This window comes from Hirundo rustica, chromosome 14 (assembly GCF_015227805.2).
Source record: "Hirundo rustica isolate bHirRus1 chromosome 14, bHirRus1.pri.v3, whole genome shotgun sequence".
NCBI classification, from domain to species: domain Eukaryota; kingdom Metazoa; phylum Chordata; class Aves; order Passeriformes; family Hirundinidae; genus Hirundo; species Hirundo rustica.
The window spans coordinates 15,111,021-15,180,811 of record NC_053463.1 but is presented as its reverse complement, the minus strand read 5'-3'; the positions used below and the strand labels follow the sequence as shown (position 1 = coordinate 15,180,811).

The window sequence follows — 69,791 nt, the reverse complement described above, 5'->3', positions numbered from 1 at the left end:
AGGGAATTTGCTTTCTTCATTCCTCAAATTATTTTGGAGCTATAAAGCACTTCCAGAACAGCTGCCAAGCTCAACCTGTGTGATCTTGCCCAGGGCCACTGAGATCTGAGCCCTGGGGACACTCGGCGATCGATCGGGGGCCTGGACACACTCTGATCACAGCCCTGGGGCAGAGCTGATGGCACTCGCCTCACCTGAGAGCTGGGGGGAGGGAAATCGAGGGACAAGGGTGCAAACCCATTCCCCAGTCGGCAAAGGCCATACCTGCCCATGCACATGCTGACTGTACAAATAAAACTGCAGCACCACCGCAGTGGTGCCGAGAATTTATAGTTCCGACTGCACCTCAAGTCCCTGCCCAGGCCCGGGAGAGGGGAGGCAGCTGCAGCCTGGCTGCCTGGGTGGAGAGAAGGGAAAAAAATAAAAATCCTGCTGCTCTGGGCAAATGAAGCAGTGAGAGGCTGGGTTCATGCTCAGGTGGCTCAGCGTGGTGCTCCCCAGCAGTGTGCTTTGGGAAAACCAACCCCTTCCACAGCGTCCGGCCACCACCACCAGCAGCCCCGGCAGGGACATGGCACAGCACCAGCCCACACATCGCCAGGGGTCAGCTGCCATCACTGGCAGGGTGCTCAGAGCTCCGTGGACTAGCTGGAATACTCCTTCGCTAAGATGGGATGCTGGGCAGCGTTTTCTGAAGTGTCTTCAGGATTTAAGGGCCTGGCTCTGTGAGGGAATGGAAATTGCAGGAATGAGGTACCGAAATAAGAGCAAGGCACTTGAAAGCCACTCTGGATCAGGCTTCTAATTTACCATTTAACCATACAGTAAGAAAGCCTCTTGAAAGATAAGGGCTGTGTTGTAGAGAAGCAAGAGGCATCTGTCTAACCTGGTCCCCCTTTTCCATCGGGGCCAGTGCCAGGTGCCTGGGGAAGCGATTACAAATGTGGCTGGCATCTGTAACATTTGCTTGCTCTCCTGATCTCCAGACATTCATGGAGCGGGGTTTTCTGAGCTAGAGAGGTGCTGCCTTTCTCCTTAAGAGCTCTCCATGGGCTTTTTCCTCGTGTCTTTGAACTCTCACACCTCCCGTGCGAAGTGGGAGCACCCGCTCCCTGTGCGGCGTGGAGCTCTCCTTGAGGACGCTCCATGGAACAGACATCTCCTCGGGTTTTCTTTGAACCTGGCCCCTACTAACCGTGTTTCAGCTCGATCCCAGCTGATACATGAGAAAAGGAGTGAACAACCACTCGTTTTCCCCCACTGCTCAGAAGTCTCTACTTCCAGGAATAGGATCTTGCACCACCAGCAAGGATGGTCTCGATGACATGGGACAAAATGACTTCACACCCCTTGTCGTGGATGGCTTTGGACATAGTTTTCCTTTCCATCCCTGACCAAAACAAAGAAATGCAGGAAGAAAATTCTGTTCTGCCCCATTTGCTGGCTCACTGCAGTTCGCACGTGACCTTGGAGCTCCCCACTGTGCTGAGAGCATCTCCGAACCTCAGCGCTGCCTCCAGAGGTGGGGAAACCGAGCCACAGGGCGATTGCTTAGACTTCTTCTGGTCACCTGGTAACTCCACACAAGGCAGTTTCAAAAGGCTCCCAAAAGCCAGTCTGGCCAGCACCACCGGGGCATTGCAATCCTGCTTTTCCTTGGGTGGATTGATCCGCACCAGCGCTGCTTATTCCCATTGCAAGCTTTTAATATCCAAAACAGTGAGTGCAGGTAAACTGAGGCACCGGAGGGGCTCCTGCAGCCTGAACAGAACCCCACAGAAAGGTGGTAACACAGGTGTAGACAGCCCATGCTGGAAGCTCTTGCCCCCTGACCTGGCAGGATACCTGGGGACACTGGATGGCCATGGCTGGGCAGCGGGGACAGGGGTTGACAGTGACTCCCAGAGGGGCTGTTCCACAACCCCGGAGCCTGGCAGCCCAGGCAGGGATGCAGAAGCAGGGAATCACAGGCGGGGATGCAGAGACAGGGGCACCACCAGCACGGGCTCCCCGGCCCCAGCCAGGCAGCTGATTAAAATGCAGTCCGGCCACCCCGGGCCTGTCCCCACCGTCTCCCGGCTTTAAATAATAGCTTAATTATCTCATTTACATTTGGCTCCTTTCAGGGAGGCACTGCGGTTGATTAACATTTTCCCTCCCGGTGTCTTGCTCTGCGTCCCTGCTTCACCCCCCCTTCCCGCACTGCCGGTCCCACTCCCCCAGGCTCGGCTCCCTGCTCCAGCCCGCTCCTCCCGCGGAGCCACGGCTCGCCAGGGCTCTGGAAACGCCGAGACCCAGCTTGCAGATGGCCACAACAGACGCAGATGCTGGAGGATGGGAATCGATGCCCTGGCTGGGCAGCTGTGGGATGAAGGCTCTCCTCATCTTCTCTCGCTGTCCTGCCATTGCTTTTGCTGCCCCTGATCTCTCCCCGCGTTCCTGCTTCCACCCCTCACTGGGCAGCTTTTAACTTTCTTTTTTATCTTCTCTTTTTAAATCTCCTTTGAACGCTCCAGCCAAACACTGAATCCCTTTGAAGAGGAAGAAAATGTCTCTGTGGGTTGCCCTTTCTCACCGGCTGGAGCTGTGAGAGATCCCAGTGCTCAGCCTGAGAGCCCTGTGGCTTCTCCAGCCCCAGGCACATCCCCAGGGGTGTTCCTGGAGGAGACCGGGACCAGAAGCATCACCAGCCCTCACCTCCCAGACCCTCCAAACCCTGTCAGGTTGCCCAGAAAAGCTCCTTCATCACACGGGATCTCTGGGACAAATTATTGTCCCCTGCCTCGCTGAAGGGGAGAATTTGCAACAAAATTTACGCGTAATTATCTTGCCAGGCCCCGAGGCCGTGAGGCAGAGGAGAAGGCAGCAGGATGTGTGTGGAGTCCCTGCTCTCCGCACCGGTCACACCGTACCCCGAGCTGGGACAGGACCTCTCAGGCAGGGGCAGGGAGGTGATGCCACCAGAGCCCCCTCCCGCTGGTGCTGGGGGACACGGATGTCGCCCAGGCTCTTCATTAAACCCGCTTCTCGCTGCAGGAGCCCGCGGCCCCGCAGCCCCTTTCCCCGCTCCCCGCATCCCTCCCCGGGCTTGGCACAGCCAGCCCAGCCGCAGCACGGCACCGCAGAGCCCGCTGCTGAATCCCAGCCTCCTGCGTGCTGCCAGGCATTTCCAGAGAGCGCTATTGATCCTGCCGAGCCTCCAAACCCCCGCCGCCGCCGCCGATTTAGCTGGGACCGTCCCTTCTCCCTTTGATCCGCTCCCTCCGAGCAGCCCCCGCTGCCGGCAGAGTTCTGTGCTCGGCGCAGAGGTGCTCTTTTTGGAAGGTGTAATTTTAATGGGTATTTCAGACGTGACGCAGGCACGAGGGAGCAATTCTCCCATGCCCTGGTATTTACATATTTTCCAGCGCGGGCAGGAGAAGGTTTCGCGGAGGGAGCCCGGCAAACAGGAAGGAAAGGAGCTTTGTGCTTTGTATCGCCGGGGCCCAATTACGGCCTGAAAGGCGAGGAGCCCGTCCGGGTATTGCCCTCTCCAGCCAGCCCAGGCTGCAATTACAGCGCTCGCCAGGCTCAGCGGGGTCCGGGAAAAAAATAGATCTCGAGAGCTTCACAAACGATCGCTAGCTCACTCTTCGGGGCGCGGGGATTTTAGGGCACCATCTGCTCGCTCTTCTCTGCCAACACAGATCCTAAAAACTGCTGGGTTTCACCTGGCTCCTGGCAGAGAAGGAGAGCAAGGGAGAGCCCCAGGGCTCCCCGGCGTGCTGGGAGTGAGGGATGGGAGACGGGGGCTGGGGAGGTGATGCTGCAGGGACGTGGCGGTGGTACTGCCAGGAGGGCTTAGGGTGGGATGGGAGAGGAGATCCCACAGGGAAAAGAGGGTGGGAGGTGCGAAGGGAAGCTGGGATGAGGTTTCCCGCTCCCACTGGGACTGACCTTCCCGCAGACGGACGTGACTCCCAGCCTGGGGCATCGCTCTGCTGCTGGTGCCAGCCCAGAGCTGGCTGTGAGGGTGCCCGTGTTACCAGAGGGACAGCACCCAGCCTGGCACCCCCTGGGCACGCCACACCACAATTCAGGTCACTTCTGAAGCCCATACAAGCCGCTCAGGCCACCAAATGCCACCCCCGAGCTGCTTGCAGGCTTGGCTGCCCTCGGGGTGGTGCCCACCACGGGGACAAGAGTGTGTGACAGCAGAGGGTGGTGGCACTGCTGCCTGAGGACGTGTGCTGGGAGCCAGGGAGCGCTGGCTCTCCAGGGAATGTGTCACTGTGACTGGGGGGACTCCCTTTCAGCTCCAGGCCACATGCCATTGACCAGGTGAAATCTGATGGTAACAGCATTTTCCACTGTTCCAGGGCAGTTTCTGGGCAATGACTGCGAAAACTAAGCTGCAGAGTAGGAAAAGGCAAAAAGAGCTATATGGAAAAATAGATGGAAACATATGAGAATCGTGGTGTGATTGATTCAGGGGCTGTCCTGTGCAGGGCCAGGAGAGGGATGCAATAGTCCTTTATGGGTCCCTCCCAGCTCAGGATATTCCGTGGTTCTCTGGCACTGTGGATTGTGCTAAGACCAGCAAGCTCTGGTTTGGAGCCAAACCAGCAAATACTGAAGTGGTGCAAGTGAGTGAGCCAGGTTTGACCTTCAGGCTCTGCGAGGACTAAAGTAACGTGCAAAGGGAGGGTCTGTCCCACTAAACTCCCACAGAGCCACCACGCTGCTCCCAGCAAAAGGAATTGTGTTTTCTTTGAAGCTCTTTCAGTCTCAAAGTCCTGCCTGGCAATTATACACATTTTCAGGTCGGAATTGGTTGGCCTGTCTCTAGACATATGCTGTATGATATGATATGGAGCATTTGGGCATGGATTTCCGTGCAGCAGCGCCGTCTGCTTCCGAGCGCTCCCGCTGTGGCTCTCTCTGCTCCTTCAGCTCTCTGAAACCTACAGATTAATATTTGGATGTCCAGGAGGCTGGCTCTGCATCTCAGCATGGGCAGGGAAGGGGTAAACCCGAATCCAGCAGAGTGGTGAGGGCACCTGGGACAGGTTTGGAGAGGGTGAGCAGTTCTGTCACCATGGCCAGGTGCAGGTCACCCACCTCTCCCATGCTTCCTCCCAATACGTTGGCCATAAACATCCCAACATCAGCGAGGAGGACCATGGCTGTTCCTGCAGTCAGGGACTGGGGTGTGGCAAGCTCTGTGGGGTGCATTAAACCCAGCCTCACGCCTTCCTTTCCAGGGTTGTCCACACAATGAACCACCCAGGACCGTGGCACATGTTTCCTGCTGTCCTCCCCTGCCTTGCCTACGATTTTTTTGGCATGAGAATCATTCAGAGAAATAGTGGGGCAGACCAGAAGCTGATCCTGACTCCCCATCAGTAGGTTCCAGAGTTAAAATCAAGCTGTTATCGTGACAAAGATGGTCCAAGGAAAGCAACTGCAGATGAGGTTGCACACCCAGACGTGATGGGGTGATGACTGCAGCTCCCAGCACACTCTGGATGTGAGGACCAGCTCTGCCAGTCTCCTGCCTTTCCCTTGCCACAGGACCTGGCTCTCTGCAGGATCCCCTCCATGAGGACACGTTGCAGCAAGGGTCAAGGGCAGATTTCCCTCTCTGGAGCGCACACTGGGGCTCTGACCAGGGTGAGCACACTCAGGCACACCCCAAAAGGCTGGGTGGGCAGAACCCTGTCAATTTGACCTACAGTTCACCCTGGAAATGGCTCCTGAGGTTCCCACTCAGCAGCCAGGCACTGAGTGTGGCTCTGGGTCATGGGCAGGGCCACAGCAGAGCACCCTGTCCCACAAGGCACGACCAGCCCTGGGAGCTCCCTGGGCTCAGGGGCAGCGGCACCTGGCTGTGAGCGGGGAGGAAGAGCCATTCCAGAGCTACAGAGATCCCATCCAACACGGGGCCCAGTCCCTGCAGCAGGGAGGTTCTGAGTTTGGAGGCCAGATTGGAGATGTCCCTTCCTGCACCCTGTTTGCTCTTTGGAGAGCTCTTACTGCCACAGGGGTAAGAGGAGGGACACACAGTGCTGAGCTCTGGCCTGGGGGTGCTCCCAGCAGCTGCCAGCGAGGCAGAGGTGGCCAGGCCTGACCCACAGCGTGTTTCAGCACAAGTGTGGCACCCAGCAGGGTGTCAGTGCCCAGTGACTCCATTCCAGCTGCCAGCCAGAGCCAGCTTTACCTGCCTGTGCAGGAGGGAGACCCTGGCTGAGCGTGGTGTCCAGCCTGAGGTCTCCAGCGCTTTGCCTTCCCTGCAGTGTGTAGGCTGGGGGCCTGAGGTTCCCTGGCTCCTCGCTGGGTTCTGCCCCTCCGGGTTTGGCCCTGGTGGAGCCATGAGTGGTGGTGGTGATGGTCTGTGCATCCCTTCTGATGAGGTCTTGCAGCCCTACAGTCCTCAGGCTGGAGGAAACCAGGGGTGAGACCACAGCCTTGCCTGTGCCCCTCACAGGAGTGCCAGCACTGGTGTTTAAGGGCTGAAGGAGGTCCCGAACCACAATGTCACAAGTCTCCACATCAGGACTCCTATCTTTCCGGGTAGTTCCAGCTGAACGAATCCTGCACCAGGTCTCTGTACCACTGAAACTCGTTCCCAGCCCCAAACACGAGTGGCACCGTTTGTGCTGCCTCATCCCACCAGCCTGTGCTCACAGCCACAGGAGGATGGAGTCCCCCCCCGAGCCCACCGAGCTGCCAAGCCTGGCCCCCAGCTCCCCTGCACACCACTGCCCCTAAAAAGCCAAAGCCACATGCCTCGCTCCCAGCTGCTGGAGAACAGCCAGGAACCACTTCCAGACTGCGTCACCATATTCACGGCCTCTCTTGGCTATATTTAGTTTTGTGACTGCAGGTTTTTCTGGACGTTGAGTTGCTAAAGAGCTGGCACTCCCCACTCAGAGCAGCGCGCATCCCGAAGGGGAGCTGAGCTGGGAGGGAGGAGCTGCACAAGCTGAGGGAACCCTGAGCATCCCCCAGGTGAGCTTTGCCTTGCCGGCTGGAACAAGCAGCACGCCGCAATTTTAGCCCTCCCCGTCTCCTCTGCAGGGAAGGGCACGTGGAGCTGGGGAGTTTGTGCACAGCCAATTTCGTTTTGCCACAGCCAGCAGATCTGGAGAGGATGTGAACCTCAGTGCCAAAAGCTGCCTTGCAAAGAGGTCACAGAAAACACGGAGGGAGGAACCGTGCCTGTGCCGCACATCAGCCACTGCGGTCCGCAGGGTTTTTCTGACTCTGAGCTCAGAGGCACTGACTCAAGCACCGCAGCCTCCCTCGGGTCCCCCGAGGCCCCGAGTGCTCCAGACTGGCCTGCGGCACAGCAGGGGATGGCAGGGGCGCATCTCTGGGCATCCACTGGTCCCTCTGGCTCAGGTACACCTGGGCACCTTGTGATTCTCCTTCTGCTTCACTCTGGTACCTGGGACAGTCCTGGGATGGGACCCGTGCCCAGGAGATGCCACGGATGGGCTGTGGGCTCCATCAAATCCCACGTCCTGGCGCAGAACAGGGGGAGCTCTGAGCAACCTCGTCCAGTGGAGGATGTCCCTGAGCATAGCAGGGGGTTGGAATGAGAAGAGCCTTAAGGTCCCTTCCAACCCAAACCATTCCTGGATTTCATTGTATGATTCCATGAAGTCAGTGCATGGTGATCCATGCCCTTGGATATGTTCAGCCACCTTCTTCAGGGACCCAAAACTGCTTTGGAGTTCATTGTGTGAGGAGTAGAGCAGTCCTGGAATGTTGACCTCAACACAAGTGGCAGAATTTCCCAGGTCAGACCCCCTCAGGAGGTCTCTGCTTCAGCTTCCTGCTCAAAGCAAGGTCAACAGCAAGACCTCATTGTCCTGTGGGGCTGGAAAACCTCCGAGGATGGAGACAGTACAGCTTTCCTGGGCAAGCTGCTGATGCTTGGCTGCCTGCATGGAAAAAAGTGCGTCTTTATCACCAGTCTGAGCTCCTCCTGACTTACCTCATACACTGCTCTGAAGAGTCTGGCTGTCTCCTCAAACACCTCCTCACAGGTACTGCACGGCTGCTTTAGATCCCTCTGAATCCTTCCCTGCTCAAAGATAAATCTCCCACTGCTGTTCTCATGATCCTGGAAAAGGGAGGAACTACCTTCAGAAAGAAAAAAATAACAACAACACCAAAACAAACAAACAAACAACAAAAACCAAAAACAACAAAACAAAAAAAAAAGGGGGGGGGAGGGTAGAGTAAAAATAAGATTAAAAAAAAATAAAGAGAACTACCACCTCAAACTCTTGTGCCCATCTTCATTCCAATCCCACTAAAAGGGACAATAAATGAGAAGATCTCATCCCATCATACTCTGGGCTGCTCTAAGAATCAGGAACAATAAATCAACTGACTTCAGTCCAAGATGTTCCCATCTCTTTGCTGATACCAGATAACACAGGGCTGTGAATATTCCCAGCCTGGAACACCTCTGAAGGAAAAGGAGCTGCTGTCGGCAAGGAGGGAAGCAGAGATACTTAATAGGTAAAACAAGGGGAAAGGAGGCCCCAGAGGTCTCAGGTAAATCCGTCAATCCCACCCTGCCTTCATTTTCCATGCTGCTCCCGAGGAACCAGTGGCTCAATGCACAAAGTGTCTGCACAGAGAAGCAACGGCTGCCTGATCAGCCTCTTCCCCTGGCTGAATCTTCTGCCCTGTGCTGATTTCATGGACTCTCAGCACGAGCCAAACCCAAAAACCAGTGCTCACACGGTCAAGGTGAGCTCTCCAGGAGGTGAGCTATATCTCTTTCCAGGTTGACGGCAAGATTAAGAGGGGCTGGAGGCACAGGAGTTGGCTGCATCCATCAGGAGCGGATCTGGGTATCACCGTCATCAACCATCATCAACCATTTCCCTCTGCCTCCCGCAGTGACCCTGCAATGTCTCCCCAGCCAGCCCCGGTCACAGACTCGGCGGTTCAGACGTGGCAGCTGTGGGCAGTGAAGGTGTGATGGAAGCGGGTGAGGAGCAGTGTGGAGGGCAGGTGTTGTGAGGAGGAGCAGGACACAACCAGAGGTGAGCAGGCAAGAGTGACCAGGAGGGGCTTTGGGTCTGCTGCAGGGCACCATCTCCCGTGAGACAAGGCCATTGGGAGCTGGCATAAAGGTGAGAGCAGTCCAGGAAGGTTTGGAAGCAACCAGCAAGACTTAAAGAGGGTCAGGAGATTTTAGATCTCATCTTGAGCTACTCATTAGCCACAAGGACTCTGGCCTTTCAACCGGGCTAATTACTGATTGCTCAAAGGATAACACTTCCCACAGCTGCTAAACTTGCTGACACTGGGTCCTGGATGTCTTCTATTCTGGGAAGGGGGAGTGGAGTCTCCTAGTGTGAACTTGTGGAGCTGGGCAAAGCCACACTGGAGCAAAGATAAAGTCAAGGACAGCTGCAGCTGCTTGGCAATCGTTCAAAATGAGCCACGAGTCACTGACTTGGCTATTCTGGGATGAGCTGAAGAGCCAGAGCTGGGGAGAACGAATTCATAGCCTGCTCACACAGAAATGGACTGCAGCAAGCCTGGGCCTGACCAGTGCCCGGGAACATTTGTCAGGGACCTGATGGGAGACTGCAAAGCTCTGTCCCTGGTCGCCAGTGAGGAGCTGTGGCTGCAGATCTGCCTTGGGACTGATCCACCAGAGCTCACAGGTCTGCAGCAGGGCAGAACCACACAGGCTCCCTAAAAGTCACAGAGAGAAATCGCTGCTTTGAGGACCTTTCAACCCTTCAGGTTCCCTGAAACTGGGTCAAAGCCTTTGCCCAGGGCCGCCATGCCTGAGTACAGCTGCTGCTGAAGCTTCTAGAGAACCTAGCAGAGGTTTCCCAAGTCAGAATTTATTGGAGAATGAGCTGGATGAAGCTTGTGATATTCCCCGAATCTGCAACCAGCGACCAGAGTAATCCTCTCAAATCTTTGCCTAAGGCTGGAACCTGAATTGTTTATGTGCTGTATTTCCCAGTTTCTGGATGGGAGCACTGGGCTGGGAGGCTCTGCTGTGGCCCAGCAAAGGTCTGGTCCCTGCCTCCAGTAATCCCAGTGCTGCTGGGACTGAGCTGACCCCTCCACACAGCCCAGCGCGGGTCACCTCCAGAGCTGCAGGACTCAGATAGACAATTAAGCTCGTTGGGAGCTCACCCAAAGGACACCGGGCCTTTTGAGGTCACTCACTGCATATGCTGGAAAGCAGATATGATCTCATTAGGCAAATATTTATGATCAATATCGTCCACGCTCTGGCATTGAACAGCATCACTCGGAGCGAGCAGCTCTCCAGGGATGGATGTGGGTTGACAGAAGAGCCTGGGCTGAGCGTGAACCTCTGCTCACCTGGCTTGAAAACACCTACATTTATCCTAAACTTTTTTTTTTTTTTTTTTTTTCACGATTCACCAGGAGATTAATTAGCTGCTTGGAAACCCCAGACATTAATTATTGATTATGCAAAAGATTTTGTTCATCACAGTTGCTGAGCTTGTCAGTGCTGCGGGACAGGATGGCTGAGCACGTCAGGATGGAGAGGAAGTCTGGATGGGCCCTGGGGAGCGAGTGGATTTGGCACCACTTTCCCGTGGTGGGGCCTCTCCGCAAGGTAGAAGGGCTCCAAAACGGGAGCCAAGCGTGGCAGCGAGAGCCCAGCTCAAGCACAGCTGCGCTGAGGGGCAGGGAACGGGGGCAGAGGACAGCGTCACCCGTTCAGGGAAGGGACACGGGACCCCCTGCACCCTGGGGCGCCTGAGCTGCGCTCGGGGCTGCTCCAGGGGCGTGCGGAGGGGAGATATCCATCCACCACGGCCTCCCCCTCGCAGGGACGCGCCGGCTCCAGCGACACAGCCCAGTGCCAGCTCCCCTCCTCGCCCCGGCTCCCCGGGCAGAAGGAGCCGCAGCCGCGGCGAGCGCGGGTGGCAGTGATAAACCTCCTGCAACGCCCGGCAATTAATCTTGCGGAGCGGTGAGTCAGAGTCACCCGGAGCTTCCTCCCCTCACCCAGAACCAGCCACCGCCGTCTCCAGAAGCTCTCGGCTCCGGGGACCTGCAGATGCCACCTGGTTGGGGAGAGGGGTTTATTATTATTTTTATATATATATATATTTGTGTGTGTGCCATGCCGTCGCTGAGCGGTGCTGGGTCCCCCTCCGGACCTTTCCGCTGCACCAAGGGAAACAAAACCCAGCGATACCCACATGTGCCCGCCCATCTCTGCGGAGGAGCGGGGTGCTTTAGTCCCAGCTTCTGGGGCCGTCAGGAAGGCGAGAGGCAGATGCCATCCTCATGATAAAGCCCATATAAAAAAGGTGTCAAAAGCCAGAGGGGTGGAGGAGGCGGGAAGGACTTACATAAACCCCCCGGAAGGAGCGGGTATATTTAACTCCCACCAAGAAAATGACCCCGCACATTTCCACACCCCCCCGTCCCCGCCCCCCAAATCTGCGCTGCTCCCCAAACTTTCCCAGGCTTTCCCGGGGAAAAATCCTCTTCCCGCCTTGCCCTAGGCATGAATGCAGTTTGCAGTTTTAACAGCAGATGTCTCTCCTATTATGATTTATAAAAATGCTTAAAATAAATAATGCAAACATATTTACAGGAATGAATTCCTGCTCCCGAGCGCGTTTGTCACTCGGAGGCTCCCGAGCAGGAGCGCCTCGCCGCCTGAGCGCCTCCCGCACAGGCTCCCCGCTGCCCCCCCCGCCGCCCCCCCGCCGGCGCTGCGGCGGCTGCCAGGAGCCCAGGGCAGGGTGGCCAAATCCCAAATCCCCCCCCCCCCCCCCTCCCCAAACCCCGGGCCTGGGCCCACACCAGCGCTTCGATACAAATGTTGTATAATCGACGTGTTAAATATTTAAAATGGTCGTGCAGGAGAGCTGCCCGGCGGTGCCTGATTTCACACATCCTGACAATTTCACGGACCTCTGGGCTTACGTTTCTTGGCAAATAATGAAAGGCGGTGGGAGCCCCCCTTCCTTCGAAGGGCACGTTGGGGAGGTTTGCCCTGGCCGCAACTCCTTCAAACGCGATGCGACTTGTGCAGCGCCTCTCCCACCTCCGCGCCCAGCCATGTCCAATGCTTTTAAGCGTGACCTTCGCCGGGGCGGATGCAGCCGTCACGCCGCCGAGGTGACTCAAAGGCAGAGCGGGGGGCCGGGGAGGGGGGCACGGCCGGGGGCAGCTGCCGCCAGAGCCGGCGCTTCCAAGGGAGCAACTTTTCCACGGCCGCTCCCGCAGCCGCGCTCTTTCCGGCGCGGTGCACACAAAGAGCCGGCGTACCTGCGGCGATGCGAGCGGCCCAATTACCGCTCCGCACCCAGCCTGGCCGTTTCCATAGCTTCACGGCACAGCGCTTCCCTCTCCCGAGGCCATCGGAGCGGGACCCGGCGTCTTATCGGCGATCATCCTGCCGCGCAGCGCTCCTGCGGGCTCTACCTGCCGACGGCCGGTCTCGCTGGCAACGCAGGATAATATCTTTTCCCACCGGAGCCGTGCGATGATTTCTGCCCGCTGTAATTTTTGTCTTGCTTCCAAAGCCTCTTGCGTAAGCGGCGCCGGGGAAGCAGAGCGCAAAGCGGGGCAGCTGCGGGAGCTCCCCCGAGCAGGGGACGGGGTGAGAGGCTGTCCCGACCCGCAGGACACCCCGGGAGCCTCTGGTGCTTCAGTCCTGCCTAAGGAAAGGTGAGAGGAGGCATCTACGAGGACTCATGTGTGTCCCTGGCCAAACCCCGCTGGCAAGCTTGAAGCTGAGCCAGAAGGACAGGGAGGTGGAGGGCAGAATTCTCTCCCCGGTGAGCCAGATCCTGCCTGGATGAGAGCTCCGTGGGAGCCCAGAACCACACCCTCTCAAAACAGACGCAGAATTTGGGCTGTTTCAGCCTGCTCCAGGAGGAGTGGGGGTGTTTGTGGCCTCCTGGAGGGGTGACTTGCTCCGGTTCCTTGCCTTCTTGCAGGTTGCCCGGGCGAGGAGCAGAAGCACAGGGCACGCAGAGGCATGAGGTGTGTTTGCCATGGCCTTTGTCGTGGTGGAGAGAAATTCCAGGTAGCACGAGCAGGAAAATCATGGACTGGATACCCTGACATTTTCCCAGTGAGGGTCTTGTGTCCTTCCCCACCTCAGCCAGAGCCACAGCCAGCGCTGCACATCCCATCCACCCAGCCTCCACTTCCCAGCTCCAGAGCGGGATCCGTGGGCCAAGCCAGGAGAGAGAGCTACCAGCCCTTGTCCTGGTCAGAGGAATGTGACCATCACACCCTGCACAGCCCAGCAGGACGGTGGCAGCACACACAGCACACTCTACATCCTCTGGGTGTTGATGTAGGAAGGGCAGATCCCAATGTGGATCCATCCACAATTTCCCAAGCAGGCTGGAATTAACACTAATAGTTCATCACCAAAATCTCTCATTTCAGAGGGGCTGTAATTATTTCTCTCCAGTGACCAGCAGTGGAACCTGGGGGAATGGCTGGAGCTGTGTCAGGAGAGACTTGGGTTGGGTATTTGGAAAAGGTTCTTGTCCCAAAGCTTTCCCAAGGGAATGGTCACAGCCACAAGGCTGACAGAGTTCAAGATGTGCTTGGTCAGTGCTCTCAGACAAACGATGGGATTGTTGGGACATCCTCTGCAGGGCCAGGAGTTGGACACAATGACTCTTATGGATTCCTTCCACGTCGGGATAGTCCATGATCCTGTGATTTGGGAATTTGGGCTCCATCTGAAAGGACAAGGAGCATCTGCTACCTTGGAAGAGCAATGTTTATTTTTGATTTCTCTGCTATTAGAGGAACTTTGCCTTCTAGAAAAGTCATTTATATCAGTAGTGGATAAAACCAAGGGCCTCCTGCTGTTCAAAGCAACACTTTTTTGTTTCAGAAAGAATATCTAGAACAGTTCATTTTGGGTTGACCCAAAGTTATTTCTTTCCCCTGGGTTTTTGATTTAACAACCCAAACAATACAACCCCACTCATTCTCCCAGCCCAAGGATACTTTTTGCCACACATCAAGTGCCTGCTTGAAATTTTCCATGCTTTGTGGCTGAGTCAGACAACATTTTTCTCTCCAAAATTTAAGCAAAAACTCATTTCCGAGAAGAGAGCTTTGCCCACCAAGCAGGACCATGAAGCTTTCCCTGTGCCTTGCCTGGAATAAGGAATGAGATGGCTGTGCTGGGCCTTGCTCCATTTCCCAAGGAGCTGCACAGGCATTTGGGGGAATTATCAGCCTCTGGGAATGGTTGTTTGCAGAGTAGTTTGCAGCCTGGAAATGCCACAGAATTTGGTCAGCCTCTGAAAACTGGGATATTCCAGGGATCAGAGGGCAGCCACGAGGATGGACGTGGTGGAGCAGCTGATGCCCAGGGGAAGGACACAGCCAGGGTTTGAGGGGATGAGATGCTCCCAGCCCTGGGGATGTGACTCAAGGACTCAGTGAGGTAGAGGTGGCATGTTTGTGTTCTCTCTTCTTTCTGGATTTTTTTGTGGGTTTTTTGTTTGTTTGTTTGGGGGGTTTTTTGGTTTTTTCCCCCCTAATCTCTCTCTGACGGGTTTGAAAGCTGCACCTGCAGGACAGTTCAAACCCCAGTGTGACCTCACCTACCTCACACCTCTCCCGAGTGGGTACAACCTCCTGGATCCCACCTGGGGGCACAGAGAGGTGATGATGCCTCGGATGCTGCAGACAGAACGGCTTCCTCCAGCACCTCACACCGTCAGAGGGGTTTCATTTCCCAGCTGCAGGAGGAGGCAGGGGACACCCAGTGAAAGCAAGCAGTGTCACCGGGGCTGAACAAATCCACAGGACCCTGAAGGAGGAACAGGACGAGGCTGACAAACTCAGGAGCGTCCACGTCCCACCAGGGCTGTGTTTTCTGAGCCATATTCCCAAACTGTCCCACGTGCCTTGGGTGGCACCAGCCCAGGAGCACCTGGGCACCGGGCAAGGTGCCAGCCCTGTGCCTGGCCTTCAAGGCTGCAGAGGGAAAGCCCCAGGGCAGGTCCCAGCTTCCTGCAGCTGCTGCTGGGCTGGCAGCCCTCTGTGCTGGGCAGCAAAGGCACGTCCACCCCTGCCTGTGCCCACAGCGCTTGCCTCGCCCAGATGGGATAGGCTGTGACCCGACTGTGGGAGGAACAAGAAGGCTCCCAGGCAGCAAATGCACCAGCCCGGGTTGTGCTGGGTGTCAGCTCAGCTCTGCTTGGTGCAGACGTGACTCAGGACAACCGGCAAGCTCCTGAGACAGTTGGAGCAGCAGAGACATGGCGAGTGAGGTCCGTTTCCTGCTTCTCCCTGCCGTCCTGGAGCTCTGACACTGCCAAGAAAAGCAAAGATGCCCCAAACCCGTGACTAGAATATGAATGTGATGTTCGGGCTGTGGCGGTGGCTGTAACCCAGCTTGAACTCCCCGGCCGTGGAGATCCATCCCGAGCTGCAGGCAGCCGGGACGAGGCCAGCCCGGCTGGAAAACCCTCCCTCCATCCCCAGCCCTGCCGGTGGTGCCTGCCCGCACCCCTGCGCTTGCCCACGGAGCTCTCCTGCCTGCCTGTGCCACAGCCCGCAGCGCTGGGCATCCCCACGGCACAGCAGGGGCTGCTGGCAGTGTGTGAGCAGATGCTGAAGGAGAGGGTGTAACCCACATGTGGTCATGCCTGGGGAGGAGCCAGGCCACTGGGTTTGGTCACGATGGAGAGCACGGTAAGGGATGTGGATGTGAGCACAGAGCGGGTGCAGTGAGGGGCTGCCAGGGCTGGACTCCCCTGCCTGAGGGCTGCGTTCAGTGGGGTCTGAAAAGGGCCAGAAACCTCAGCAAAGGCTCCTGCATGCTATATCCAGTGGAGCAGGACTGCCTGGCCCTCCCTTTCCAAGGGCACAACTCCTCCAACACTCGCCCAGATCCAGCCCCACAGAGCCCAGCTGAAGAGCCACCTCTGGTTTTCCAACCTCAGCACCCCAGAGCAGAGGTTGGGGACGAGGCAGAAGGGCCACGCTGGACTGACGACATCCACCGAGCAGGACTGAGGTCCCCAGGGTGCAGCACCCATGTGCAGAGCCCGTGTGTGAGCCAGACCTCGCTGGCAGGGACTGTACCTATGCCAGTCATGGCTTTGGGGGCATCTTGCCACACTTTGGGGGTGGCTGGGACTTGTCCAGGGCTTGAAGGATGCTCCAAGGTTCTGTGGGCAGCAGAGGTCTTGCCTGGGATGAGAAGGTGCCTGTTCCTGGGCTGGGAGAAGGACCTGAGCAGGGCTTTGCTCTCCAGCCTGGGCAAACCAGCAGCTGTGAGGGAAAGAGGGAAGAGGAGAAAGAAAGGCTACTGCAGATCTGCTCCACCAGGGCTGTGGCAGCACCGGGGTCTGTGCTAAGAACTGGCTTCCCCAAGTTTAGGAGGCTGGGAGATGCATGGAATAAATTACTTGTGACACTGACTCCTACACTTCCAGACTCACGCGGGATTTAGCCACCAGACTCTCGGTTAAATCAGCGCCAGTTATTAAGGTCAGGAGAAGTCGTGTGGTTAAATCCTATCTGGGGCTCGGCACAGGGCTGTGCCAGTCTGGGGAGGCATCCTGGTGCTCCGGGGTGCTGTGCCCCCTGGCACGGCTCCCCAAAACCCAGAGCAGCCTGGACAGCAAACACACAAATCACCCGTGATGGCATCCAGCTCCTGCGTGGGGAGAGGAGAGGAGAGGAGAGGAGAGGAGAGGAGAGGAGAGGAGAGGAGAGGAGAGGAGAGGAGAGGAGAGGAGAGAGAGGAGAGGAGAGGAGAGGAGAGGAGAGGAGAGGAGAGGAGAGGAGAGGAGAGGAGAGGAGAGGAGAGGAGAGGAGAGGAGAGGAGAGGAGAGGAGAGGAGAGGAGAGGAGAGGAGAGGAGAGGAGAGATCTTGCCCTGAACCAGGAACAGCCTGGTTTGTTTTGCTGCTGATTTCTGAGTGGTTTCACTTATCTCTTTCCTCCTCCACTACCTGAGGTTTCAAATGCTCTAGGGAGATGTCTCCATTAACCACAGTTTTCTTTGGCAGTTATATTTCATTATAGTCTCTCTTCCCACTAATCTTTCCCAGCTTTTGTTGTTGTTATTTTTATTATGATGATTTTCACAAACCCTTTGTTTCCAGCTCTACTTAACCTGGCCGTGTCCCTTTAAATACCACAGCCCGGGCAGAATAGGGGATCAGTCCTTTGACAGGAGCTAAAGTCCTGTTTGATCTGGATTAGATGCTGATTTTGCTTACCAGACTAAAGACCGAGGGGGACCACGCAGTGCCTGTGTTTGCACAAACCTGCCTGGTCGCATTCCTCTTGCTGCCGTGTCCAGCCCAAGGGGTGAGCGCGGGGCTGAGCACACAGCTCGAAATCCAAGCGGATAAGCGGTCACTTTGTCTGGAGACGTCGGAAAATGGAGGTGTGGGCACAGAGGTGGCAGCTCTGCACGGTGCTGGGGAGGTGGCCCGGGGTGCAGAGTGTCCCCAGGGTGGGAGCAGACCAGCACCCATCACTGGGATGCCTCTGGGCATCCCGCAGCCCTTGGCGCTGCTCGCTCTGCAGGCCCAGCTCCGACCGCTGCCCATTTTGCCTCTTGGGGTTTCAATGTGGGTTCCTGATGGCCCAGCTCATGGGGGGGCTGGCAGGATGTGGGAGCACCCAGACCTCCCCCATTTCCCCCACCCAACAGATTGTGTTTTCTCCAAGGATTCCCATCTCCGCTGTCTCCCTTTCCCGCCGCCATTTCCTGCCTCTTCTCCTGCCCTTTTCTCCTGTTCCTCTGCCTAAAGGAAGACTGTTCTCTCTTTCCCTGTGCACTCCCCATCCCCTCATGTCTTGCCCTCCCCAGGTCGGCCCCAAGCTCCCAGGAGTGGCTCTGCCTCCTCAGCTGCCCTGCAACCTCACCCCCTGCCACGCTCCTGCTTCTTCTGGAAGGCACCACGGCCAAACCCTGCTCCAGCAGAGGTGACAGGGCCACAACCAGCTGAGGCACTCCACGGGCAGGAGCTGGGGGGGGGCACGGAGCCCCCATCACACACACACTTGCAGCAAAGCAAATTCATACCTCCCCTGCGGCTGTCTCGACGGAGAAATGTCAGGACTCACGGCAAGGCAACAAACCATGCTGCTGCTGGGAGCCCTCCCCACCCGGCAGAGAGGCAGGAGCTGGGCTCCGAGCGAGCCCAGGGCCATCATCACCCCGTCCCTCCCTGCCGGGAGTGGGGAGCACACAGGTGGGGTCTGGCCCGGGCTGGTTTCATCCCACCTGCTCCAGGTTAAAAGCACCAGAAGAATTTACCTGGAGTGAGGAGAAGGGTGTCTCTTGCTCAGGGAGTCAGAGTCTTGCTGGGGGAGCATCTCCCACCCGGCTGGGGCTCTGCTCACCTGGCAGTAGGAGACCCGTGCCCGCGGTGGCAAGGTGGAGGATGCCGGTGGTAGCGATGCCACCGGCACGTGAGCGCCCAGAGGGTGACAGGGCACAGCTGAGAGCTGTGCCAAGCACTCCTGCTCACTGCCGGGGTCCAGCTCTGCCAGAGAGAGGTACGGGACCTGCAAGATCTTCACGGGCATCAGTCTCCTGCCCAGTGCCCTCGCAGAGCTGGAAAATGAGCTCTGCTGGAGGTGGGCAGGGTCATGGCCTTGCCACTGCCCGAGGTGTCGTGGCCCACGGTGGGTGGAGCTTCAGAAAGCACGGGGCCAGCACGTGAGGTAAAATGCAGAAATTAATGACAGCAAAGGTCCAGTGGGATGTACTGATGGAGGTGTCGGCCCTTGGCTCCCAGGGTGGGCTTGGCTGACTCTGCTGCAGTCCCAGCCTGCCAGGACAGAAGGCAGATGAGCACAGGCTCAGTGGCAAGGGCGGGCGAGGAGATTGGAGAAACCCAGAGTCACCCAGGGCTCTGCCAGGGGAAAATGTTGGTGTGGTCTGGCAGGTGCAGGGATGAGAGGGGAAGGTTGTCCTGCTGTTGTCTTCTTGTCCACAGGGAATGCTCATGGCAGGAGGAGGCCTTGTGGAACACCCTGGTCACCGTTCCTCTTCAACCAGGAGGAGGAGAACACGCAAAGCCAGAAAGCAGGTGGGACCAGACGGACCATTTTAATGATTTGGGAGGTCTCATCCGTGCTTCCCATGTTCCTGCACCCATCCTGGGTTTAGTAGAACCTGCTCTAATCACTCCTTGGCTCATGGGTTTGCCAACAAGACACACACCAGCAGCTCCTCCATTCCTGGCAGGCCTGCCTCAGGCGTGTTTGGCTCACAGAGAGGGGCTGAAGGAGAAGCCAACTGCAGGAAAAGCCAGCCCAGGGGGCTCAGAGGCACGGCAGGAGTGGGCAAGGCATCCTTCCTTCCCCAGAGGTGCGAGGGGGGCTGCAGGACTGGCTGAGGGGACAAGGACAGGGCAGCCTTGTCCTGTGTCCCCACCACCCGTGGCAGCATCTGGACACCTCCACGAGCACTGCATCCACTCACAGCGTTTTGGTGGGGGGAGACACGACTCCCCAGCCCGCTGCTTCGCCACGGCTGTCAGCACCTGTGGCTGGCCAAAAACGAGGCAGGCTGGAGGCTGCAGAGCCCCAGCTCGGCCTGGCGGTACCTGTCACCTCGGCTAAGCCCCGCTCAGCCGCTGGCGGCCGCCCATCGTCACCCAGGGGCCGAAGGCTCACGCCGCGCCAGCCGCTGCCTCCCCTGCCCGATAACGCCGCGTCTTGCACGGAGTTGCCTCCTTCTGCTGTCACAGGCCGACCTATTTCTCACAAACCGTGACTGCTCCGGCCTTAAAACATCTTGACGCGGTGCTGAAAGCAGCCTTGGCACCGCGGCCGGTCCCCGGTTAAGCGGGAGCTGCCGGGGCTTGGCGTGGGCTCTGCAGCTCGGGGGAGCGCCGAGTGCTCATCAGGAGCAAGTAGGCGCTGATGGTGATCCAAAACAGGAATACCGTGGCCCAACCAGGCTAAAGGGTCCTTGCTGCCTGCAGCCCTGGGGTGCTGCAGATCTCTGCTGGGGCTGAGGGAGCTGGCGGTGGAAGAGGCGTTAGAGCCATCCAATCCTCCTTCAAGCAAGCACAGCCGCCACACCCCCGGTCTGTGGGGTGCGAGGGGGGGACCTGAGACCCCAAACCAGGACAGCTTCTCCATGGAGGCAGCACGGTGCAGCTGCAGGAAGGATGCCAGGCCTGGTGGTGCTCCGGTCCCCAGGGCAGGAGGAGCTCCGGCAGTTTCTGTGCAGAAACCACCCAGTGATGGCTGCAGCCGGCCCCAGCCTCCTGCAGAGCCGCAGCAGGGCGGCCGGCCGGGGCCCTTGGCCAGCTGCAGCCACGGCTCTGCCTTGCTGGGGACACAGCTCATCCCAGGGTGGGCTGCTGGGATGTAGAAATGGGTGTCATCTTCCACCTACGGAGTCCTTTCCAAGGATGCTGCTGGGTAAACATCCTCCTGTCCCGGCTCAGGCATGGCGAGATCTCAGTGTGTGCTGGTTGGTCGGGAATTCTGGAACTCCCAGAGGTGAAGTGATGTGGATGTGAAGCCTTTATCATGGCTAAAGGATCTCCCATGGGTCCTTTTCCCTGAGAAAAGCCCTTTTTGGTCTTGCTGTGGTGCAGAGACAACACAGCATCCCACAGACCTTGTGGGACCCTCCTCCCCTGTCCCACACCCCAGCAGGTGATGTTTGTGGGGAAGAAGCCGACACAGAGCTTACTCCCAGTGGAGAATGTGCAGAGACAAGGCATCCTTAGCCCGAATTTGAAAACTCCACAGCCTTTTGGAAGAACTTCAGCCTGGGCTGGAAATCGGCCTGGAAAGCTGCCGCGGTGTGTGTGACACAGGGAAGGTCACCTGGCCAGCTGCGGGGAGCGGAACGTGCCAGGCTTATTTGGGTTAATGGTCCCAACCGAGCTGTCCCAGAGCCACAGGCTCCAGCCAGATGTGTGACACTGAGCATCCCCCACAGCTGCCCAAGCCTGGGGACCCCCATGCCACCTGCATCGGTCCCATCCGGCTGCTGCTGGGCTGCCAAAACCCAACCAAACTGGTGTCAGCTCAGCCCAGGACACGCTGGGAAGCATCCACCAATGGCCCAGCCATGCTGGAGATGCTGGATGGCTCTAACACCTGGCACTGAGGTGTTGCCATATTCTATTAGCTTTCTGTGAATGTTTATATTCTATTGTCGAGTCTTCTCACACTTGTAACGTAAACAAGAGTTGTTTTTCACGTTGCTCTCTGACGAGGGACAACTGATTAACTTCTAACCTGGCCAGTGGGATGGAGAGGTGGTAACCCTGTCCTCCAATCCTTAATCATTGTCCAGAATCTATATAAGACAAGTAACCATAATGAAGTTAGCCTTCTTTTGCCTTGAAGTTAGAGTGTGGGTATCATTTCTCTTCGTGTCTTCCAGCAGCACCGGGGCTGGCTCGTCCCCACAGCCCCCTGCGCCGTGCCGCGTCCCCACCAAGGAAACCTGGGGAGATCCCACCATCCCAACCTCCCCGTGGAGTGGTGGGTGTGGACTGGGTGCCCTCCCAGCAGCCAGGGTTGGGTGCCGATGGAGGTCCCCACCCCAGCAGTGAGGTCCTGCAGCCTCCCCTGCCAAGCCCCCGTCCCCTCGGTGTCGCGGCTGCCGGGAGGTCACGCCTGGCCGGCGGCGCTCGCCGTGAACCCGCCATCCGGCTCAGCTGAAGCACATTTTGTTCTGTGCTTCCTGCATCCTGCCCCCTCCCCACGCTGGGGGGGGCAGGTCAGCCCGGGGTCAGCCTGCTAATTGCAGCCCGGGGGACGGCGGGACGGGGCGGCCGCCAGCGCACCGCGGCACGGGGGACACGGAACGGTGACAGCCTGCGGCCGGGCGCTGGGGTGCCCCCGTGACAGGACGGGACAGGCCTGTGGAGGTTCCATCTCCTGCTGCAGCTCACCCCAGAATCCATCCTCTCCAAGCCAGGCCCGTGGAAAACACCGCTGGCATCGTGCCGGACCAGCCCCGCACCAGGGTCTGGCCTCACCTGGCATCGCTTGCTGGCACCTTCCCGTGCCACCAAGGCCAAGCGGGGATGGGGACACGGCTGTGCCCTCTGTCACAGCACGCCCTAGGGCCACGGGCAGGTTTGGTTGCCCTTCTGCTAACTCTGTTTAATGAGGATGTTAATTAAGAGAGACTCGAGGCCAGCCCTCGTGGTAGCGCCCAGGGTTGTCCCTCAGCGCCGTGCCGAGCTCGTTATCATCATCCCATGTGCCCTGTGTCACCTGGCTGCCAGCGGGCACCCTGGGGACAGCAGCCCTGGGTGCCACGGCCCCAGCAGCAGCTGCGGGGCAGCACAGCACCGGGGCTGTGCCTGAGGAGGGTGAGCTTGGAGGAGGGGATGGGTTCACCCTCGGGGGATGCCTGAGGTGCTGCTCGTTAGGCAGGGCTCCAGGCCAGCACGGGGCCATCCTCCTACACTCACCTGCGAGGCAGGGATGCAGCCCAGCACGGGGGTGAGCTGGAAGTGGGGTGGAGGGCACGCAGCACCCCAAACCCCACCTCCTCACCACCCCGTCCCACTCACGGGCAGGGGTTGAATCCCACATCTGATTCTTTTCTCCCAAACCTGTTTTCCTGCACGGGGAAGCCCCTGCTCTCTTTGTCCCCTGCTAACGTCCGTGTCCTCTCTGGCAGCTCCATATCCCTGCTGTTGCCCTCCTCCCCTGCCAGTGCCCGTCTCCCCTGCTAATGTCCACGGTCCCTGCCAGCGTGGCACGGCGGGGTTTGATGTGCCACCATGGCATTTCCCCAAGCGTTGCTGCGTGCCAACAGCAGCCCCAAGCACAGCCCCGGTGTGGGTGACACAGCCAGACCAGGGTGACACTCCCAGCGGTCCCCAGCCGCAGCTGTGGGTGGGGTGAAGCAGCACCCCGAGGGGATCAGGGCTGGGGAGGGGGCTCTTGTGCTGCTCCCCAGGACATTCTGCCAGCATGGGGCAGGGGCTGGCTCCCTCCAGGTGCCAGGACTGTGCCTTCACACAGCCCCAACGCTTAGCCACAGTCCTAAAGAAACCAGCCAGACTCCTTTTTCCCGTAACACCCCCAGCACATTCCTGCTAAGCGCTTTCTGCTGTGAGAACAGCACGGGTCGGGAACCAGTTCCCAGCAGCCCCTTGCCAGCGCCACCCTGGTCGGAGCAGAGCCACGCACCAGAGCCCTGCTGGGGCACGACCACGGTCTGTCTGTCCCTGCCAGGGCCTGTCTGTCCCTGCAGGCCTTGGGCTGTGTCACCACACTGGCCCAGCTCCATCTCTGCGGCCATGTGCTGCAGTCATTCCCACACGCAGCCCCGGTTCAGGCTCTGGTGTGGCCGGGGTGTCTGGGCTCCAAACCACCCGGAGCTGCAGGAGCAGCCAGGAACGCTGCTGGAGAGGGCATTTGGGGCAGCTTTCCCCAAGGACTTTCTGCTCCATCCCAGCAGGTCGCTGCTGGGCAGGGACAGAGCCCATGCACCACCATCACCCCCCGCTCCGGGTGCACATCTGGCCAACAGATGCTGGCCCCAACGCTGGCTGGAGCTGGGGACAAAGGCTCTCCCTACCTCCTCCCGGCGAGGCAGAGCCAGCACTGCCGGGTCCAGCCGGATCCACCTCTTGCCAGGCTGGGATGACCCTGGAGAGCCTCCAGGGGACTGGTGGGAGGTTCCCAGCCCACCTGCCTGGCATGATCCCAGCACAGCACCCAACAACACAACGGCCTGTCCACGGCTGAGCTCATCCACCCCCTCCATCCCAGACAGCTCCTGCTGATCCAGTGCCAACATGAGGCCAGGCTGGAAAGCCATCCCAGAGCCCACTCACCTTTGGGAGCTCATCTTAGACTCGTCCCAGCAACACGAGCCCTTACCGCGGTTCTAATATTATTTCAGCAAAACAAACGGCGTTGGCACTGCTGGGTAAAACTCCAGGCAGGTCAAGCCGGGAAATATCCCCGGGAGGAGCCGAGGCTGGCTTAGCCCAGCCAATGCCGGGATTAACCGCGGGGATTTAGCAGCCGGGGTGACTCCAGCTCAGCTCATCACACCGTCCCACCACACTCTGGCATCGTCACGGCGAGGTCCCCGCAGCCAGCAGGACCACGGCACGTGGGCCACCACCACTGCTGGGGGGCCTGAGGGCTGGACAGAGGGGTGGGAGAGAAATAACCAAGCTGGAAATCATGACACAAAACATGCATTCATTTTATTCACAAAAACAGCCTGGATCGCTAAAACATTACAAACAGCATTTCATTTTAATGATGGAGAGAGAGCTGGAGAGACGGGGGGTGAACAGAAGAGAAATATCACTTTGCGTAACTGCTTCAGCACAGGTCCTGCAATATTTGTTTTATTTTGATTTTAACTTCTGTAAGTTTACAAAAATTATTTCTAGGAGTAAACCGTTGCAATTAGGAGGATTTTCTGTACGCAGCGTTTCTTGTTCTATATTAATAAACTAACAACGACTTTTTTTTTTTTTTGCCTTTTTTTTACTATTTTTTTTTCCTTTTTTTGAATTCCGCCGGTTGTGTAGCAATTGTTTTCTTCCGCCTTTTATACCGACCCTCTTGTGGGTTCAACTTCCAGAGGTGAATGGCGAGGAGAAGGGATACTACATCGCTTTAAACATATTCTCATTTATAAACATGAAGTTGAGGCATTCTAGAAACTATCCACTCTATTGTATGATGGGAAAGAATCAAATAAAAAGTATAAATGAGGGTGCAATTAAACAACTGTGCTAAATTACAGTAGTGCTTATTAGTAACTAGATTTTAAAAGGTTACTGTAAATTTACATTCCCTACACAAGTACTGCATCTTTCACACATAAACAACATCAACACCAAAACACAGAAAGAAACTGATTGTCCATACTCTGTCTATTAAGTCTTGGTACTTTACAGATCCATTGTTTTTTTCTTTTAATTATTTTTTTTGTTTTTTTATTTGAAAAGCAGTTAAATGTCTGACTAGGACTCGAAGATGTTAAAACGAACGCAAAAAAAAAAAAAAAAAAAAAAAGTAAAAAAAAAAAAAAAAAAATTATAAAAACAGGAATGAGATTCGCGAGAAAATATTTTTGGTTCTAAAGAGACACAGGTGCATCCATTCATTTCAGCCAAAAATCCCTTGCCTGAGACAACACAAGCAAGCAGTGACATTGCACTTGGATGACAGAGCTTTGGGATTCCCGTTCCTACTGGAACCATCTGAATGCGGCTCCTGTAGGAAGCATCACCTTCTGGAAAGGAAGAGAGACAGGGAGGGGGACAGGAGAAGAAAGGACAAGGCGTTAGGTCGGGTCCGGCACAGGTGTGCGGCACCAGGGCTGGGCACCCCCCCGAGCCCCCACCCCGGCACCCCGGGCCCAGCCTTGGGACGGCTCCAGCCCAGGCTCAGCACCCTTTGGTGCAGCTCCACACCCCAAGATTCCCAGCCCACAGAGCCAGCACGAGGGAGACCGGGGAGTCCCCCTGCTGCCAGACCCCTCCCTGGCCGGGCACCAGCACAGCAGCTGGTCATTGTTCCCACAGGCCGGTGTCCCCGTGTCCCCGTGTCCCCGTGTCCCCGTGCTGCAGCAGCACAATGGCACAGCCCCAGCTTCCCCTCTGGCCAGCGGTGGGCACAGCGGCCCGGCACAGGCCCCTCACTGCCAGTCCCCACTGTCCCTGCCATGGATGGACAGACAGACACACGGAGGACAGGAGCCCGGCCACCAGATGGGTTTAGGAGCGCATTTGGATGGAAACTGGGGCAGGGAGTAGGAGCTGGATGGGCCTGGGGACACCAGAGCAGGAGCTGCTCAGGACATGGGACACGCTCGGCCCCAAGGAATGACCTTGACCCCAAGGAACGACCTTGACCCCAACAGAGCAACCCCAGGCACCACCAGGTGCCTCAGCACCTCCCAGGGAAGAGGGATGAGTCCCACCAGGCTCAACCTCACGGCCAACAAAAGGCCCAACAATGAACAAGATCTCTTAGAAGCCACCTCGAGGAAAGATGGCGTGAGGCCCTGCCCCAGGCAGCACTGTGGTCCTCTGGAAGGAGAACCAGGGACATTTCCCGCCTGGATGAGGTGGAAAGCCTGTGCAGTGTTTATGAGAACATGGGTGGAGTATGCAAGGGCCACAACATCTCTCAATGCCAACAGCCCCCAAGCAAGGCTGAGTTATGCCAGCCAGACACACAGTCACTGAGAGGTGATCACAGGATCACAGGATCACCACACAGTCACTGGGGGGTGATCACAGGATCACCACACAGTCACTGAGAGGTGATCACAGGATCACCACACAGTCACTGGGAGGTGATCACAGGATCACCACACAGTCACTGAGAGGTGATCACAGGATCACAGGATCACCACACAGTCACTGAGAGGTGATCACAGGATCACAGGATCACCACACAGTCACTGAGAGGTGATCACAGGATCACCACACAGTCACTGAGAGGTGATCACAGGATCACCACACAGTCACTGAGAGGAGCCTTCAGGTCCCACATCTCCAAACAAGCAAGGGACACCGCTGGGAAAGAGGCCACAAGTGGCAGTGACAGGCATGGCCAGCAGGCTGGCTGCCATGGGGGGAGCAGGGGCAGCTGTGTGCAGGGCTGGGGCACCTCACAGAGCATCCTAAGAGTCAAACCAGACACATTTTGGTCCCTAATTCCATGCAGGAATCAGCCAGGAATCTCACTGGGTCCTTGTCTTGGGGCACGACACCTACCCAGCCTCAGTGAAAAACCGGAGCAGCACCACCCCATCCCTGCAGGAGGCTGTCCCCTTCCACGGGCACAACCCAAACGCAGGGCTTGGGCAAGGGCAGGGGCACAAAGGGCCAGGATGGGCAAGAGCTGGTGGTGCCCACCAGGCCGCTGACAGATGTCACTTGCTCCTGCTCCCAGCCCACGCCAGGGAGCAAATTGAGCTGGGCGGTCACGAGCTGCAGACAGCACCCCTTCCCCAAGGTGTCTACAACACATTGTCTGACATTTGGGAAGGCACAAGTGCCTGTGCCCAGTGATGCACAGGGCTGTGGCGCTCCAGACTGACCACACTGGATCCCACTCGAGGCACTGAATGCAGAACAGGCAGGGCAGAGCAGGCTGGGCTCTCCAGAAGGGCCTCCTACCCAGATCCGTCATCCCAGAGGAGAGGAAAGAGGGGAGAGGGGGCTCCCCATGGGTCTGGAAGGAGGTGTCTGATAAATACCTCTGCTCCTTTATTATTAATGGAAGATGGACAGCCAGCTCTAATGTGAGTGCCCAGGAGAGATCCCCCTCATCCCCACAATCACAGACTCTGAATGGTTTGGAGGAGACCTTAAAGATCATCTCATTCCACCCCTGCCATGGGCAGGGACACCTTCCACCAGACCAGGCTGCTCTAAGCCCTGTCCAACATGGCCTTGGACACTTCCAGGGATCCAGGGGCAGCCACAGCTTCTCTGGGCACCCTGTGCCAGGGCCTCACCATCCTCATCATAAACACTTCTACCTTATGTCCAACCTAAATCTATCCTCTTTCAGTTTAAAATGCTCATCCCTTGTTCTCCATGGCCTGAGTCTCTGTGAGGCTGACACGAGGGTGACAGTGACCCTCACTGGCTCTATCTGGGACACCAAAGCTCTTCAGCACAGCTTCTCTGGGTGGAGAGCAGCTCTGATGAGTCAAACCACAACCATTCATGGCCTTCACGTGACCTACAGCTCTGCAAGACCTGTGCAGGGCTGGCCAGCAGCCCCCAGAGCATCATCCAGGGCTGCTGGGGCTGGCAGAGCCCAGAGGAGCCTGGTCAGTGCAGGGACGTGCTGCTGCCTGCTCCCAACACCCGAGCTGGCCGGCCTCGGAGCCCCAGGCAGCCCCACCACAGCGGGACACCAGCGGTGACCGGTTCTTCGGGCTCTGTAGATGTGCAGATAAAGCTGAACGGCGGCTGAGGGATTTAGCCCTTTCTTTACGCCGCCACAAAGGTTTAATTTTATTTTTTTTTACTGCTTGATTTTAGATGAAGGTTTAATCATAGCGGCAGCCCCTGTCTGAGGACGTTCCGCTGGATGTGCAGGGGTGGCAGGACAGAGTCACTGTCCTTCTCCTGGACACGGACAGGGACAACGCTCCACCAAGCCTTGTGAAGGATTCAGCCCCACATGAAGGGCCACTGAATGGCCCCTTCTGTTCCAGTTCCATGTACAGCGGTGTGATGGCACCACACCAGGACCAGCAGTCCATGGAACTCTGCACCCTGGCCCTCTCCAGCACAGTGCTGGAGGTTGCCCTACAGCTGGCCCGATGTATGAGCAAGGCCGGTTGACAGGTGAGATTTAAGAACCCAGCTTTGACCCAGGTGACCTGGGACATCAGCCGGGGTCACGGTGTCCCTGTCCCAGCCACAATCCTGTACAACCCTACCAAGGTCACCACATGGTGCAAGCGGATGTTCTGAGAGAGGGGGTGGCCTGTCATGAAAAGGGGATGAGGATGTCCTGGAGTGACCCTCGCCTCCCCAGGCATCCATCCCACCAGCATGGTGACAGCTCAGAGCCTCAACACACCTGGTCATGCCCAGGAGGGCTGGGGGTTCATCTCTGGTGGGGCTCAACTCTACCAGATGCAGAACCCTATTTCAGCGGCCTCAATTTCCCAGCCAGTTGTGAGGGGAAGCCCATCACAGGGGTGACCATTCCATGGGTTGCTGGTGCTATTTATCACCTCCAGACCCAGCGCTGGGAGAAGGGAGCGACTCCTCCGGCTGCTGCGAGCTCCGAGTCTATTGACCCGCTTTAGGACTCTTTGGAAGAAATGAACTTTTTTTTTTTTTCCCTTTCTCCCTTTTTCCAGATCACTGACTCAGCAAATTAGAACAAGAATATAATTTAGCAATACAGCGGTTTTTGAAAGACACAGTCCCCCTCTCCTCATCCCCACCGCCCAAATAGATTTTTTTTTTTTTCCCCTTCAGTATTCATTCAGGGCTGATGCTAATTGAAAAGCGTAGAACGTGGCTAGGGGAGCAGCGGTTGCATCGGGACCACCAGAGGATGGGCAAAGCCCTTGTGCCAGGATGCACGTCCAGCTACGCCCAGGTGACGTTTTAGCCTCTGCTGTCTCTCCATGGGGATGCGCTCACCAGAAAGAGGAAGCACGCAGGCATGGCTGACAGTGGGTGGGATCAGCTCACGGAAAAAATCAAACCAGCACCTGGGTGGTTTGATTTTCCAACACGGAAAATACTTCAGCACGACACCTGGGTGTGCAGGAAGAGGGAGGCTCTGCCGGAGCAGGGTGTCCACGGGACCCCCCTGCCCTGCTGGCACCCAGCCCTCACCCACGCCACACCACCAGCAGCTGCCCACGGCCCCGAATGAATTTTGGGCCCACACAACCCAAGTCACCAGACTTTCCCTGTAGTCCCCACATGAATGTCACACCTCCCCAGTGGATTCGGCAAGGTGGCACTCCAACCCAATGGATCTCCTCCAAAGCCAAGGACATCCACAAGCAGGCCATGGTGGGCAGTGACAGCCTGAGCACCTGGCTCACACCGGGGCGCCTGGGCAACCCCAGCAGGAGCAGGGATGTCCCTGGCTCTGCTGGGTGCTGAAAGGAGAGCACTGCCAGTGGGGACTGCAGCACTGCTACCACAGGAAATCTGGCTGCTGCCTCAGGGGCTCATCCTGACCACCCCAGAGGGATGCTGGCCCAGGGAGACCCAGCACAGCCACTGCACTGGGAATGCTGCCCAGTGCACCCTGCAGCAGTTTGCTCCCAAAGCCAGAGATCATTGTGCTCCTGCTCAGAGCGCAGTGAGCTGAGGGGCTGGGCTTTGGCTGCACTGTGACCACAGGTTTCATCATCACCATTTACCCCAAGCTCTGCCCCAAAAAGTCATCCCCCTCCTCTGGGGTTAGATGTTGCTCCCCAGCTCAGGGAGCCGCCACCCGCTGAGGACAGGGGATGCTGTCACCAAATCCCCAGCAGAGCCCCGCTGCTGCCTGTGCTTGCAAAGGGGAGAGCGAAGTCCAGAGTGCCCAGGGAAAGATCCCAGCCCTCCTCCCCACACCAATCAACCCCAGCACATAGCAGGGGGTGGGGACTGGGAGCACTGGGCAGAGCGCACATCTCAGGGTGAGAGCTGTTAATGGAAAAGGGAAAAATAAAAAAAAAGTAAGAAGTACCAGGTGTTTTATTATCTAGGGCAAGATCCAAACCCAGGAGCGCAGCCCGAGGAGGGGTTAGGGTGCCTGAGAGGGGCCGGTTACCTCCAGTGCTGCAGAAGGCTTCTTTTTGAGTTCTTCACATTTTCGGAATTTGCAAATCTGGTGGCCAGTTTTGCGATTCCTACAACTGCTGCACTGCTCGCAGTTTATCCGTCTTCGGCAGGGCGGGCACATGCCGCATCTTTTCCGTTTCTTTTTCCCCGAATTGATGGCAGATGCCAACTCATTCTGCATGGGATACTCTGCCAAGCCAGCCATATGGAGCGCGCTCTCTGCCAGAAACACGCCGGCAGGGGTCATAATGAAAAGGCCTGGGTTGATGGGAAAAGCCCCCAGGTAAGGAAAATCAGAGGGGCCGTTCATTGTCTCTGCAGCTGAGACTGCCTCCATGTCAGAGATACCAGTCCCATGCTCGCTTGTTAGAGGAAGATGCTCCTGTACCACTCTTTTGAGCATTTCTGTCGACTGAGCAAACTGTTGGAGGGCGGTCTGTCCTTCTGAGGAGAGCTCCGACATCCGGTCTAATTTGCTCAGCATACTAGAGATGTTTTTGTGCTTTGAGGTAGAATGACTTTTATCCACAGTCGCATCGTTGCCATTAGCTAAGGGGTTGCCTTTCTCTGAATGTTCGCTTACTGAGCTGCTGCTACCAAAGGTGGAATAGTGGGAGAGTGGACGGGACTTCTTAAGACTTTTGTTCAAAGGTTCACTTATTATTCCACTTTTGTTTCTCCTCTCGGAGTTGACAGGGGGTTGAGAGTCATCTTGGTTATTTTTTTCCGTCTCTGGCTTGTTCCCAGTGTCTTGATGGGAGCCCGAATTTGACATGGTGGCCGGAGCACAACAACCAAACCAACCCCAAAATTTGGGGGAAAAAAAAAAGCCAAAAAAACCAAAAAAAAAAAAAAAAAAACCAACCCCAAAAAATCCCCAAAAGCCCACCCCAATGCCAAGGCGAAAGATCCCCAAAGCCCTTCTGGTAGCACCGGCCCGCCAGCCACCGGGAACACTCAGGCGGGACCGCACATCAACGGGGCGTCTCCTCCCGCGCCGGCTGCGGAGGACTCAGGGTGCTCTCAGTGCACAGACATACTCTGCGGCTCTGGGACACACCACGCGGCTCTGGAAGGAGAAAAGAAAAGAGAGTTAGAGCTGGCAAGAGCCAACGGGCTTTTCAAAGCGCCTCTTCCTCCCCCTGCCACGAAAATCTCAGCGCCGCGAACAAAGGAACTCCAGGGAACGGACCTCGGTGGAGATCCGTTCCGCTGCTCTCTAAAAGGGTCGCCATCCAGACAGAAGTGGGGGGTCACAGGGGAAGTCCTGGCCGGGTAGCAATGGCACTCCGATGCTTAAAGGCTCTCTGTGCCCGGCTCTCCTCCCCCAGGGACAGCAGCCCCAGGGAAGTCACGGGGCTCATGTCCCACTCTGCTCCAGCGCCGTGAGGCCCCGCAGGCTCCAGCGGGACCAGTAGCAGGAGCTCATGCAAGGGGTGCCTGGTTCCCACCCTGCAGCCACCCTTGTACCCTGAGCCAAGTGCCATGGAGGCAGCATCCCAACTCCCACAGTCCCGGCGATGCTGTTCACCCAGTTCAGCTAGGCTGCACCCCTTCTCCTCCTCCTCCTCCTCCTCTTTTCTCCTCCTGGATCATTGTCCCTGAGCCAGTCCTGGGCAGGGGAAGGAGAGTGGCAAGTGTCCACCTTTGAGTGCCACAGGGATCCACAGCATCCTCCTCCACACTCCACCAACAGCTGCAGCGTTCATCCCAAATCCCATAGGGAGCTGCACCATCCAATCCTGAGCCACTTCCAGCATCCACTTCCAAATCCCACGGACAGCCATGGTATCCTCCTCCTAACCCCACCGAGGGCTGCAGTGTCCATCTCCAGACCAAACAGGGAGCTGCAGCATCCACTTCCAAGCCTCATCAGGAGCTGCAGCGCCCACCTTCAACCCCGTAGGGAGTCACAGCATCCACCTCCAAGCCCCAGTGCTGACCTCCCGCCCTGCCCCAGCACGCCCAGCACACAGGCCCGGCTGCTCCGGCAGAGCCGTGGGCTCAGCAGTGACCGCCAGAGCCTTCCTGGAGCGGATGCTATGCTGCTGTCCCTGGGGCGACTCCGGGGCAGCTGGGCCCAGTGTGGCTGCAAACACTTGTTGTTGTGAAATTCCTCCTCCTCCTCCCTGCCGAACACGCACGCACACAGGCACCGCCAAGTAATCAGGCTTTAGAGGAGAAAAGCTGCAGGGCTTAGTGGAGCAGGAACCCACGTCCCCACCCTGGCGGCAGCTGGGGGAGGGTGGCACCGGGAGGAGGCCCCTCACCCACCCCATCCCTCCATCCCGGCTATCCCGGCACCCTCCTCTCCAGAGCCCAGACAGGGATGTGGCCACGTGTCGAGAGCTCTGCTGAGACCCTCACTCCTGCAGCACAGCGAGGGGCATCTCTGCACCCCCACGTCCCACTCCTGGTCATACATCACCCTTTGGATCCCCTTCTCCTGTGCAACCCCAGGAATCCCACAACAGCCCGGGAGGACACAGACACAGCTTGGGCATCGTCGTTAAAACGCTGATGAGGGCAAGGTCCTTGTGCCAGCTCTGGTGGTACCGGCTGCAGAAGCAGCCCCGGTGTCTCACTCCGGTGCCAGAGCCGGCTCGCCCACGGAGAAACCCCCCCCGCCCTGGCGCTGAAAACCGCTTGCTTCAGCTGCTGCGGGATTTAAGATGCAGCGCGGATCGATGGAGGCTTGGGCTCCAGCCGGGAGCTCGCCAGGCCACATGGAGAGGGAGGACTGCGGCGGCAGGATGGGCTGCCCTTCCCCAGCACCCTGCTCCACGCCGGGCGGGGGGATGCTGGGCGGCCGTGGGGTAGGGAGCACCCCGAAGGGGTGACAGGGTGCTGGGAGGATGGGCAAGGTGTCCCCACGCAGCTGAATCGCCCGTCCACTCTGCCAGGGAGGTGGGGGACCCGTCCCTGGAGACTTTAGGACGGGTCACACCTTAGTGCCGGCAGCAAACGGGCGCTGGGGCCGGAGCGGGGAGCGCGGCAGGAAAAGCACCGGACGGGAGGATGTGAGATAAAGCGCCCGGTGGTGTTATCTCACGCCTGCCCGCGGCCGCCTTTCCTGCGGCCCTGCGCCTCTTCCGCCCGGACACATCGGCCCGGGGTTTGCCACGCTGCCCGCTCTCCCGGCGCCATCGGAACCGCCGTGCCGCGGGGCTGCCGGGGAAGTGCGGGTGGCGTCCAGCCACGACTGCTGGAGGTGCTCTGCACCGCCCTGGCAAGAGCTGGGTGCTGCCCACCTGGGTCTCCCCACGGCCCCACGCACAGCGGGCTCCAGGTGCCGAAGTGGGGAGGACATCAGCTGAAACCACGCCACGGTCACCATTTCCACCAGTTCCCATCTTCTTCTGCAGCCAGGCATACCGTCCAGCCCCCCTGGCTGGTCCCACCACGCCACAAGGATCGGGCACTGGCAGCTCTGAGCCCCGGCTCGCAGCCCCCTCCCGCCGGGGCGATGGCTGCACAGCCTGGCACAGCCCCCCCCGGTTGCGGGACGGGACCACCCCAGCCCAGCCGGTGCGCCCCCCGCACCCACAGAGACCCCGGGCACGGCGCTCGGGCCCGGCGGAGCAAGGCAGCGCCCGCCGCTGGCACGGGGTGCGGCGCCGAGCCGTGCCGAGCCGTGCCAGCGGCGCCACCGCACAATCCCGCCATTGTCCCGGCCGCCGCTTTTCCTCCGCCAGCTCCCACCATCTGCAGCCACCCGGCGCTGCCCTACGGCCCCCGGGGCCACCGCGCCAGCAAGCGCCGGACACCGCGGCCGTGCCAGCTGCGACGGGTCTGTCCCCACGCTGTCCCCAGAGCGGGGTGCTGGGGTACGTGGCTCCTTCACATAAAAGGGGGGGTCCCCCACCCTGACACCGTGGGACCACCCAGCACAGCGGATATCGCTGCTCCTCGCCAGCCGCTGCCCGGCCCCGTCGTTAATTGCAGCGGGGGGAGGAATTAATGATCTTAATCCCTTCTTTATGATTGACCCGCGCAAAGACGGTGAGGCCCCCCCCTCCCCATCCCGTTTCTGCCCCTTTTCCGGCCCCCATCCCTTGGGGAAGGCGCTGGGCAGCGTCATCTGGGTCCCTGTCAGAAGGTGCTTAGTCCCGGCCGCGGCATTAAGGGGCACGTGATGGGCTCCCTGGCCCGGGTCTGGGCACGGGGCAGCTTAACGGCCTGGAGGGACGCCAGGGTTCAAGGGGACACCAGCAAGGTCGGGAGGCCCCAGCCCACACCCAGGGATTCCCAACCCTTTGCAGGACACTGTTCCTCCCCTGCAAGCAACCCCCTGCCAGGTCCAAGGTCCAGGGTCCAGAGGCCATGGGGTTCCAGGGTGAGGGACAGCACCCATGAAATACGCTGCCCTGAGAAGATGCGGCTGCCCCGCCCCTGGAAATGTTATAGGCCGGATTGGAGGGTTACCCACTTACTCTGGGGTTTGGAGTAAGCTGGTCTAGTGGAGCACGTCCCTGCCTACAGCAGGGGCTGCAATGAGATGATCTTTAAGGACATTTCAAACCCAAACCTTCCTGATTCTGTGATTTCCATGGGTCACCCCAAAGATGTGCCTCCCACCAGCCTGGAATGCTCAGATGGGGCAAGGCAGCTGTGCTCTCCCATGGCCCTGGGGGGAAAAAAACGGGATACTTGTCTATCTGGGTCTTCCCCCAGCTCTCAGCACCGCACCACCCCTCACCTCCTTCACTCTGCCCCAGGGCGCCCTGCACCCCAGCACACAGGGGACTGCTCTGCAATAGTCCTGACAATGCCAAAATAAATAAAGGTTGCAAAAGGATCATCTCTGGTGGTCCGGAAAAACCCCTGCCAGCCGATGGACTGAGAGTCCCCCCAGTTGCAGGCACCATTCACTGTCAGAGGGGAGCAGGAGAGGAGCTTCGCTTCTCCTAAAAAAATGACAAGCTGCGAATTCCAGCTGGTTCCCCTGTGTTTTCGCTGTATGGCTGGAAAGCCATCAGCTCCCGCCGACCTAAAAAGTCTCGTCTTCAAGAAAGAACTTCTGCTTTCCTTTAATTTTAAATAAATCACCCTCCTCCCAGAAAAGCCGCCGGTTGGTCAGCCGTGCACAGACACGGCGTAAAGGGAGAAGAAAGCAGCAAAGCTGAAGCTGAGCTGCTCCCGGGCTCCGGAAACAAAAGGAGAAAATCAGAATTCGCCTTTTTTCTAATCCCTGGGCGCTGGGTGGGCACTGGGGGCGGTGGCTTTGTCCGCCCGCGGCAGACGGAGGACGAGGACGGAAGGGACCCCGGCGTCTTTTCAGCCTGGAGAAAGGCAGCAATTGTCCCCTCCGCCGCGTTTTTGTCCCCACTTCCTCCCCCTTGCCGCGTGGCCGCCCGCCCAGCATGGCCCCCACCTCCTCCCCACCACCATCACTCCCTGCTGACGGACGGACAGACAGACGGATGGACAGACTCAGCTGTGCCATGGACCGACCAAAGCAGGGCGCCCACCACCAGCGTGTGCCCCTCTCGAGGGCATGCCAGGAAAGATGTAGGTCAAGGGAGGCACCTTCCCCCTGCAGCTCCAGAGAGGGGCTGGAGTGGGCCCTGTGCTCCTTGGCTGCCCTGGCCAGCAGTGGACAGGACCTTGAGATGGCAGAGCACGGGACCATAGGTGATGGAAGCGATGCATGGGGAGACAAGATGCCCTGGAGGCATCCTGGTGTCTGAAACAAATCCTGGGAATGACACCCAGTGGGTAGGACAGCCCCACGGCCCTGTAGCACTGTCACAAGCCAGAAGGTGCAGCAGCAACCCAGGTCAAAGGCTCAGGAGAACAAGCCCCACCAGAACAAGCCCCACCAGAACAAGGTTCACAGCAGCTCTGACCCCAGCACCGCAACAGCTGATTCAGCTACCAGGTGCCCATTTCTGCAGCACAGCCCAACGTGCTGTTCCCTCCACCCGGTGACACAGGTCAGCTGAAACAGGCGGTGATGTCTTATCCCAGCCTCACCAGCCAGATGTCCAGCAGCGGGTGAACCAGGAGAGAAACCAATCCATGATCTCCCAAGGCTGATAATCCCTACAGGACACCCATCCATGGTGCCTGATAACCAGGTGCCTGAGGCAAAGACAAGCTTGTTGTTTGCAAGCCATCACCTCTGTCAACCCAACAGCCCCCAAGCTCTGCTTCCCGCATTCATCCTCCCCAAAACTGGTCCAGCCAGAAGATCCACTCCTGGATGTACCATGGAAGTTACCATCACCCACCACCTTTTCTCCAGACATCAAGAGAGGACACCCAGGCCTGGGGGTGGTTTTGGGCAGTGCTGTGAATGCTCAGGCTCACCCTGGGCGGGTTAAAGAGCCAGAAGTATGATGGGTCAAGGTATGACAGGTTGTCAGATGGGCAACTCACAGGGACATAGTTCATCTCTTGTGCTCCAGAACATCCTTCCAAGGGCCAGTCGTGGCAGCCACTCCGCTTGTCTCTACTGCCGAGGTGGCACTGAGGGATGTTAAGAAGCCAACTCCTGAATTAAAAAGGCTATGGAAGATTAAACCCAGCATCTGGAGTTTGCCCTGGAAGCAGATGGTGAGTCGTCATGGTGCACAGAGTGGCTTTCACCCGTCTCCTTCTCGCAGGCAGCCGCTCGGCCCCGGTGCTGTCCCCCAGGAGCAACTCTGGACACACACAGGGTGCGTCAGGAGACAGTGTGATGAGGGACAGTGTGGTGAGGCCATGCCACATCCTGCTGAGCATGCAGCAGGTGATGCCTCCTCCCCAGGTGGGCTCCCTCCACCAGGGATCCAGCAAGGGCATATCTTCTCCCACTGCTGCTGTTTTTTTCCATGTAGTCCCATGGCTGCTGCAGGCTTCCCAATCTGCCGGCACAGCCACGCCCGGACACCTGACTCAGGCGACACCCCCGAGCCTATCACCAATGTGCCCTGGACTGACTTACCTCGTGGAGAGGACAAGGAAGTGCCCAGGGATAGCACTGCCTCCGTGCACATCCCTGAACCTCTCCCTGCGGCCCTGGCACAGCTGGAGCCACCACCCCAGGGACCGACCCGCGCCCGGGGCTGCCCCAGCTGGGAGATGTGGCTGCGTCCTGCCTCCGCGGGGTGGTGGTTACGGATTAAGGAGTCTTAAATGTCAGACGACCAGGCGCTCCCTAGAAATCCACTTATCTCCGCTGCCACTCGGAGCGGCCAGAGCTGGGCGGTTATGGAGATAACGCGATTTGAAGCGTCCACCCGAGCATTGCAGGGCTGCGGGTGCCCTGCGGACAACGCCAGGCACCTCCTCCCCTCCTCCACTCGCCCAGCTGCTGCCCAGAGAGCCGGGTGACGGCCACGCTGCTCAGCCCGGGGGCTGCACCCACCTGCGCTGTCCCCCCCTTCCCCAATTCCGGGGGATGAGGGAGGCTTGGCAGCCTCGGTGCTCATCCATCCCCCCCTGTGCCAAAGCTGCACCAATTCGCTGCCCAAATCCTAAAACGACTGTAACTAAAACCTACCAGATTGAGCCTGGGGAAGAGCCCCCCCCGCCTCTCCCCCCTCTCCAAATGGGATTGAACAGATCTGCTCTCGCACGAGCCCAGCTCGCAGCCAAGCAGCATCTGACATTCACGCGCCGTGGCACGGCTCTGCGCTCGCCCACTCCCCCCGGCTTGGCATCGCCCCGGAGATGCGCCATCAATCCCAGCCCGGCAGAACCCCTCTGTCCTCTGCAAATCCCCTCCAGACCTTCCTGGAGGCACTCTTTGGCCCAACTAGTTCCCCGTGTTCTGTCCACCCAGTGAGGTCCCCAAGGTGATCCAGGGCTGTGAGGCTCAGGGCACCAGGCAGAATGACCGCAGGTCATCGGGGACAGGTGGGCAGGGGCAGGCGCTGCCCAGCGGCAGGTGCCAAAAACAACGGGCATCCCAGCAGGACCCCCAAAGAGCTGGGGGGCTGAAGGTGGCTTTGCCCTGGGGAGACCCACGCACAGCCTGCCCAGGCCAAGCTCAGATGTGTGAATCGCTCTGTTAACAGATGGGGCGATTACGGGGTCAATTACTTGGGGTCTGACCGACAACCAGGTCACGGAGAGACCCATCAGCATGGGCACAGGGAAGGGAAGTTAATTAAAAACAAGGGGAAAAGTTGTAGGCACAGACGCATGGGAATACCGGATGGCAAAGAGCCCCAAAGCCATCAGTGCCACCTTCAATGATGTTCCAGTCTGTATGTGCCACCTCCAAGTGCCACCTCCGATGGTGCCCAAATCTGTTTTTCCCACCTCCAAGCATCACCTCCAATTGTGCCTAAATCCATTAGTGCCACCTCCAAGTGCCACCTCCAGCAGTGCCCAAATCCATGAGTGCCACCACAAGAGACATCTCCAGCAGTGCCCAGATCCATCAGTGCCATCTTCAAGAACAGCTCCAGCCTGGAGAGGACCCCTTGTGCTCCCAGCCCTCTCAAAACCTCATCCCTCCACATCCCACCAGGCAGCTCCACGGTGGCAGAGCACAAACCACGAGGCTGCTCCAGATCCCGGGAAAGCTGGCACCGGGATGGGCCGGTGTGCCCATGCCAGCACCTGTGTCACCGTCACCACTTGAGAGCGTCGAGGCCAGCTCGGTGCATTTCAGTTTGGCCAATAATGGGTGGTGGGGACCTTATGGTGCTCAGTGATGCCATCCCAAGTGCCCACGATCCCTGCTCCTGAAGGCAACTGATTTGGAAGAACCACTTTTCCCAGCAGGAAGGCGACGGCCCCGTCGGAAAGCGGCTCCACAGACGGCAGCTATTGACAGATGTCTAAGAGGACGGCGAATAATCCCGTCTTCCTCTGGGAGGATTCGGGTCGCCCTCGCCCTCACCAGGGGTTTATCCATTGTCTGGATCTGCCGGCGGTTGTTATTTTTGGTCAGCACCGCGTTTTGCTTGGCCTCGCTGGCAGGAGGGAAATAGGAGGAAGAAGAAAAAGGGGAGGAAGGCTGCTTGGCCAGGGCTTGGTGGGGGGAAGACCAGCTCAGCTTTGGGGGGGGCAGTGAGGCACCCCACAGCCCTCAGGGAGTCCGAGTCAGTCTCTTCCCAGCCCCACAGCCTTGCTGAGCACAGCCACAACTCACCACAGTGACGGGGCCGGCACCATCACATCCCCACTGGTGTCTAGGGGCATCAATTCCAGCAAGCCCAGTGGGCCAGAGAGGCTTGAGAGGTTTTGGGGTACAGGTTTTGGGAGGCAGACAGCAGTCTGGGTTCTCTCTGTCACCAAAACCAAGTGCAGGGGAGGTCTCAGAGGGATGGGCAAACTCTGCCCGCAGACCCACACGTGTCTCAGGTCCACGCAGACAGGCAAAATGAAGCTGGGTAGCTTCAGGAACAGAGATCCCCAACCTGCCCTGACCCCCTGGGCTGTGGATTCCCAATCCCTCACACCTCACCCTCAGCACTGCAGCATCCCAACAGCAGGCCAGCCCTGCCGGCGGGTCCTGTCCTCCCTGGTAGCTGGGAGCTCACCAGCATTGCAGGGTGCAGCTCAGCCAGCCCCTGAGATCTGCACCTGGATCACTTCAGAGGCACTGGTGAGACACTAGGACAGGTCACCCAGGGGAGCTGCGGCTGTCCCAACCCTGCAAGGGTCCAAGGCCAGGTTGGATGGGGTTTGGAGAAACCCAGGATAGTGGAGGGTGTCCCTGCCCATGGCAGGGGGTTGGAATAAGATGAGCTTTTAAGGTCCCTTCCAACCCAACCCATTCCATGATTCTATGATTCTATCCTGCTGAGACAGGTACAAGGGGAGGCAGAGCTGGGCTAAGAGCATCCAAGAGGATGTTCCTTGGGAGAAGACACAGAAATGCCTCAAGACTTTGCTTCTCCCCATCTCCCCAGCAGTGATGCAAAGAGTATCCCCTCAAGGCAGGGCTTGCCATCCTTCTCCACATCTTTCCACCACCTCCCAGTGTGCCTGCAGAGCAGGAAGACGGGATAAAGATGCCTCCCCGCTCCGTGGGATCTCGCTCCTACAAGAGATGGAAGGCATGAGCACAAAACCGCCTCTCCTGAGCTTTCCCCACGCTCAGCACCGCTTGTCATTCAAGCAAACCCCGTGGCCTTTAAGCTGCCAAGGTACCAGAGCTGCTCTGGAATCGGAGTTCGCTCGGCTCCTGCCCTGGAGCAAGGAATCTGAAACGCTGCCACTGGAAACGAAACAGAGCATCCGTCATTTTACTTGCCAGAAATATATCCAGCCCCCAAAAAAAGAAATACTGCCTGCAAAAGAGCCAGCAACAAAGCCCTCGATTCCACCGGTGAAGCAGAGCCTGGCGTCGGGCATTTCCACTGGAATTCTGATTCTCTGCCCAGTTCGAAGTCACCCCAAATAAAATGAGCAGCAGGACCAGGTTATGGCCAGAGGGGCCAGAAGAAGGGCGCCAGGTCACAATCAGAAGCTTTCACCTAGGATGCTACAAAGAAAATCCACGGGTTTGAGAGGCAAAGAGGCAGGTGGCAGAGGCAGGGCTGGAGGGGATGGAAGGTTCGAAGGAGCACAGCGAAGCCCCGCCTCGGGGATGTCCAGGGGAACCCACCCTGCCCACGGGCATCCTCCCCGCAATCCTCCCAGGCAGGCAGGTCAGCTCCTCACCCCCAGCCATTCCCAGTCGCATCCCCAGGAAAAGCAGCAGCACGTTCCCAGCCAGCCCAGCCCCCAGCCCAGGCACGCCAACCCAAATATCTGCGAGAGGCGCTCCCCTCCCTGGGAACGGCGACTCGCCGCAGAGTTCACATGCCCCAGCAATGCCTGATTAAACTCCCAAACTCCAAGGGAATACCCCTGAGGCTGTCTGAAGATAAGCTAGGAGCTAGGCTGCTCTCAGGAAATGCAGGAACTGGGAAAGAGCAATCCCTTTTTTTTTTTTCCCTTTTAGATCCAGAATAACACAGAGCAAACCCTGGTGCTCTCTAGCTCAGACACAAGCTGAGCTCGCTGCTGTGCGCCCCCAGAGCTTCCTGCTCCCCGAGACATCACAGGTGACAGACCCCTGCCGCCAGCCAGATCCTGCTGGAGGCACTGGGGATGGAGCCAGAGAGCCCAGGACAACCCCAGGCAGCGCAGGTGAGTGGGCTGGAGGGTGCTGAGCAAAAGGACAGTGCTGGAGCCCTGGCAGATGGGAGGGCGCTGCCCAGGACTTTGGGTGCCAGAGGATGGGGGCACTCGCTGCCAACACCTCCAGGACTGGGATGCTTGGCAGGTGCTCCATCATTTTGGTTCACCCTAGGGAACACCTCAAGATCTGGTTTCACTGCTCCTCAGGTCTCCTGCACCCCTCACTTTTTTTCCCTTCCTTGAGCTTCTCCGAGTTGGATGGTCACAGCACTAGACCCAGAGCTCCCAAGACAACTGCACACTCAAGGGCAAGGGCAGTCAAGGAAACCTTGTTCATGCAGCCCTCAAACAAACAGGCACACTGGAGCAGCCCGGGACCAAGAGGAAGATGATGCTTCTCCCTTCTGCACCTTCTGGATCCCAGGGAGCAACCAGCATCCCATCCTCCTGGAGAGCAGAGCCACAGACAGGGATTGCACCACATCCTGGGGACCAGGGAGCCCCGAGGGTGCCCCATCCTGGCTGATGGTGGGGACACTGCAACAGTGGTGACCCAATGTCCTCAGACACGAGGTCTGCCTTCAGCCAGGACCATGGCTGGGGACACCTGCACCCAACACACAGCTCTCAGGTGTGCAAACACGCCTGAGGCCAGAGGACACCTACGGACTGACCCAAGCTGAGCTCTCCTTCAGAGATTCCTCTCAGATATCTTTCCTGGTTCTTAACGCTTCTTCAAGAATCAGCCCGAAATGGAAGGCATCTTCCTTCCCCATACGTGGCACTAGAGACAGAGAAACAGCACCGCTGGGCAACCTGCTGGCAAGAGTTATTAGGAAAACTGTTCCTGGAAAAGTGTTCCCAGGAGAGCTCCGGGCCCATGGTGGGATGGCAGAGCAGGGAGGAGTTGTACCAAGGCCCAGCTTCTCTATTTGATCCGATACCAGTGTGACTGCAGAAAACACTGGGACTGCTCTGGAACACTCAGATTGTCCATGGGGGTCCTGCACAGCCACGAGACCCCACTGGGGCCCTTCCATGCTTGAAGGGGGATGGAAGATGGATGGATAAAGACGTCTCACCGTGGCCTGTTGTAACAGGACGAGGCACAAGGATTTTAAACTGACAGAGGGCAGGGGTAGGTAAGATGCTGGGGGGAAATTCCCTGTGAGGGTGGCACAGGTTGTCCAGAGCAGCTGTGGCTGCCCCATCCCTGGAAGTGTCCAAGGCCAGGTTAGACAGGGCTTGGAGCAACCTGGGATAGTGGAAGGTGTCCCTGCCCATGGCAGGGGGTGCAACGAGAGAGTCTCTTCCAACCCAAAGCATTTTCTGATTCTATGGCAATTTTTAGAAAGCACAAGTGACATGGGGGAAGCTGGCAGATCCTAAAGAACCAAACCCAGGACATTTGGAAAGCAGAGCTGGAGCCCTGGGAGGGAGGAAGGGGTCACCATCACCACCACCAGGCACAGCGTGAGCTCCACAAGATGGGAGGACCCTCAGCTGGAGGAGCTGCAGGACTCACAGTAAGAAACAGAGAGGTTCACTCTGTGACCTCGAGGAGAGCGGCCACGGAAAAATCCATCCACAAGCTGTCACAACACAGAGGAAGATAGGGAAGGGCCACAGGACCAAGCCTGGGGAAGCTGAAGCATGAAGGAAACACTACTTGGTGAGAGCTGGGAAGGGCTTATGGCACTTTGAGGGGACTGAGTGCAGGGTGTCAGCCTCTGCCTGGGCTCACTGCTCCTGGCTGGCCCCAGGCTCTGAGGGGCTACCCTAAAACTAGAGATGTCCATGCTGCTGCCTTCCCTCACTTCCCAGCTGGAGGCTGGAATGACAAGGAGCAAGTTGGATGTAGCTGGTTTCTGCCACGTCGTGGTCCAGCTCTTCTCCAGCAAGCCCTGGTGGGTTCAGGACTCGCAGCCTGCCAGATTAGCAACCCTCTGCAAGAGAACCATCTTCCCTCACCAGGGAAGGGCCTGATCCCTTCTGAAACACAACACCCATATCCCCATCTCCGGATGGGTCTTCCCACAGCACTGGGAAGGTCCTGGCACAGGAGGGGAGCTCCAGAGCCCAGGGCTCCCGACCAAATGGGTTCCAGTGCCCGCTCTCAGCTTCCACAATGAACATCCCCCTTGACTTGCTGCTTCCCCAGCCGCCTCCATCCCATCCTCCTCCCTCTTCCCCATGCCAGAGGGTCCTGCACCTTGCCCTCAGTGGCATGATCCATGGAGGATGAGCCTTGGAAGATGAGCTGGGCAGGGAGCGCCCACAGAATCCATCCCCCAACAAGCTGGAGCACCGGCAGATATGGACTTGGTGGTGGTGGATTCAAGGAAAAGAAACCTACCCTTGTGTCTGGAATGAGCCACTGGCATTTTAGGGGCTGTCCACAGCATCTCCCTCAGTATTCTGACAAAGCTTCACAATATCTGTCTGAAGGGGGAGAAGGGGGTTTCCTACTATCGTAGTTCCTGACACTTTTGACATAGCGCACATCTAGGTTAACATAGAAAAATTCCCAAGCAATTCCTGACCAGGTTCCCCTCGACCAGTGTGGCTTCCCCATCCCAGACAGACCTGCCTGTACTTTTCTCCTGAGCACCGTGATGCTGAACGACAGCACCCGGAGGGGAAACGTCCTCCTCTGAGGATTTTTTCAGACAAAAAATTGTACTTTTTCACCCTAATGATGCATTTTAACAATGCAACGAAACCAAAGCCTGGTGCCAGGGCTGCAGCCCTCACCATCCCGGGGAAGCAGCCGGCACCCACGGCAGGGATTCGGGATGGGCGTCTCCAGAGGGTGGCCACGGGCGTCCTCGTGTCCCTGCAGCAGCACCCCCGCTGCAGCTCAAGGGGTTTAAGCTGAAGCAGTGCAAGTCCCTGCTGCAGCCCCCCGAGGTGTAAGGCTCCCTGAGCTCTTAATGGGCTTACGGAGCCGCGCAGCGCCCGGCGGGATGGACAGGCATCCGCAGCTGGCAGCCCCGGGCACCACCCGCCGTGCCAGGGGACACCCCATCCGACCTGGGGACACCCCGCCGTGCCAGGGGACACCCCATCCAACCCGGGGACACCCCACAGTGCCAGGGGACACCCCATCCAACCCGGGGACACCCCATCCGACCCGGGGACACCCCATCCGACCCGGGGACACCCCATCCGACCCGGGGACACCCTGCTGTGCCAGGGGACACCCCATCCGACCCGGGGACACCCCATCCAACCCGGGGACACCCTGCTGTGCCAGGGGACACCCCATCCAACCCGGGGCACCGCCCGCCGTGCCAGGGGACACCCCATCCGACCCGGGGACACCCTGCTGTGCCAGGGGACACCTGCAGTGCCTGGGGACACCCCACAGAGCCTGGGGACACCCTGCAGTGCCAGGGGACACCCTGTGTGCCAGGGGACACCCCACCGAGCCTGGGGACACCCTGCTGTGCCAGGGGACACCCTATAGTGCTAGGGGACACCCGCAGTGCCTGGGGACACTCTGCAGTGCCAGGGGACACCCCACTGAGCCTGGGGACACTCCGCAGTGCCAGGGGACACTGGCAGTGCCAGGGGACACCCGCTGTGACAGAGGACACCCCATCGAGCCAGGGGACACCCACAGTGCCAGGAGACACCCGCCAGCCCTGTCCCAGGGCGCTCAGCCTGCTCTCTCCCCATCGCAAACCCCACACACCTCATCCCACTCCCTTTAAGGATGTGTGTGTGCCCCAGCCCTACAGCAGATCCACTCGCCCCACAGGCCAGGCACCCACACCTGCCTGCCTGCAGCCTGTGCCCCGCACTTGCACCCCACTCCGCTTCCCGCCCCACTCCTCACCCCATCATGACTGTGCACCCCCACATCTCGCCCTACACCTGCAGCCCACATCTCACCTCTCACCATCACCCAGGGCCACGCTGAGACCGCGCTGAGCAGCAGGACCAGGGGTGCCTGTCACTGGGGCAGGAGCAGCTGCAGATCCCCTCACTTTGGGGGTTCAGACCCCCTGGAATTCAGGCTGAGGGTGAGAGGAGCATGTGCTGTGCTCCCCAGTAGGGCTGGAGAGGCCAGCGCATCATCCCACGCCATCCCCGGGAAATCCTGGTTTTCCAGGCTCGGATCAAGCACTGTGTACTGGGAACAACGGCTGGCAGGAGCGGGGCCACCCAGGGAAAATCCTACTGGAAAGCAGGAAAACCCCATTCAGTAAAACCCCATTCTCAGCCAGCACAAGTTTTGGGGAGGCAGCCCCTGGCTGGATGGCTCTGCCCTCCTCTCCGCCCTGTTTTGGGGGTTTGGAATTTGTGCCTTTGGGTTTTTCCAGAGGGGAAATATTTTTAAACAGCAAAAACCAACCCCAAAACCTAAGAACGTTACTGAGCTCCTGTCAATTCCCTATCAGCTGCTGTACACGCACAAGGCACAGAAAAATCCTTAGCAAATTCCTGCTGAAAAATAATAAAAAAACCAGGAAAACCCACCAAAGGCTGAGCTTGCCGGACACAGCACGCCAGGAGGGGCTGACAGAGCTGTTACGGTCTATTGGGCCAATAATCCACAAACTAAGACAGATTTATTGTACATGGCAGATCCTAACAGCTCCAAAGAAACCATCACTGTCTCCTGGCGCTTAAAATTCACTTTCTTGGGGGGAAAAAAAAAGGGCCAAAATATGGCTTTACGAGATAAGATGCGTGGTTGGACCGTTCTGTGACAGGCAGAAGCCTGTGCAAACACATACCCGGCTCTTTTTTTGCCTTGGTATATAAATATATAAAATATCTCCTCTTCCAAGGCAAGCACGACTGCATTACCCGTCGGAGCGCTGTCCTTACCACCGGATTACCCGGCTTGGTTTCACCATCCTTAGCAAGATGGATTTGCAGGGATGTTGTTTCCGCCTCGATATTACCGATCAAAACCGGGAGGGAGATAAAAAATCAAGTTAATTAAAGCTAAATTGAGCCCCTGCATCCATCTGGCGTGCTGGGATGGGTGAGTTTGGGTCCCCTCTCCTTTGAAGGTGTAAGGATCTGAGAAGGGAGATGCTGGCTCTTCCCACTGGCATGACAGTGATGGCAAGCCCGGGATGGGGGGATAGTTTCATGTTGATGACGATAATAAAAATAATAATATTAAAAAGGTCAGAGCCGGTGCTTTCCCTGTTTCTGGCAGACAGGACCCCAGCCAGCGCGGAGCAGCAGGCCAAGAGCGGGATCAGCCCGATCCCATCGGTAATTGCAGCGTCTGTTCGAATCTCCAGGGCGCTGGAAATCACGCCGGGCCCGGCTCAGAGCTCCCCGGCGGCTGATCATATCGGACGGGGATCAAAGAGGCTCAGCTTACGGGTTTAGCGCTGCCGCCGAGGGGGGCCGGGCTCGGCTCGGCTCGGCCCGGCCCGGGGGGGCCGCGCACCGGGGATGCTCCCGGGAAGCTCGGAGGGTGCGTGGGAGCAGCGTCCCTCAGCGGGGCGATGCCCGGGGGGATGGCAGCCCGGAGCTCCCCCGGCACGGCGCCTGGATGGTGGCTCAGCTGCGCCGTGCGTCTGTCCTGAGAGCCCGCACCAAGCGCCGGCTGCACCCCAAAACCAGCAGGGTTACGGGGGTGAGCGTGGGGAGCTCGAGCAGGCAACCGGGAGAGCTCCTGGAGCCTGGGAGCGATGCCCAGGGGCAGGGACGGGTGCAGGGAGGGGCTTTGCACGGATGCCCCGGCTGCTCCCCGAATCCATGCCGGGGTGCGAGCAGGGGGATGCTGGAGCGGACAAGGGCAGCAGCTTTCAGCCGCGGGCGCGGAGCGATGCCCAGGGGCAGGGATGGGTGCAGGGAGGGGGCTTTGCTCGGATGCCCCGGCTCCAGCCCCCCGGCCCGCGGGGCGGCAGCGGGAAGGGATGTGCCGGGACTGGCCGGGCGGCTCCGGGGAGGGAGTGGAACGAGTAATTAGAGCAGGAGGCTGTGAGTCAGCAAACGATGCGTAACCTCGGCGAGGCTGACAATGAGGCGAAAGATGGCAGTTTCGACCGAGAGCGCCGGCTGAAAGGGCACATTTAGATATGCAAAAAGCAGCAACTCCTGACAATCGCGGGGCTGCGACCCGCTCGGCAACCCGTGCTGCTCCGGAGCCGCCGTCTGCCGCCGAGCTCTCGACGCCTTCCTCCAAAACCATTGTGAACAGAGACACGGGTGGGCTCAGACTCAACCCCACGGAGCGAGGTAGTGGGGATCGCTCCCCCCCAAAAAAAAAACAGCGGGCAAGGGAAAACAGCGGGGAGCCTCTGCCCCAGCCCCCAAGCTGCCTGGAAAGCGGGATTCAGCCAGACTCGGCAGCTGACCTTGCTCCGGGTGCCCCGGGGAGAAGCGCAGCCACTCCGGGATGGAAATTAAGGTTTGACTTGGAAGCAAAGCCCGGCTCCAGCCACAGGCTCGTCCCCGCCGTTTTTTGGGGGGTGCGTGGGGGCTGCAGGCAGGTACAGCCGCCCTCGGCGAGGAGAGTTTAATTAACCCCGGAAAGCGATCGTTAAACGGCCGGCCCGGGTAATCGATGCGGAAGGGGCGGCTTTGCTGCCGAGGGACCATCTGCTCCGGGGAGCGACGGCGGCTCCTCGTCCCCCCCGCGTCACCCCGCGCCTGCCGGGAAGCGGCCGCGGGGCAGCTGCTTTGGGGGCCCGATCCCGAGCTGAACCCCGGCCAAGCCATCCCGGGGGGATGGGAGCTGCCCCTCGCCTCAACCCTCGCTTCCCGTAAAGCCCCGAGCCCCAGCGCCACGTGATTTCCGACACGACGCGGCCCCCCCGGCACAGAGCGCACCGGAGGGTCCTCCAGAGCCGGGCGTCCCCCCGCCCCTGACAGGATGTGGCTGAAGCAAAGCCGGCCAGGGATGCGAGCAAGCACCCCTCTTCCCTCACAGCTATTTTCACCCCGGAGATGAGCTCGTGGCAGTTTCAGCCTTGAGGGCTCAGGGGGTTTGCGTCCTTTGGAGCACCCAGCCCCCCCCCCCGCGCACACCCGTGGCCGCATTCCCGGGCGAATACTCAGAGGGATGCTCTCAGCATCCTGGCATCACCCAGGATACTCATCCTGGCCTGGGGCACTGTGTCCCTTCCCACCCCCCAGCACACCCAGGCCTTTCTCCAGCCTGGAATTTCCAAGTTTCTCCTTATTTCCACCCGTTGAATGTGGAGATGGTCAGGGGCAGTAAGGCTGGGTCTGGTGCATCTGCTCCCGAGGGATCCGGGAGCACTGACTCCAGCTCCGGGATTGGGCTCCTGAGCAGGTCTGGGGTGGACACAGGGAGACCCCTGACCCCTCACCCCATGGTCATCCCCCAGGAGAGCTTTGGGAAGCAGCTCGGGGTGCAGCCAGGAACAGCATCCCAGGGCAAAGCCAGCCAGGAGGTGGAAGAGCATGATGTTATCTTCCAGGATGGGACTTAGAGAGATCAGTGTCCCCAGTGGCATCCCTGTCCTGTGAGATGTTCTGCCATCATCACAGCCTGGCCAGCTCCCAGTATCAACACATCCTGGGGAACCTGTGGGGCCACAGCACTGCCAAGACCCTGTCGGGGTGATGCAGACCCTGGGCATGGAGCCACAGGCATCTTCCTCCTGGTCTGGATCTGTCCCCAGCCATCGGGGCAGAGGAGCATCCAGGAGGGGGAGAGCTGCACCCCCCAGGAAGAAAGGAGCCCAAGGGTGCTTCCAGAGGAGGTGCTGGCACAAGGAACGAGCCCTGGGACACAGCATGACCCTGAGGCCAGGAAAAAGCCCTGTCCCATCCTCTCACCTTGCCTGGGGCAGAGGGCAGGGTGTCACCAGGGTCCCCAGGCTGGCAGGGGCCAGCAGGGTTCAGGGTGACCTGCAAAGCACACAGTGGGCACGTGCCCTCCTTGCCCCACGCATGGAGGCATCGTGGGCCCCTCCTCACCTCCCCAGACCTGCCGAGCCCTGGCAGGGGGAGCACGGTTCTCCCCACTCCGATGGCAGCAGCTCAGCTGGCAGGGGACAGTGCCCCTGCAGCCCCAGGGTGGTGCAGCTGGAGGGTCGCCCTGCTCCAGGCACGTGGGTTCCCTTTCTGGTTGCCAGCACCTTTGGGAGAGCAGGCTGAGGCTCCAGCATGGAGCTGCCTGTGTGAGGGTTTGCCAGGACCCCCGGCACCCTGAACACCCCCCAGGGAACACATGGGATGCTCCAGGTACCCAGCATTAGCCAGGGTAGCAGCACCCAGCCGCTGGATGGGGGGTGAGATGATCCCAGCCCTACCTGTCTGGGCAGGGGTGGCCATGGCAGAGCACCACGGGCAGGAGGCAGCGGGGACACCCTCGAGAGGAGGTGCTCTGCTCTGCTTCTACTGCAGGAGGGAAACTGAGGCAGGGAAGGGCTGGAACGGGCCTGCACACCTGGGGCAGCACAGGGACCTAGAGCCAGCTTTTCCTGCTCCTCCCCATCCAGAGGCTCCTCTGTGCTGGGGACAGGGAGCAAAGACAGAGCAGGAACAACCCCTGCCCTGGCACTGCCAGACCCCGGTATGGGACATGAGATGGGATCACACCCTCAGTGGGGTGCCCCCCCAGCCCTCTCAGGAAGGATCTAGCCCCTCAAACTGGGGCTCAGCCCCAGAACAGTGTTTAAGCCACCCCACAAACCACTGTTCAACCTCTGAGCTGGTATTCAGCCCCCCAAAATGGTGCTAAGCCACACAAACTGGGGCTTGGTGGCCAAACTGGCTCTCAGTTTCCCCAGAGCTCAAGTCCCAGGCCAGGGCTCATCCCCCAATGCAGCACAGAGCCCCCAAGCAGGTGCTGAACACCCCAGACAGGTGTTTGACCCCTGAGATGGTGCTCAGCCCTCCAAACCACTGCCTGACCCCGAGACGGTGCTCAGCCCCCTGAACCAGCCACTGAGCTGCTGCCCAGACCCCAAAGTGGAGTTCAGGCCCCAAAACAGTGCTTGAGCCTCGAGTTGGTGCTCAGACCCCCAAAACAGCAAGCCCCAAATCTGGCTTGACCCCCAAACCAGAACAATGCTTGACCACCAAACCAGCTGCCAGCTCCCCAAAATGCTGCTCAGTCCCTCGACCTTGTGCTCAACACCCCAAAATGCCGCTTGACCCCCCAGCCAGTGCTCATCCCCCAAAATGCCTTATCCCAAAGGAGGGGCCAGCCACTCCATGGCCCTCTCCAGGGACAGCCATTCCAGTTTCCTCCCAGTACACCCACTGGTCACATGGTCCTTCAGAATGGCCGGACAGCCCTGAGGGAGTTCCCCAATCTCCTCTGCCCCTTCAGCCCCAAAAGGACACAGGAGCACAGGCAGGGAAGCCATCCCTTCCCAACACCCTGCCTGTGGGGAGGGACGTGTCCCTCACTCTGTCCTGGAGGGGAGCCCTTGTCCCTTCTCCATCATTCCCAGGGGAGCATCACCAGCGGGATAGAGAGGATTCCCAGAGCTCTGCTGGGAGCCTCCCAGAGCGATGGAGGGTGGGGGTGGTCCCTGCTTATCCTTGGAGGTGGCTGCATGGTCTGTGGGACGCAGACCAGGGACGCTGGGTGGGATGAGAGCACAGCCAATCTAGTGGAGGATTCACTCCCCACTGCCAGGTGCTTTCCAGCCCCGTCCCTGGAGCTGTCAGCCCTTGGGATGAGCTGCTGAAGCTGCCCCCACACAGCCCAGTCCTGCTATTTCCAGGATCAGTGGTTATGGATATGGTTGTCCCCCAAAGCACAAACCACAGGCAGCCTGGGGAGCCCCGGGGAGTGGCCACAGGCCCCCCCAGCTCAGCTCCCCCATTCCCCCAGGTTCCCCTTCCCCCCCAGCTTTGGCATCTCCAGACCCCCAGGCACAGCCCCCATCCCTGCCCCATCTCACATCCCTCCCTGCTGTCCCCATCCCTAATCGAACTGGCTGCCGCACAGACTCATCCCAGTTTAATCTTCACGGTGCATCAGGCACAGGGGAAAAAACACAACGATTTTCCTTTTTTTTTTTTTTTTTTGGGTCTTAATCTTTACCTGGGGTCAGATTTACCAATCCTCCCACTAATCCCCCAACGCCTTCGCAAAGCAAAGGGCCCCCTCCTCCTCCAGCCCCGCGGGAGCGAGTCCAGGAAGCACCCATAGCCCCAGGGTGCCTCGGGATTAGCACTCCAGGTGACTCCAGTTTTTCCCAACGAGGTGGCAATTTTTTTTTTTTTTTTTTTTTTAATTTAAGGAATCCGCATGTGAGGATGGGGGAGGGAGATCACACGGTAGTGCGGAGACGGGAGCAGAGCCTGGGGGTCTGGGCTCTGCTAACAGGCTCAGATCGGGGGGGAAATATTCGGGGAAAGGAGGAGAAACCGCTTTTTAGAGAGGTTTCCATGCCAATCCCTGCCTCAGTTTACCCGCGTGTAGAGACGAAAGGTCACCCCCTCTCCCGGGGATTCAGATGGCACCGCTGCCCCCGAACAACCTCCAGGACTGGGAATCACCCCAGATGGGAGAATGGGGGAGCTGCGGATGTGGGGACAGGGGTTCCTGTGGGTGTGGGGGTTCTGGGATCCCCGGGGATGGGGCTCTGCAGAAGGGGGGCAGGGAGAGCAGGGGCTTTGTGCAGGGGGGGCTCCGCAGAGAGGGGCAACAGGGGAACTGCCCACGGGGGAACAGGGGTCCCTGTAGGTGAGGGGACACAGAGCTTTGGGGATGGAGGGACAGGGGTCCCAGCGGGACAGGGATGCCGGCAGGCAGGAGGGGCTTTCAAGAGGGGGGCACAGGAGTCCCTAGAGAAGAGGAGACAGGATCCCTGTGGATGAGGAGACGGGACTCTGTAGAAGGGACAACAGAGTTCCCCGCAGAAAGAGGGGACAGGGGCCCTGGCAGATTGAGGGCGACAGAGGAGAGGGCTCCCCGCAGGAGAGACCGGAGATCCTTGCAGATGGGGCGGGGATGGGACAAGGGTCCTGCAGACAGGAGAGGGACAGAGGTGACAGAGGTCCCTGCAGACGGGGGACACAGAGATCCCTACAAACCCACCCACTCCTCCCGCTGTGCAGCGGCGGGGGCGGCCGGCAGCCGTGCCCAGCCCCGAGCCCCCCGCGGGCGGCGCTGGCCGAGATAACCGGTTGTGGCAGCGCGGCCCCGGCCGCGACACCGCGCACGCTCCGCCGCGGCCGGCACCTCGCCGCGCCAGCCTGGAATTTGCAAGCTGTCCTGATGCATTAACGCGCAAACGCCTGGCGTCCGGCTCGCAGCCCCGTGCCCGGCTGTGCCAGGCCGTGGCATCCCCCTCCCCGGGGACGCCGGCTGTCCCCAAGGGCGCCCGGAGCCACCATCATCATCTTCATCCTCCGCGCTTATTTCTTCCCCCAGCCCGGCCCCAGCTTCCTCGCCCGGCGGAATGGGGAGACGGTGCCAGGCTCATGCTGGCACCGCGGTGAGGCGGGGGACACCGGGGACATGAAGAGTGGAGGGTCCCCAGCAGCGCTGGCCCTGGGAGCAGGCAGCAGCCTGGCAGCACGGGTGACGGCGGAGCCCCTTCCAGCAAGCAGCACGCTGTGCCAGCCAGGGCACGGAGGGAATGGGGAGACAGACAGACACGGACGGACACAGGGACAGAGGGATGGGACCCCGAGACGAGTGCCATGGCACCTCTGCAAGGACCACGCTGGAGAGCCAGTCGCCTGCAGTGCCCTTGGACAGCACCCATTCCGTGGGGATAGCCGGGTGCCCCTCCCCTGCACCCATTCCCGCAGTGCACCCTCCAAGTCCGCTCCCGACACCCGGTACTTCCCATGGGTGCAGGAGGGAAAGGTGGGCAGGGACAGCCCAGCCTGGCACTCCCAGTTCAGTGTCCAGCCAGCACCTACCACCTCACATCCCCCAGCCTGGCGCCTTTCCTGTTCCCCGAGGCCACTGTCACACGTGGGATCCCTCCAGCTCCTGAATCCACCGTGGGAGCATGGGGCACCTGCCAAGGGTGGGGGCAGAGGGGACACCCCAATCCCTGGCACACGCTCGCCCCTCGCCCACGCACCCAAACGGTTCCGGAGCCCAGCACCCAGCCCCTGGCCAGCAGGACGCGTTCATTCCCCAGACGGGCAGGACGGGCTCAGGCGGCTGTGATCCCACAGCAGCGGGATGCCCGTGGGAGGAGGGAACGGCAGCAGCTGCTGCGATAGGAGTGTGAAGAAACGGCTCTTGCGTGCTCTGTCCGGAGCCGGCTAACGAGGCCATATTTGAAATGCTTCGCATACCTCCGGTCATCAGATTAGTGAGATGCAGAAGGTAAAGCAGAGGGCAAGAGGAGCGCTCCCAGCTCCCAGGCAGCGCTTGGCCCCCGCTCCACCCAGCTGCAGGAACTGGGGGAAAACTGGGGGAAACCTGGGGGAAAACTGGGGGAAACCTGGGGGAACTGCTCCCAGCTGGCAGCGGGGCACAGGCAGAGAGAGGCCACGGGCACCCCGGGGTGATGGGTGCTGGGATCCCAGCAGGGCACGATGCAGATGCAGGAGGGAAAGGTGGGGAAGGACAACCTAATGTGCTGCCACATGTCCTGGCCACCGGTCACTGCCACCTCCCCATGGCCCAGGTGAGGCCTGGACCTGCTGAAAAACCTTTCAGCATTTCACAGGGGCTTACAGGAGAGTCAGAGAGAGAGTTTTCACCAGGGCTTGTCGTGACAGGACAAGGGGTGAGGGCTTCAAACCAAAAGAGGAAAGTTTGGGATTGGATATTAGGAAGAATTCTTCCCTGTGAGGGTGGTGGGACCCTGGCACAGGGTGCCCAGAGAAGCTGCCTCATCCCTGGATGGGGCTTGGAGCAACCTGGGACAGTGGAAGGTGTCCCTGCCCATGGCAGGGGTTGTAACTAGATGAGCTTTGAGGTCCCTTCCTGCCCAAACTGTTCTAGGAGTCTACAGGAGGAGAAAGATCCCACAGAGCCTCCAAGTGAGCAAAATGCTCCTTCCCAAGGCATCAAATGTGCTTGGGCATCACTGGTCCTCCTTGGCCCTGCTCCAGGCCCAGGGGTGGCAGCAGAGCAGGAAGGGGGTGCACAGGAATAAGAGTCCTTGCAGGGTAAGAGCACCTGGATCTGCAAACACTTGGGGCCCTTCAGGGTTGGGATGTTCAACTGAGAACATCTCAGCCTTCAGGATGTACAAATGGGACACAAGGCTTTGGTCTGGACCCCAAAATCCCATCTCTGAGGGAGAGAAAGAGGCACAAAAACCATAAGGGCAAGTCCTAGCAAAAAGAAGTGAGAAGCAATGACAGCAAGACCCCTGGGGACACCAAGAGAGAGCCCAGAAGCTGAGTGGATGGAGCTGCATTGCTTGGTTGGGCACGGACAACAACTCCACATGGAAGACTGTGGGAGGCAGATATAGCCCAGATATCCCTACAAAAAGCTGGAGCACAGGCACGGGCTCAAGGCAGATCTGCCAAGGCAAAACCAAAACATCCATCAAGCGAGGGCTGCTTCCAACCACAGCCAACCACCCACAAACCAGGAGGTGACCAGGGACAGCAGCACCAGGGCAGGCCAGAGGGGAACATGCCCAATGTCATCACAGCTGGGCACAAACCCAGTCCTCATTCCAGCAGGCACCACACCCAGGGAGCTCAGCACGTGCTGAGCAAATGTATGGGTCAGCCGAGGGTATCATGGGTGGCAGCAGCCACCAGAACCCCCTGGAGTCACTCAGAAGGCCATGACAGCGCTGTTCCCAGCCCTGCCACCAACCCAGGTGACAATCAGACCCTGGGGATGAAGCCCATCTCAGAAGTGACCCAGAAAAGACAGGGTACATCTCAGCCCGTGGGCAGGTCCCACCCATCACCCACACTGTGCCCCCACCAAGATACCACAGGGCTGGCACAGGGCAGGGCCGGTAACCCGAGCCCTTTTCCAGCTCCCACCTCTCGGAGCTGGGAGGGTGGAGATGGAAGAGCACATCCTGCTTGGAAAATCAGAAAACAGCTTTTTCTTTTTTCAGTCTTTGCCACCACTTCCAGGGTCACACATCCTCCCGTGCCCCGGCCACCACACTGTCAGCATCACTGTGAGGAGGTGATGCATCCTCATCTTCCCAGCACAAAGGATGTCCCTAAGGCGATGGAAGATGCTTTGGGACCAGTGACACTGTGCCAGGACAAGGACATCGAACCAGACCCACACATCCCAAGGCGAGTTCAGAGCCTGGGAGCCTTTTCCATGCCATAACTGTGGATGGTGGAAACCAGAGACACCAAGGAAAACCTGACCTCAAAAGCCCTTTTATCCACATAATCACAGGCTGCCACCCATGTGCAGCACGGGCTGTCATCTCAGACCATCTACACACTCCACCTGCTTGCAAGGCATGGGAAAAGACAAGCAGGGATGAAATCACTCTCAAGATATAAGGGAGCAGCACTCCAGCACCCCAAAAGGAGAGACTATAGGGTGAGCACACCACCAGCACTGAGATGGTGACAGACCCCAAAGCTTTTTGACTGTGGATGTCAGGTGCCTGAGGGCCCGTGGCCAGGGTAAACGTGCCCTTTGGACTTTCCCAAAGGCAAAGGGACCCCCAGCTCGTCCTCAGCCACTCACTGGGGTCACACCAGTGTGCTGCCTGCTGTCCCTGGAGCTCTCCTGGGGCTCCAGCCCCATGGGTGTCCCAAGGGACACAGGACACGGGCAGGGATGCAGGCTGCTCCTCACCCACATCCTGATGCCCCCAGGATGGCGAGTCCCAGCATTCCCACCAGGACACGTCCCTCTGCTGAAGGCAAAGGCAGCTGCAGAGCTGATCCCCAGCAGAGCCACAGCTGAGCAGCAGCCGAGTCACGCTGCCTCCACCTCGGCCTGGGGTTTCCCTTGGCCACCTTTGGAGGTGGTTCCTCCTCCTTTGCCCACATGCTTCTTCCCTCCTGCCCCTCCCACACCACGGCTCCCTGCACCAAATCACAGAATACTCTGGCTTGGAAGTGACCTTAAAGCTCCTCTCCTTTCAACTGCCATGGGCAGTGACACCTTCCACTGCCCCAGGGTGCTCCAAGCCCTGTCCAACCTGGCCTCGAACACTTCCAGGGATGGGGCAGCCACAGCTCCTCTGAGCAACCCGTGCCAGGGCCTGCCCACCCTCAGTGTAAAACATTTCTTCCCTATGTACAAGTTAACCCTGCCCTGTTACAGTTTAAAACCCTCACCCCTTGTCCTGTCACTCCAGGCTCTTGTCCAAAGTCCCTCTCCAGCTCTCTTCAAACTCCTCTGAGCACTGGAAGGAGCTCTAAGGTCTCCCTATAGACTTCTCTACTGCAGGCTCAACACCCCCAGCCTGTCTCCAGGGCAGAGGGGCTCCAGCCCTTGGACCAGCTCCGTGGCATCCTCTGGACCTGCTCCAACAGGCCCCACATGTGTCTGTGCTGGGGACCCCACAGCTGGATGTGGTGCCCCAAGGGGGTCTCAGCAGAGCAGAGCAGAGCAGAGGGAGCACCCCCTTCTCACCTTGGTGCAGCCCAGGACACACCCGGCTCTCTGGGCTGTGAGCGCACAGTGCTGGCTGATGTCCCATCTGTCACCCACCAGCACCCCCCGCTCATTTTCCGCAGGGCTGCTCCCAGCCCATCCATCCCCCGGCTGTGCTGGGGGCTGTCCCCATGCAGGTGCAAGACCTTGCACTTGGCATGGCTGAACCTCTCACCTTCCCCTTTCCCCATCACCTGCCTGGCAGGAAAACAGCCAATGCCACACAGCCTCCTCTGCCAGCTCCTCCATCCCTTCCCAGGCCACCACAGCCGATCCATTCTCATGTCCCCAGCTGGATGGAGGGCCAGCCTCTTCCTGGGGCAGTGGCTTCCGTCCTTCTCCCCAACCTGGAGGAGTTTCAAGAACACCCATGCTCCGTGCTCTGTGCAGGAGGTGGCTGCAAGGGGCAGCAGTGACAGCTGGGAGTCCCACAAGATCCCCCCCATGCTCCCAGGAGTCAAAGTTGAGTCAGGGGAAAAGGAAGGGGAAAGGAGAAAATAAAAAAATAACCAAGCCTTTTGAGTGCAATATTTTAGTTGAGCACCAGAGCATGAGTAAAGGAGGGAGCTTTTCGTGGTCTGCTGAGTTTAAGCTATGAGCTGAAAGTTTAACTATTAATACACTTAATCAAGAGGTTGTTCCTACAGCCGGGATTTGGGAAAACAAAACAGGGAGGCAGCAGAACGTTGGCACCCGCTGTGGCCACGCCGGGGAATGTCCCTGCCGGGGGGAGGTGGAGGGTCCGGGACCAGCTGGACCCAACCTCGGCCAAGCCGAGGAGGTGCCAGGTGCTGGCTGCGAGGGCCAAGCACCCCGGACCCGGCCGTCCCCCCAGTGCCCCCCACAGGAGATTTGTCAGAGGGGACAGTTTTGGGGAGGGGACGGCACCCCCAAACCCCGCAGCATCCCCAGGTCGCAGACAAGCAGCACCTGCACTGCTGCCACCTGCCTGGAAAGGTGCCGGTGACACCAGGGGATGCCGGTGGGTGAGGGACCCCCGGGGTCGGGGATCCCCGAAACACCACCCACAGCGTCTCCTCTGGCACAAACCTCGGCCGCGGAGGAGGAAGAGGAGGGACAGGCTGAATTTTGAGGTGCAGCCCGCAGAGCTCCTCTCCTGCGCCCAGCCAGCTCGTGTCGCGGGCAGAGGCACAGGCAGGAGCGCGGGGAGGTGCGGGCAGTGCCTGGCAGCAGCGCGGCGCCGGCCGCCCGCATCCCACCACAAAACCCACGTCAAGGACGCCTCGGCCGGCTCCTGCCTCTTCCCACCGAGGCGAGGGGGAGGACGCGGGGACGTTCGTGAGGCCCGGCACGACCCCCCCCAGCCCCTGCCCGCACATCCCGGCACGCAAAGAGCCCCCCCCCCGACGCTGCCCCCGGGGCCAGCGAGCCCCGAACGGCGCCGGGACCAACTTCTGAGCGGCACCGGCGGGTCCTTTGTTACTTTGCTTTTGTTGTCACACGCCGGCGCGTCCCCGTCCCCATCGTCCCGTCACCGTGTCCCCCCCCCCCACATCCCTCCCACAGCCCCCCCCCCAGGCGGCGTCCCCGAGGTCAGGGCGCGACATCTGCCAGCGCGACGGGGCGACGCCGGTACCGGCACCGGGGAGGGGGGCGCAGCGCCGGGGGCATCTCCGGGGGCATCTCCGGGGGTACCCCGCGCGGGGACACTTGGGGTGACACCGCCACCGACGGTGATGCGCTGCGGCGGCACGGCGGGGGCCGCCGGAGGAGCCGTTTCCCCAAAGCTTTTCCCGCTGGGAACGCGAAGGACGGACGGACAGACGGAGGGACGGAGCGAGGTTTCCATGCCTACCGGCGCTCCCGCTGAGCGGGACCTCGGGGAGAGTCACCCCCCCGCCCCCCTTTCCCACCCGACCCCCCACGCCTCGGCCCCGCCGGGGATGCAGCGGAGCCCGCGGGCAGCGCCGGGGGCCGGGGAACGCCGGGGGCCGGGGCGGGAGGGGAGGCCGGAGGGGTCCCCGTCCCCCCGCGGCCCCAGGTGCGGCCCCGCCGCCGGGCTGGGGGCCGGGGGGCGCGGACAAAGCGGCACAAAGGGGCCGCTGACACAGCAGGGCCCGTTTCCAGAGAAACAAAACTTCCGCCGGCCCCGGCTCCGCGCCCCAGGTAGCCGGGATGGGCATCCCCCCACGCCCCCCCAAAAGCCGGCCTCGCCCGCCCTCCCACAGCACGGCATCCCCCATCATTCCCCCGGCCCCCCCGGCAGGGAGCGGCGGGGGGTGAAGGTTGCCCGGCCGGGTCAGCGCACACGCGGGGCCGTTACCGCAGGATGTGTGCGCAGCTTTGTTTGTGCGTGGGATGGCTCCCCGCAATTCCCATCCCAGCCCCTAACCCCCCATGCCACCCCCCCCATCCTCCTCTCCCCAATCAATCATCCCAGCGAAGAATAACCCGACCCCAAGCAGCGCCGGCCCCGCAGGAAGGACGCTGCCGGCTGCGGGATGCGGTGGAAAAAAAAAAAAAAAAAAAAAAAAAAAAGGAATAGCAAAATTAAAATAAAAGGGGGGAAAAAAAATAAAACCACCAAGACAACAACAACAAAAAACCAGCAAAACACCCCACACCTCCGTGGGGCGCATGGGGCCGCGGTTCGGCGGAGTTTGAGGCCGTAATTCCCAAATTCGGGTACAATCCACAGCCCCCACGGTGGTTTCGGGGCCGGTGGCACCCGCGCCGGTGCGAACGAGGGATGTTCCACGGCGCGATCGCGGCGGCTCGATGGACGCCGGGGTGCGTGGGGCACCCTGCCGGCCGCGGGCGGGGGGGAGCAGGGGGTTTGGGAATCCCAAAACCCTCTGACGGTGAAGCGGGGCGGGGGGGGGGGGGGAGGGGGGCTCGGGGAGGGGGGGCTCGCTCGGGAACGGGGGGACGATAAAGTTGGGCGAGTTGTCGCACATGGCTGGGCGATGGCGAGCGGCGCCGCTCCCGCGGCCACCCGGCGCCCGGGCACCGGCGGCGGAGCCAAACTGCCGCGGGAGCCCGGCGCGCCCCGGAGAGGCGGCGGCGACCCACGCGCGGACACCGGCGCCGGGCGGGGGTCCCCACGCCAGCCCCCCACGCCAGCCCCGCCGCGGGCGGCGGTGCCAGCCCCGCTGCCCACCGCCTCCCCCCGGCGCCGCCGCCCCCGCCGCCCCCCGGCCCCGCCGCCACCATTGTCACCCGGGAAACCACCGGGCGCTGCCGCGGCGGTCCGGGGCGGCGGGGGGGAGACGTGGGGGGCTCGCTCCGTCCCTCCCCACGGCTCCCGGCTCATCCCCGCCGGGCTGCGGGTACCGGCGGCGGGGTTCGGTCGCGCCGAGAAAAACTTTGCTCGTTACCCCGACGTTTCCCCCCCCCCCACCCCGTCCCCTCCCAGCCCCGGGAAGCGGCGGGGCCGCTCGGGCGCCGCGCAGGCAGCACCGGCCGGGCCCGACGCGGGCAGGCGGGCAGGCGGCCAGCTCCGGCCCCGCCGCCGCCGCGGGCAGCCCGGGCACGGCGCCGGGCAGCGGGGCGAGCCGCGGATCCCCCCCCCCCCCGCCAAACTTTTTCTTCTCCACCGCCTCCCCTTCCTCCGGCGGTCCCCCGACGCCCCCCGCCCCAACTCCGCCGGCGGAGCGCCCCGGGGGCCGGCACCGAGCGGTCCGGGAGCCGCCGCGCCGCGGGCAGCGCCGCCGGGAGCCGCGGGAGCTGCCCGGGCGCAGGGAAGGGGGCAGGAGGGGAAAGGGAACGGGGTAGGGAGGGGAGGTCAGCACCTGCCCGGGGCCGGGGCCGGGGCCGGGGAGCCGAGGCGGGCTCGGTGCCTCGCCGCCGCCGCACACCCACCTCCACATCGCCGCTCGCTCTGGGAGTGCGCAGCCCCCGCTCCGCGCTGCACGGCGCTGCCGCCGCCGCCGCCGCTGCCCGCGGCTGCCGGCAAAACCCGGACCGGACCGGGCCGAGCGCCCCGCGCCGCCGGACACCGCGACACGCCGCGACGCGACGCGACACGACGCGACACGAAACGCCGCGCGCGCCCCCCGCCGCCCCGCGCGCTCCGCCCGCACGGCCGCAGCCTCCCCCGCCCCGGCCCGCCCGACCCCCATCGCCCGGTGGCTACACCCATCCCCGCCGGCCCTGCCGCCCCCACGGGTGTCACCCCGCCGGGCCGACCCCGCGGGTGGGGACAGAGCGTGACCCTCGTGTCCCACCCGTCCCCCACGGGGTTTATCCCGCTGTGACCCCCACGGCTCATCAAACCCCCCCCCGTCACGGGTGTAGCCGGGGTGTGCCCGCCCTCCCCCGTGTCCCGGCTGCCCCCACGGGTGTCACCGTGGCGTGTCCCCTCGTGTCCCCCATGCCCTCATGGGTGTCACGGCGCCGTGCCGTCCGTGGGCTGTTGTTGTGGTGTGTCACCCTCCGTGTCTCATCTGGCCCCCCCCGCCACCCCCCCGAGTGTCACCGTGGTGTCCCAACGCCTCGTGTCACACACGGATGGGACTGGAGTGTGTCCCCCGTGTCCCATCCACCTCCACGGGTGCCATCCTGTTCGTAGCCCCTCCGTGTCCCACCTGTCCCCCACGGGTTTCACCCCACTGTGCACCCCGCGTCCTAGCCCTGGAACCCATGGGTGCCAGCGTGGTGTCCCCCCACCCATACCCCACCCACCGATCCCCAGTGGGATGTCACCGTCCCCTCTCTGGGGTGTCACCCAGCCGTGCCTCCTCCCGCCCCGCTCTCCCCGAGGGTGACACCCTCATGTGCATCCACATCCCCAGAACGTTCCCCGTCCGTCTGTCCCTCCGTGGGGTGCACATCCCCTCTGTCCGTTCCCCCCCGCATGTGCTCCACCCCTTGTCCCCAGTGTGGGGTGTCCCCCCGCAGGTCCCCCGTCCCTCTGCGTCCCTGTGGGGTGCCAGTCCCTCTGTCCTCCCTTCCGTGGGGTGTCCACAGAGCGGTCCCATCTCTCTGTCCCCCCGTGGGGTGCAGCGGGTCCCAGAACACAGAGTCACCCCCGAGGTGCAGCGGAGGGGACGGAGGGGTGCGGATGTCCCCCGTGCCACCCGCACGCCCAGGGGCACGGGAAGGATCGCTCCGGAGAGCAGCCCCAGTCCCAGAATCCCGGAGCCCCGGGCTTGCTGCCGCCACCGGGAGGGACCTCACGGTCCCACAGCGGGACATCGCTGAAATCCCCCTGAATAAACAGCAAATAATCGATGGTCCGATAAGTCAGCCGGAGGGAGGGGACAAATCCCGAGGTTTGGCCCCGCGGGGGGGGATAACACGCTCGGCCCAGAAGTTTCCTGCTCAACTTTTTTTGCTAGAATTTTTTTTGCTGCTGAGGGGGAAGAGTTGTTGTTGGGTTTTGGTGGTTTTCTTTTTTTTTTTTTTCTTTTTCTTTTTTTTCTTTTTCTTTTTTTTTTTCTTTTTCTCCCCTTTGAGTTGTGGGCACTGAAATATTGGAAGGTTTTTTTTAAAAAAAAATCCTTAAATCCCCATTCCTCAGCCGAGAGCAGCTTCCCAGGGACAAACAGCCCAAAAAAAACCCCCCACCACCCCCAATTCCTGCAGCCTTTTCAGTTGCCAGCAAAATACCCAAACCCTCTCAAAAGCAGAAACCCTGACAAAAATGAAACTGGGTTTGTGTTGCCGTTGATTTTTTTTTTCACAGGAATGCGAAATCTCTTCCCACCCCGCTCCCGCCTCGAAGTGAAACAAAAAAAATCTGCGATGGGGCGGGCGGGGGGGGGGCGAGCGGCGCCGATGCGCTGTTTGTATTTGATCCACGTCTCGTTAATTATGCGCCTCTCGCAGATTTAGCCACTGGGATTTGCAACCGCGGGTGCTGTGACGATGCTCCCGCTTCCCAAAAAAATCTCCCTCCCGGGTGGTGGTGATGGGGGAGCGCGGTCCCATCCTCCTGGGCACCCTTTCAGCTCCTCTGCTGGCCCTCTCAATGTGTTCCCAACCTGCCTCCCTCCACAGTTCAGCCCCCCAAAATGGAGCAGAGGAGCCTCGTGCCCGGCACACGGGATGCAGGTGGCCCTGGTGACACAGGACAAGGGACAGCATCCCACCAGCACCACTCCAGGTGACACTGCCCGGCATACAACACCATCTCACCCACAAGGGCTTCACCAAGGGCATTCTCCTTGCCCCCTTTTAGGGATCTGACACAACCCCCTGGTGTCACCGTGAACCACAGGCTGTTGATGTCCCCTTTGCCAAGGGCCTGTGGCAGTGGCACCTGGAGTTTGCCACCCACTGAAGGTCCCCAAATGCAGCAGCATTTCACTTCTCAGAGTGTTTGGAAAAATCACCTTTACTGAGGGCTGGAATCCTCAAGGAGAAGGGAAACTGAGGCAAAAAGCCAAGCTGGGGCGTGCTGACAGTGACAGCAGCAAAGCTGTGGCTTCAGCCCAGTGCCCCCAGCAAACCTCCAGGCTCCCCAGCATTCCCAGCCCAGTCCCAGCTCCCCAGTCCCAGGGAGGCCCCAAAACCCACAGCAGGGTCCCCCAGTGCTCCCAGACAGCAAGATCCTCACAGCACGGGGACAAGGGACACAGACCCTGAGCCTCCATTGCTGCTGGAGCCTGTTCCAATGGCAGGCTGCGGGGAACAGGAGGATGAGGATGGAGGGCAAGGGGGACAGAGATGGAGGGCAAGGGGGACAGTGGTGGAGAGTGAGTGGGCCGGAGATGGAGGAGGATGAGGATGAGGATGAGGATGAGGATGAGGATGAGGATGAGGATGAGGATGAGGAGCAAATGGGACAGGAAGGGAGGGTGACAGGACAGGAATGGAGAATGATGAGGCCAGGGTTGGGAGGCAAGCAGGACAAGGTTGAAAGGCAAGCAGAATAGGGGCAGGGATGAAGGGCAAATGGGACAGGGGTGAAGGGACAGAGAGACAGGAGAATGATGGTGCCAGGGATGGAGGACACGGTGCAGCAATAGATGGGACAGGGGATGGGGACAGATGGCAAGGGGACAGGGCAGAAACCTGTCAGCAAACAGCAGCGCTGCCCCTGCTCGCTGCCTGCCAGAGCCAGGGCCAAAATCACCCCCGCCAGTGCTGGGCATCGGGCTCTGGCAGTAGGGCTCTTCTGGAGCCCTACTCTGGAGCTGCTCTGCACCCTCCCCAGCTGGGGAACAAATCCAGGAGCTCTGCCCAGCTCCAGAAGAGCCAGGAACAACCGGGGGTGGGACACGGAGGGGTTACAGAGCAGCCTGACCCTGCAGCAGTGAGGGGTCATGCAGGTCCATGCCCCTCTCCCCAGGGTGTAGTGGGACACCATGAGACAGTGGCTGGAGGGCTGCCAAGGCTGTGTGACTGGGAGATGGGTCCCAAGAGTCTCTGGAGCACAAACACCTCCAAAATTCCCAACCCCAAATTCCCCTAGCCCAGCCACTCCATCCAAGTGGGTTACGGAGCTGGCACTGCCTTGTCACCTCCTCTGTGCAGGGTGCTGGGTGATTCCTGGTGGAGAGGACCCAAATCCAGCCGGATGCTGAGCCAGGAGCCCCAGACCTTGGTGACATCCCTGATTTTGGGGAGGGGCTGGATGGGGGACCCCAGCTATGCTGGGAGACACCCCCCCATTCCGGCAGGCTGGGGTCGGACCGGTACGAACCCCTCGGCCCTGCTGGTGCTGGGAAGCAGAGCTGGAGCAGCTGGTGGGTTTTGGGCGCCCAGCTCCTAGAGCATGGGTGGAGTGACCCGCCACGGCGCTCAGCTGCCCGCGGCTCTGTCTGTGCCAGCCAGGCCCAGGGGACACCGCAGCCGCCACCTCCCTGGTTCCACGAGCCCCGATCCCAGGACGAGGGTCCCGCGGGCAGCACGTACCCCTCTGCCGGGCCCCGCCGCCCCTTAGCTGAGGTTCTGCCGCGTTAATTTTTAACCCCAGCCGTCTCCCACGTGGCGGACGCCGGGCGCTGGCCCCGCTTACCGGGGACGCGGCGCGGCCGCGCGGGGACCGGCCACCCCTTCCCGGAAAGGGCCGTGGCGGGGGGGCGACACCAGCCCCGCTGCCCGCGGGGTCACCGGGTGGTTCCCGTCCCTCGTGCGAGCCCGGCGTGGGTTCCTGGGGCGCTCCGGGAGGGGCAGCCGAGAGGCACGGGCCTTTGTGGCCGGGGGGGTCCGGGATGTCCCCGTGGCTCCCGCGCACACGGCAGCGGCTGCTGCCCGGGAATGTCCTGGCAGGGGGACCCGGGCCTCAAAGCAAACAGACGCCGCGCCGGCGGCGGGGAGAAGGGCAGGAAGCCGCTTTCGCTCTGCCCTCTCCCACCCAGGCACAGCGGAGCGAGGGGGGAGCGCGGTGTGCAGAGCGCCGGGGCCTGCCAAGCGTCCCCCAGCCTGCAGGAAGGAGGCACGGCCGGACCCCACCCAACCCGGCCCTTCTGGGGGCTGAGGAGCCGCTCGCACGGTGCCAAGGGACACCGGCCTTGGGCAGGGGAGGGACGGCGGGCACGGGGGTCTGTGCCGCAGGGGAGGGTGGGCTGCAGCCAGAGACCCGCCTACGTGCCCGGCAGCGAGAGAACCACCGGGACACTCGAGCTGCAGCGTTTCCACCTCCGGGGACCCTGGCAGGCGTTGGGAATTTTTTTTTTTTTTTTTAGCCGGGGATTCGCCTGGAATTCAGACGCCCACGTGGTCCAAAATAGCCTGGCTCCAACATCCGGAGCACCCTGCAAAAGCCATCTGCCTGCACAGGCAGGGCGGGCAGCCGCGGGGCTGGGGCGCGTCAGCATGCTCCCACCCCATCCCATCCCATCCCATCCCATCCCATCCCATCCCATCCCATCCCATCCCATCCCACCCCATCCCATCCCATCCCATCCCATCCCATCCCATCCCATCCCTTCCCATCCTATGGATCCCATCCCATCCCATCCCATCCCATCCCATCCCATCCCACCCCATCCCATCCCATCCCATCCCATCCCATCCCATCCCTTCCCATGGCTGCCTACAGCTGCTGCTGGGGGTCACAGAAGCCTTGCCCAAGCCGTGCCAAGGACAGAGGGACAGAGAGACAGAGGGACAGAGGGACAGAGGGACAGAGGGACAGAGGGACAGAGGGACAGAGGGACAGGGACAGAGGGACAGAGGGACAGGCACGTGCTGTGGTGCGTGACCAGGCAGGGGACGCTGCTCCTGGGTCACAAACACCGGGGTTTTCCCAGTGCCTGCAGAATTTTGGCTCGGCCCGAGCTGCTCCTCAGCAGCCGGCTCTGGGAAGACACCAATGACATGAAAACATTCTCAGAGCAGAGAATATTGCCCTTCAGATGGGAGCTGAAATGCACAGCAAGCCAAACTCCAGGGGGGAATTATTCCTGCTCCACCCGTGTTCTCCCACACTGCATCCCCTGGCCAGCCCTGTGGTGTCATCTTCAACCAATCCCCAGCCCCTGGTGGGACAGGATCCTTCAGCCCCAGCGCCTGGGATGGGTTGGGAGGACACCTGCCCAATGTGGACCCTCCTCACGAGCCCTCACCACCAGGACAGCGGAGCCAGATGGGGCTTTCCAAACCTCTCCTGCCTGCCCACACAAACAAGGAGACAGAAAGGTCAGAGCAACCCTGATTTTAAAAACAGACGTGCCAGTTACATGATTTCCACTGGAAATATCGAAGTTACTGATGGCAAGAGCTAATCTGGGCACACTTGAGTCAGGAGCTCTGGAGAAATGATGGTGAAAACCGTGCTGGCCTCCTCCTGGCCACCGTGGCAGCCTGGGCATTGCCTGCTGCCCAGCACTCCATCCCCACGCTCCTGCACCCGGGTGCTGCACGCACAGCCTCAGCAGGGATTTGGGATCCTGAGGACCATGGTGAGAGCCGCCTGAGCATGTCTGTGTTTTATGGAGGGCCATGGAGAAGTCTGGAATGTGGAGCATAAAATCTGGCTAACGTGGGCCAGCAGCCAGCAGTGCCTGTGGGCACAGGAGGAGGACGTGATGCCCTGTCACCTCCCATGGCCAGGAGGCCTCTGAGGACCCACACGTGGTTGGTCTCTCCCCTGTGAGATCCCACCTGGACTCATTTCCCTCCATTCCACATCAACGCTGCTGCAGCTGAGCCTTGACCAAGACATTTTGGAGGTGAACCACACTCACCTTGTCTTGCAGAAAGGGCTTTGGCATTGGAACAGGCTGCCCAGGGAAGTGGTGGAGCTGCCATCCCTGGAAGTGTTAAAAGACGTGGACAGGCAGGAGAGGCACATGTGGACAGGCAGTGCCTGTGGCACTTGGGGACATGGTAAACACAGGGGTGTTGGGTTAATGGTTGGACTTGGTCTCCTCGGTGTCCTTTTCCAGCCTGCATGATTCTGTGATCCTGTGACTCTCCAAGGCTGCCTTCTCTGTTCGGCCTGGTCTCCTTTGCCCAGCTCCATCACCCTGAGAAGAAATCACCCCTGGCTTTCACACGCTGGAGCAGCTCCCAGAACCCAGCCCCTTCCCTCTGCCTGTGACAGACAGCAGCAGCAGCACGTGCTGGGTGCTATGGAAGGGGCTGACAGACCTGACTCTGTGGGTGTAAGAAGCTGTCCCACCTCGGTCACCTAAATTCCACCCACCCTGTCAGCCCTGCACTGATCTGAGGCCTCTAATGGATGTGACGTGTCCAAAGGACCAGTTCTGTCCCAGCCACTCTTCTCCTGATAGGAAGCTTTAGGGCTGAGCAACAACTGGGTGTGTCTCACATCGCATCTGTAAGCACCTAAAACCTCCAAGGTCCCTCTCCTCACTTTATCTTCAAGGGACCCTTCAGCACCAGAGCTCAGCTGCAAGGGCAGCGCCCAGCTCTTGGGTGAGCTGAGGTGTGCGAGGTTCCCATCGAGGTCTTCTGGGAGACACCCTGTGCAGCCAGCTGAAGAGCAGGAGCGCAGGGCTGCACTCACCCACTGCTCCTGCCACCAGAGAAGCCACCTCTTCCCCAGGGAGCCCTCTGGGAGCCGGCTGGGCACGAGCCAGCAGCCCTTCCCCCTGTCCTATCCCACCTGCTTGCTCTCCTTCCCTGGAAACTTCCCTGCACTCCCCACGCTCCGGGGATACTTCCACAGCCCCCCAGGGACGTCTGGCATCGACAGAACTGGTGCGTGGAGAAGAGTTAGGCCCGAAGCTTTGACGTGCAGCTCCATTCCTTCCGGGGCAAACACAACCGAAGGAATCGCGGCAAAGAGCCAGCCTGGAGTTGGATGGGAACAGACCACCATCTCCTTACCTAGGAAGACCAACTGGACTTGTCAAGAGGAAAGAAATTCATCTACATCTCACACATATGGTCTCATCCTAATGGATATGTATGAGCATAAGGGAAGAAGAATAACCTTCTGGTTAGGCTAAGGGCTTGGCAGTTGAGATTTCGCGATGCTATTCTCAGCGCTGTCCACACCTTGCTCCAAAGCCTTAGAAAACTCTTTATCCATCCTCAGGCCTCACGTTTCCATCTGGAAACGGGGCCGGTACCTATTTTGCGCTCGTTGAGGAGAGAGGAGGGACGCTTGGGATGCATCTCCCTCCCCGAGCGGCTCCGAGTTAGGGAGAGCAGGCAGGAGAGACGGGAAGAATGAAGAGCCACGAGGCATCTCTGGGAAAGCTCCAGCGCTGCTTAAGGCTGCCTAGAAAACTCCAGCTTCAGTGGAAAGAGGGGAAAATGGTCTTTTCCCAGCGCTCAGGAGCAGCACAGCTCATCCCTCGGATAACCCAGAGCAAAGTGGAGCTATCAGAGGAGGTTTTCATCCTCGTGACCCAGCCCAGGCGCTTCCCGGGCTCGGTGTCCTCCAGGAGGGACACGTGGATGTGCAGTGCCCAAGCTGAAGGGACTGCCCACAAGCCCCAGCCAGGCAGGAGTCAATGGCCCGTGGTGGGAAGATGTTCCTCGGCAGCAAACCTGCTCGGGGAGGACGGTGCTCAGCACCGGCACCGGCAGTGGCCTTGCCTGAGGGACTCCAGGGGATGGGGTGCTCCGTGGAAAAAAGGCGTCCTAGGAGGTGCTCCAGGAGATGAGGTGCCCCAGGTGACCCCAGGGGATGAGGTGCTCCAGGTGTCCTGAGATGCTCCACAGGATGAGGTTCTCCAAGTGTCCCGAAGTTCCCCAGAGGCTGAGGTGCTTCAGGGGCCCACAGCCCTTGGCCAGGCTGGAACTGGGAGATGTCACCACCTTTCCAGAGGTGGACAAGGTGTCTCCCCACCAGTTCCCCACTGCTGGAAATCTCAGAGTCTAGCTGTGCCCATGCTGGACAGAATCACCCATCTCCAGCCCAGCACTGCCCCGTCCCAGCTGTCCCAGTCCCAGGATTGCCATAGATCCGTGGGTGAACCAAGGATGTCCCTGTTTGTCCCACCTCCCCTGATCCAGCACTGGCTGGGACCCTGCTCCCTGGAAGGATTCCAGCACGGGTTCCCTCCTCCATCTCCTCCTCCTCCCTCAGGGCATTTCTGCAGGAGCCCCAGCCCTGCAAGGAGAACACAGAGCAGCCAGAGCAGCTGTAAATCCTTCCCTGCAGCCCAGGGCTCTGCCAAGCTCTCCCTTCCACCCAAATTTATGGAAAAGCCGGTCCCTGCCAGCGGCGCACAGCACAATTGTGAGGTGGAACAGGCAGCGCTCGCCAGCTGCGGCAAGGGCTCCTGCAGCCTTTCTCCTCCTCTTCCTCAGCCTGTCGCCCTGGGCGGCGCGGGGACCGGCGCATCCCTGCACAGACAAAGCAGCCCCGGCACAGTTTGCCTCCCCCCCATCGTGCTCCCCAACGCGAGCCCCCTGGGAGCACCCCAAACCTCGGGCAGGAGCGTGAGACCCTCCATGGACAGGCACAGCCGAGCCCAAACAGCCCCGAGCGCTCCCTTCCCCTCGTGCCCCTCGGTGCCGGCAGGGCCGTGAGCCCAGCCCTAGCTGCAGAGGATGAAGGGCTCAGGGATGGAGACGAGAGCCAGAAGCTGAGCAGCGCTGGGGATTTTTTCCCGGTAGCAAAGGTCAGCCGTGTGCCAG

The 69,791-nt window shown here is 60.0% G+C and overlaps 1 protein-coding gene across 2 annotated transcripts; it reads right to left on the bottom strand.

Moving 5' to 3' along the window:
- Window positions 1-24,165: 24,165 nt before the first annotated feature.
- Window positions 24,166-60,753, bottom strand: CXXC5 (CXXC finger protein 5). Of its 2 annotated transcripts, none has more exons than XM_040078618.1 (3): window positions 60,645-60,753; window positions 30,261-31,340; window positions 24,166-25,233 (listed from the first exon to the last, which is right to left on the bottom strand). In XM_040078618.1, the coding sequence occupies exons 2-3, from the start codon at window positions 31,044-31,046 to the stop codon at window positions 25,189-25,191; spliced, it is 831 nt and encodes a 276-aa protein (XP_039934552.1). In that variant the 5' UTR covers window positions 31,047-31,340; window positions 60,645-60,753; the 3' UTR covers window positions 24,166-25,188. The 2 variants fall into 2 exon arrangements, with proteins under 2 accessions (XP_039934552.1, XP_058278518.1); XM_058422535.1 differs by lacking the exon at window positions 60,645-60,753 and adding an exon at window positions 60,575-60,637.
- Window positions 60,754-69,791: the final 9,038 nt, after the last annotated feature.

What these genes read in the sequence shown, in the direction of transcription:
- CXXC5 (XM_040078618.1), bottom strand. Translation starts at nt 31,046, where the DNA reads ATGTCAAATTCGGGCTCCCATCAAGACACTGGGAACAAGCCAGAGACG. An exon ending in AGCCTTCTGCAGCACTGGAG is followed by an intron (nt 25,234 to 30,260) that starts GTAACCGGCCCC and finishes CTTCCTTTCCAG; the next exon opens with AAGGTGATGCTTCCTACAGG.